A 71,773-nucleotide genomic window follows, 5' to 3' on the forward strand; every position below is an offset into this window, starting at 1 on the left:
CACAGAGAAACCCTGAATAAATAAATAAATAAATAAATAAATAAATAAATAAATAAATAAATAAATAAATAAAAATTTAAAAAAACTACCATAATTCCTGATACCAGGATGTTTGCAAGAACTAACAAGTTCAGGGGCTGGAGAAATGGCTTAGTGGATAAGTACTGTTCTTTCAGAGGACCTGGGACCTACATCATGTTGCACACAACAACCTGTAACTCCAGTTCAGGGTATCTGATTCCCCCTGACCTCTACCAGCAGTTAACACAAATAGTACACAAACCCCCACACAATCACACAGGCAAGCATGCACATACACAATTTTTGGTTTTGTTTTTTTGTTTGTTTTTGTTTTGCTTTTGACACAGAGTCTCACTATGTAACTCTGGCTATCTTGAAACTCACTGTGTAAATCTGCTCACTTCTGCCTCCAGAGAGCTGGGTTTATAATGCATACACCATCACACCCAGCTAAAAATAAACCTTTAAAAAAATTAATTTAAGTTGGGCAGTGATGGCGCACTCTGGGAGGCAGAGGCAGGCAGATTTCTGAGTTCAAAGCCAGCCTGGTCTACAGATTGAGTTCCAGGACAGCCAGGGCTATACAGAGAAACCCTGTCTCGAAAAAACTAAAATCCAAAAACACCAAAAAAAAAAAAAATTTAAATTTCTATCTCATAGAGAGATTTTAAAAATGAAGGATAGTAACAGAAAGTGAGCACATGGCTCATGCTGGTAATTCTAGCAGTTGTGGGTCCGTAGCAGGATTAGTGAGTTCTTGGAGCATATGCCTGTAATTGTAACACTCAAGAGATCAAGGCAGTAGAATCATGAGTTCCAGGCCACTAAGAACTGTGTAGCAAGCCCTTAAATAATAAAAACCAATGGACAGGCCTGGAGAGATAGCTCAGAGGGTAGGAGCACTGGTTGCAACTCTAGAGAATGCAGGTTCAATTGAGCACCACATGCTAACTGTCTGTGACTCCAGCTTCAGGGGATCTGTGGCACTAAGCATGTACATGGTGACATATATATGTATACTGGAAAAATACTCATATACAATAAAACAAAATAAATCTTTTTTTTTTTTTTTGGTTTTTTTTTTTTTTCCGAGACAGGGTTTCTCTGTGTAGCCCTGGCTGTCCTGGAACTCACTCTGTAGACCAGGCTGACCTCGAACTCAGAAATCCACCTGCCTCTGCCTCCCAGAGTGCTGGGATTACAGGTGTGTGCCACCACCACCTGGCAAAATAAATCTTTTTTTTTATATTCTTTGTTTACATTCTGAATGCTTTCCCCTTTCCCGGTTCCCCCCTCCCCATCGGTCTCATAAGCCCTTCTCCCTCCACAATGGAGTACTATTCAGCAATTAAAAACAATGAATTCATGAAATTCTTAGGCAAATGGTTGGAACTGGAAAATATCATCCTAAGTGAGGTAACCCAATCACAAAAGAATACACATGGAATGGAATCACTGATAAGTGGATATTAATTAGCCCAGAAAATAAATCTAAAAAAAAAAAAAAACAGTAAGCTGGGCGGTGGTGGCACACATATTTAATCCCAGCACTTGGGAGGGAGAGGCAGGTGCATATCTGTCTGTTCAAGGCGAGTCTGGTCTACAAATCAAGTTCCAGGACAGCCAGGGCTATGTGGAGAAACCTTGTCTCAATGCTGAAGTGGAAGTTTCTGGTTGTGTCATGTGATGCACATTCATGTGTTTGAGGCAAGACCCAAGGGAGGACACAATGAAGGGGGCGCTTCTTCAATGATCTTCACTTTGTTCAGAAACATGGCACAGAATTTCTCCAGACCTTGATCCTGCTGACTTGTGCTAGCAGAGGCCTGGCAATTTCTGCTAGTTTGTGCACTGCTGATGTTTTTTGTTTGGTATCCTGACAAATGGAGATCAGAATTGCCCTAAAGAACTACTTGCAAACAGGTCCATATCCCCTTGTCCTATTTACTATCTTTTCTCCCCTACCTTTGGATGGTGGACTAGAAGGGGGTTGAACCATTTGAGAATCCTTATTAAAAGTAGGTTTTCGCCGGGCTGTGGTGGCGCACACCTGTAATCCCAGCACTCTGGGAGGCAGAGGCAGGCGGATTTCTGAGTTCAAGGCCAGCCTGGTCTACAGAGTGAGTTCCAGGACAGCCAGGGCTACACAGAGAAACCCTGTCTCAAAAACAAACAAACAAACAAACAAAGTAGGTTTTCATAGAGGCAGGGGGAGCGGTTTTCATAAAAGATAGGATAGGGGTTTTCTGGGAGGGGGAAACTGGGGTAAGGGGATAACACTTGAAATGTAAATAAATTAAAAAATAAATTTAAAAAAAAAGTAGGTTTTGAAAAATGTAAGCCTATACATACCCCTCCTCAAAGAAACCAAGTGTGAGTCACTATGGCGTCTTTGAATCTTGACTGGCTGCTATCAACCTTTACTTGAAATAGATTCTACCCTATCACAACAATGTCCCTGCTGCAAAATACTGTCCCTATCCCTGAGAGGACTGTGTGTACATGTCACATATGTTTTGTCTTCTTCTTCTTCTTTTTTTTTTTTTTTTTGTTTTTTGGATTTGTTTTTTTTTTTTGAGACAGGGTTTCTCTGCGTAGCCCTGGCTGTCCTGGAACTCACTCTGTAGATAGACCAGGCTGGCCTCAAACTCAGAAATTCTCCTGCCTCTGCCTCCCAAGTACTGCGATTAAAGGTGTGTACCACCACTGCCCTGGCGTTTTTGGTTCTTTATGCACTAGTTTTTAACGTAAAGATATTTAGGGAGAAAGATCTATGCCTTTGTATATCTCCTCAGGAATTTCAAGGATATGCCAGGGGAACGTGGCCAAGATGTGCAGGTGTTTATTTTTCCATGCACCAAGAAATGTAGGGGGAAAATAGCTCAGTTGGGCACTAACACACTCTGCTCTCCATTTCTTCCATCTGCGCATGTTCTTGTGCTCACGGACAGGTTCCCTCACTCTCCGGCATTGCACTTGATAATCTAAGCTCTCCTTGAGAAAGCACAGCCCTCTTAGGGGATCCCAGCTGCTTCTCATTTACTTCATCTTGGAAACAAGGGTACCAACTAAGGAGCAGAGTACTGTCCAGGCAGCATGATACCAGCCAGAACTAAATCAGGGTTCTTCTGGGAAGGCAGAGGCAGAAACGGAGGCAGAGATGCAGCAGCTGCTCCCGTGGTCCACACTGAGACTGCAGGGGGGAGAAGAAACTGTAGATGAGAGCAACATCCAGAAAAATCAGGAGAGCAGCTAGAGGACAGAGTGAGGTAATGAATGGGGAATTGTCAGAGGGGCTGTCTGCTCACACCCTGGTAGGATGGAACTAGTGAGGGAAGGGGAGGGTTAGTTTTTGTGACAAGCTATTATATATCCTTAGAAACCATAGAATCACCAAATGGCACTAAATAGATTATTTAGTTATAACTCCCTAACTCTTTTTTTTTTAAGGAGTTTATTTAGTTTATGTATGTGAGTACACCGTAGCTGTGTTCAGACACCCCAGAAGAGGGCATCAGATGCCATTACCAATGGTTGTGAGCCACTATGTGGTTGGTGGGAATTGAACTCAGGACCTCTGGAAGAGCAGTCAGTTCTCCTAACTGATGGGCCATCTCTCCAGCCCCAGCTTCTTAACTCTCAACTGGTTAAGTTAGTATTTACTTTCTTTCTTCTTCATTTTTTTAGACAGGGTCTCATTGTAGGCCAGGCTAGCATCTAGTTCATGACAATCCTCCTGCCTCAACTTACCATACTACTCCCCCCTACCCAGCAAATGTCTTTTCTTTAGCACTTCCTAGGTCCTTTATGATTAGGATAGCCAGCTTGAAAAGTCAAGGAGGCCTCTGTGGTAAGGTGTGTACTAGAACTGAGTTCTGAGTGAGGCAATAGTTAAGTGAAGAAAGACTCGAGCAGGAAGCTTTAGTGCAACAGGCACACACAGAGGATGTGGGAGGGTCTTCAAGCCATGGTGGAAACAAGGCCAAGCTAATGAGGCTGTTACAGTAGTTCACATGAAAGAGGAAGTAAATTCTGTCCACTAACTTTTAAACCTCACCAGAGTAACTAGGAAACTGGTGGCGCCATTAACCAAGGAGCCTGGTAAGGGCCGAGAAGGGCGGTGTCAAGGAGTATCACGGCTCTTGAATATCATAAACTAGTAAGATGCTTAAACATAATAAGTTTTGCGACAGCCAGGTATTGTGGAATACTCCTTTAGTCCCAGCATTTGGGAGGCAGGGGCAGGCATATCTCTGTGAGTTCAAGAACAGTCTGGTCTACACAGTGAGAGTTCCAGGAGAGCCAGAGCTATGTAGAACCACCCTGCCTCAAAAGTAAATAAATACATTTTGGGACAAAAACCATATAGTCATCTCCATAGAGACAGGTAAGTCAAAGTCAGCCTTGACTCAATAATAAAAAATGAAGCAGAGGGGGCTGGAGAGGTGGCTCAGTGGTTAGGAATGTGGACTGCTCAAACCGTGGAACTGAGTTCAGCTTCCAGCACCTATTAGTGGGCTGGCCCACAACAGCCTGTAATAGTCCAGCTTCAGGGGATCTGACACCCTCTCTTCTGGATATCTTAGGTACACATACCCACGCATACATTTTTAACTAAGTCTCTTTTTAAAATTCAAAATATCAACACACTAATAACCTTAACACATTTGACATTAATTATTCTGGCATCATGTCTGTTGGAGAAATACTGGAAGAATTCACTATTATTTAACATTGTACTGGTTATAGTAATAAAAATGGAAAATAGAGAAAATAAATTAGATATACTAATAAATATAATTAGATGCCGGGCAGTGGTGGCTCATGCCTTTAATCCTAGCACTTGGGAGGCAGAGGCAGGCAGATTTCTGAGTTCGAGGCCAGCCTGGTCTACAGAAACCCTGTCTTGAAAAACTAAAAAAAAAAAAAAAGTAACTGAGAAACTAGTACAAAGTCATAATTCAGTAGCTAAAAATAAAGTTATAGACATCTATAGCTTTCATATATATAGTTGTGTGATGGTAAAATCATGCCAGAAAGCTTGGTGAGGTACAGCAGGTTGAGACCCAGAGACTCAGTGGGTACACACCTGAGTGTGTGACTCCCTGCTCCCTGCCAGAGTCCCGACTGGAGCACAGGCCACAGTCCCCGCATAAGGAAAAGGGGCCTGTGGCCACATAGGCCCAGAACAGTTCTCCATGCTAATGAGGCACCTAGAGGTCCAGAGGACTTAGCCAATAAGCTTCCCTTCCCAGACATTGCTCCCTGCAAAAGGTATTAAATCTACAAAAGGTATTTAATCTTGGGTCCACCCTGACAAGTGGGTACTATACAATATGCATCCATTTTCCACAATGAACAGTCAATAAACAACATGGGTAGACATGGACTGTCTCTTTCATCTGCCACCGCCATGAGGAACGTGCAGAAGGTCTTGTCTACAGAGCCGCATCGAAATCTCCCGCAGAAGGCCTCTCTGAGCTTCCAGCTGCTTCCGCCCAGCTAAGGACAGTCACTGATGAGACAAGGCAGAGGTCCCCTTCTCCCAGCAAGAGTCAGAGAACCCCACAGACCCAGCTTTGTCGAAGGCCCAGGGAAACCCCCCCCCAAACCAGCCCCAGGTTTCCAACATTTCAGATTGTTCTTTCCCACCCCCAGATCACTGTCTTGGCACTTCCCTGAAGCCCAGAACCAGCCGGTAGCTGCGTGGGATACGCAGAGTCAAATTCCCCTCATTCACCTCCCCGAATGGCCGTGCCCTGAGGCAGGAGGAACACAGACCCTCATAGAGTCACCCATTAAAGCCATGATGGCTCCGTGGGTAGAGTGCTTGACCTGAGTGTAATTCTCAGAATCCACTCACATCAGGGTGACAGAAAACCATCCACAGAACCATCCAGAAGTTCTCTGATCTTCTATGCTATGGTGTGTGCGCGTGTGCGTGCGTGTGTGTGCGCGCGCGCGTGTGTGTGTGTGTGTTTGTGTGTGTGCGTGCGCTCGCGTGTGTGTTTGTGTGTGTGCGTGTGCGCGCGTGTGTGCGCGTATGTGTACGCGTGCATTGTATGTATGTGCGTGTGCACGCGCGTGTATGTGTGTGTTTGTGTGTGTGCGTGTGTGCGCGCGTGTGTGTTTGTGTGTGTGCGTGTGCGCGCGTGTGTGCGCGTATGTGTACGCGTGCGTGTGTATGTGTGTGTGTGTGTGTGTGTGTGTGTGTGTGTGTGTGTAGAACACAGACAAGTAATGGAAGCAAGATGACCATAAGTTGGTCGGAAAGACAGAAATAGATTTGTCCATACTTGGGAACACTCCGTACCGTCTCCATCTGAGAGCATGAAATGCGAAAACTGGGGGAAAGCATAAGAAGGCCGAGTTCTTTGCTCACTTAGGGTCTTGTGTTTTCAAACAGAGACTCATATATCCCAGGTTAGTCTCAGACTTAGAGCATCTATGAAGCCATGAATGAACTTTAACGCCTGGTCATCCTGCCTCCATTCCACAAGATCCTGGGATTCCAGGCCACTCTGCCCTGCCAAGACTATAACTGGGGGTAGGGGTGGGGTTGCATTAATAAGCACAGTAAAGAGGAACCGGGGAGGAAGGTAATTCTTATCTAAACTTGGACAGCGCATCAGACACAGAAATTCCTATTCATCTCCTGCTTCAGAACTGATGTGCGGCTTCTAGCTTTTATCTAGTTCTTTAGGGAAGTTGGGGCTATTTCCATAACAGCGCTATGTACGCGGGTTCTACAAAAGTAAAACATTAGGCAAGCAGAGTGAGCTACAACCCCAACAAGATCCTCTACAGGGAAAAGTCTATTCTAAAATTTGTAAGGAAAGGCAAAGGAATTAGAAGCGTGTAAAGAACAATTCAAGCCGGGCGGTGGTGGCACACGCCTTAATCCCAGCACTCTGGGAGGCAGAGGCAGGCAGATTTCTGAGTTTGAAGCCAGCCTGGTCTACAGGGTGAGTTCCAGGACAGCCAGGGCTACACAGAGAAAAAAAAACCAACCAAACAAACAAAGCAAAACAAAACAAAAACCAAAAAGAACAATTCAGAAAAACTAATAAAGAGGCAGAGAGGACCTCATCAGCTTTAAACCCACATAGCTAAAGACAGTCGGAGGAAGGATAAACCCATAGATACACGAAAAGATACAGATGAGCAGGGCCAACAGTTGGCAAAAGCTCTCCAGTGGAGGAAGTGCAGTTTTTGCAAATGCTAGCTAGAGCAATTGGGTATCTATGGGCTAGAAGCAAACCTTAAAGCTGGACCTTAATCCCAGTACTTGGGAGGGAGAAGCAGGCAGAATTCTGAGAGATGGAAGCCAGCCTGGTTTACATAATGAATTCCAGGCCAGCCAGGACTACATAATAAAACCCTCTCAAGAAAAACAAACAACAACAAAATCCCCCAATTTAAAAAAAAAAAAAAAAAAACCTCAATCTAAGTCTTCTATCATTGTAACAGATTTCAAAGTAAACTGGGTGTTGTGACAAACACGGTTGATGCCGGGACTCAAGAGGCTGGGACAGGAAGAAGGAGCAACATAATGAGATCTGTCTTAAATACACAGGGCTGGGGAGATGATTAGTCAAGTGCGTGCTGTGCAATCATGAGGGCCTGACTTTGGTACCCCAGAGCCCATGTAAAAAATCCCAGTGTGGCAGGGCATGTGCTGTGGGGTTGTGGGGACAGAGACAGGAGGATGTTGCCGTTTGTTAGCCAGCCAGTCTAGATAAAATTGGCAAGCTCCAGGTTCACTGAGACCCTGTCCCAAACACGGCTCAGGGATAAAGGCGCTTGCCCCCATTGCAGACAACCTGACTTTGATTCCTGGGACACCATATGGTGGAAAGAGAAACATAGACACCAAGTAACAAGTTTTATTTTTTGGGTTTTGTTGTTATTGTTCTTGTCTTGAGACAGGGTTTCTCGATGTAGCCCTGGCTGTTCTAGAACTTGCTGTGTAAACTAAGTTGTCCTCAAACTTGAGAGCCACCAGCCTCTGCCATTAATCCCAAATGCATGGCATTAAAGGCGTGTGCACCACTATACCTAGCTTACACATTTTTTTTTTTTTTTTTTTTTTAGAGACAGGGTTTCTCTGTATAGCCCTGGTTGTCCTGGAAATCCGCCTGCCCCTGCCTCGATAGTGCTGGGGTTAAAGGCATGCACCACTACTGCCAGGCTTTTTTTTTTAAAACAACTTTTTTAATATTCATATTTTTAAAGGTGGACAACAATTGAAAAAGACACCCAATGGCAATCTCTGGTCTCCAGATGCCAGCGTACACATGTGTACACACACTCATACACACACATATACAAAGCACACAGATTGTATTAGTCAGGGCTCTCTAGAGTCACAGAATGTATGGGGAGTCGCTATGTAGTTAGGGAATTTGTTGATTTACAGTCTGTAGTCCAACTCCCCAACAATGGTCATCAGCAGCTGTGGATGGAAGTCCAAGGATCTAGCAGTTGCTCAGTCCCACGAGGCAAGCAGGCAAGGAAGAGTCTTCCTTCTTCCAATGTCCTTATATAGATCTCCAGCAGAGGGTGTGGCCCACTCCTTTAATCCCAGGTGACCTTAAACTCAGAAATCTCCTTGTCTTAATCTTCTGGGATTCATAGCCACTATGATTCAAGATCTCCATGCCAAGATCCAGGTCAGAAACTTGTATCTCTGAGCCTCCAGATTAGGATTACAGGTGAGCGTTCCAATTCTTGATTGTAGTTCATTCCAGATATAGTCAAGTTGACAACCAGGAATAGCCACTACACATATACAGGGTAAATGGAGCAGGGGTGGGGGGAAGGACCCGGGAGCATTGCATCATAGATTTCAATGCAAAACTACAAAATTAGACACAAAATAGACAATCTTTATGACTTAGAGTTCTTGGATATAACACTGATGAAATGTTGACAAATTATAGAGTGCAGAAAAGACTGGACTTCCTCCCACATACATGCTGAGAGAAAGCTGATGTCCAATCTAGGAAATAGCTCTGCTATTTCTCACTCTTTAAGGCACCATGCATACTCCTGGACCCACACAAAAACTGTTTATAAAGTCATGTGCAGCTCAATGAAGAGAGTTTTTATTTGCCAGTTAAAAATTGGAAAGAAGCCGTGCAGTGGTGGCGCACGCCTGTAATCCCAGCATTCTGGGAGGCAGAAGCAGGCGGATTTCTGAGTTCGAGGCCAGCCTGGTCTACAGAGTGAGTTCCAGGACAGCTAGAGCTACACAGAGAAACCCTGTCTGGAAAGAAACAAATCCAAAAAAACAAAACAAAACAAAACAACAACAACAACAAAAAAGCAAAGAAGCCAGTGTCTCTCTGTCACAGGCTAGATTAAAGACCTGAAACTTTAAAGAGAGCATTACTCAGTAATGAGAGTAAAGAAGGAACAATTTGTAACAATCTGATCAAGGATATTATGCTGAGTGAAAATCAGCCAAGCTCAAAAGGCCACATACTTCATTATGTAACAATTGTGAAATGACATTTTTTAAGATGTTTAAACAAGCAAATGAGAGAATGTCAGAGGTTAGGGACAAGGAAGGCAAGCACGGGGAAGAGGGCGGTTGTGGCTATAAATACAAGAGATATAGCACAAAACACAATCGGAAGACTCTGCCGTTTAGCCATTCTGTGGGTCACCGCAGAGTTCCACACAAGTACAGGTAACAGTCACAAAAATGAAGCCAAGCGGTTGTTAGGACAGGCTGCCCTGGAATCTGTCCCCGGTCCTTCTCATACACCGTGAAGTTGATAACCAAAAAAGGAAAATTAAGCTCTTGGAACTGATGGACTAATCTGAATTCACACTTTCTCCAACAGGCCAGAAAAGAAGTCAGATGAAATCAATAGACTGGATCCCTTAAACTGGAGGGTCTCAAACTATGGGTCTTGGCTACTTTGAAGGTTGAATGAGCCTATCGCGGTGTCTTATGTCAACTATGCTGCACATATTTACAATTCCTAACAGTAGCAAAATTAGTTATGAAGTAGCAACAAAAGTAATCTAAGGCTGGGGGTCACCTCAGCATGAGGAACCGTATTTAAAGGGTGGAAACATTCGGTAGGTTGAGAAGCACTGCCCAAAATGACCCTTAGGTACTTGGGATGAGTGGAAGTTTATCCAAAGAACACTAGGCAGGATAGGTGTCACAGTAGTCATGTCACATGCCCACATAAGATCCTTTACAGCGAAGGGATTGGGGACATGGCTTGGTCCCTCAGGATAGTACCCATCTACTTGTTTCAGCTTTGGGACAATCAATGGTGCTGCTATCACACAAACTTTCTCTGCATTTTCCTCACCTGGGGAAGTCTCAGAACTGGGAGTTAGTTACATGGCAGATAACTCTTCAAATTCTTGACATTTTAGGCTCACACATTTTGATTGTTTTCTTCTATAGTAAACATCGTTCCAGGTCACAAAATACCCATTTGCACAACATGCAATATACGAATCACAAACTGAAGTAAGGGCATGAAACAGAAATGTGCTTAACCATTAAGTGTTGTCAGAAATGGAACAAATCCAACCCATGTGGCCAGCACTTCGTAGGTGAGGTGGCCTGCAAGGTAATTTCAAGGCAAAAGGAAACACAAAATGTGTACTGTTTGTGCAGCTTTCAAATGCATAAGGACGCAGCTTTTACTACACAATTCGAGCCTCTCTGCCTGACAATCTTGGGAGCTACTCTTGGTTGGGAGCTAAGGCAGGAAGATGGTGGCTGAAAAGCTGGGTCTCTTGATTTGATTTGAGCAGTATACAAAAAAAAAAAAAAAAAACCAAAAACAAAAACCCACACCAGTCTGGCCATCCTTGACCCAGGTGATTCTGATAGAAGCACATCAGAATAGACTAGTAAAAAAAAAAGTAAACCAGGCAAGTTTTTAATAAAATTTGCTACAGCTTAAACAAGAACGTGATGCTGTATACTTACAACTCAAAAACCCTGAGGCTGAAATGCTCGGTGGTGGCTCCCAGATTTGGTCTAGAGTTCTAAGACCCTTACAAACCATAGATATATAACACATAAACTATTTCTCAAGAACCCTGCTATACCAAATTGCCTACTTTGTACCTAATTCTCAGGAGTCATATGAACAGCTTTTCAACTTTCCTCACCTTGTACAACATTTCAAACTAAAATTTCACATCTCCTTTGTGCACAAGTTTTAAAAAACTGGCTTTGAAGTCACTAAGTCTGTAATTAGGCTGTAATGGGAATACTCACCAAGTAATACCTAGCATCGCCTTTTCGATTACTAATACATCTTTTACCCAACTCTTCCTTGCACTGTTCAGCTTACCTTCCCTACCAAATATTCAAAGATTCATCTTACATTCCCCTTCACCCTTTCCCTTTGTCCCTCCTGCCCGCCCCGCCCCCAACTGGCTCTGGGTCCTTTATAGGCTGTTTCTCATTAAGGATGGTTGTGAGCTACCATGTGGTTGCTGGGATTTGAACTTATGAAGTGGTGGGGCCTCTTAACTGTTGTTGAGCCATCTCACCAGCCCCACATAAAGATTCTTTAACAACTCCAGGTGGTGCTGGGGCATGCCTTTAATCACAGCACTGAGGATGCAGAGGCAGATGTAGGGGGTTCTCTGCAAGTGAGGCTGGCCAGATCTACAGAGCAAATTCCAGAACTACAGAAACCCCTTTTCAAAAAAACTACAAATACACATTATATACTACTAATGTATATCTTTCAATATCCATTTAGCACAAAAATGCACAGTATCCTACTATTGTTTTACACATGGCACTCATTCTGCCTATAAGAAGCATTTAAAAAAAATGATCAAATGACACGTTGCAATTCAGGCAAGAGCACAACTTTATTTTCACCTCTAAAAGTAAACCACAATTGACAACAACAAAGGAGACTGTGCAGTTCAACTTTTTATTTTAATAAAACCAGAATATGCACAGCACATGCAGTGCTAGCATCTAAACTAATACAATAAGCAACTACTAAAGCTACAGTGACTTGAGGGTCAATCTTTACATTCAGCAAGTTTAAACCCATTCTTAATTTTGAAACGTAACTGAAAATATTGCTTGCTGATAAAACTTGCTCAAATACTATTGCTGAATGTACAAGTCACTGAATATGCCAATACAACAAAGATAACCACATGTTTGAGGATTGCAATGTGCCAGACATTCACTGAAAAAAAAAATACAACTAAACAAAACTCACACAACAAACATCTGAGAATCTGGACACTTTGTATCAGTGTTTTGAAGTGTTTCGTTAATATCTTAAGACAAGTGTATCAAAACCTTGGCATGATTTAGTTTCAAGTCGCCAATTTTGTTTTTACTAACATCAGAAAGTTATGGCTACACCGCCAATGCCGGGTCTGCTTAATTTGACTTAAGAGTTTATTATGACTTAACATTAAAAGCTCACACTACCCCGAAATATATAATTTCACGCATACGGTGACATTCAACATTCAAGTGCCAGTGTTTTTGTACTGTCTTTTGGTCAAGTTTCTTTAAACTTTCAAAGAATCACTTTTAGGCTTACAAAAATAAATATTTGTCAAAATGTTCAATAAATATTACATAAAACTAGCAGCAAAAAGTATCTAGAAATCTGTCGTGTGCAAAGTTTTCTTCCCAACTATCATTCCCATGGTCCCAAATAAATTTTAGAATCTAGTCCCATCCCTTTCCTAGACAAGCTGCGTTCAACAATCTCCAAGAGACAAAATAAGATTGGAAGTTTAAGGACACGCACACAAGACATATATATAAAATTCTCTGAATGTGCAATAAAAGAAGTACTTTGTAAAAAGTTATGGGCAAAATGTACAAGGGCCTAAACCTAGACTAATTGAAATAGCACCATAACAAATGACCTCAATACTGTCAAGTGCACCTACTTAATAAAAGTTTTAGAACAAGGCACAATACACTTGAAAATCTATTGCACTTTAGGAAATTTTTGCCGTCTTCCTATGCCACTGTAAAAGATTGAACATTTTGATCACTGCATTCTGGTCACAAAATTAGCCCAGAACTCCCAGTGGCACAGGCATTTTAGTGGTGGACAATGCTCATCTTTGGCCAGATTTAGCATAAACAGACTATAAATACAATGGAAACCTATGCAACTAAAACTGACTAAACTGCACTGTAGAGCAGAATTGACACCTTGTGCAGTTATGTACATATTTCCAACCTGTGTGATCTCATATTTCAGTTTGTTACTCTTCTGGAGCCATTTGTTTTTAGTTTTTAGTTTTGTTTTTTTTTTTTACAAAGTCTATAGTAAGCCAGTTTAACATCTCAACGCAGCTTGAACAGAGTAATGTGAATAGGCATTTAAAATAAAGCCTGCTGCATAATTCTTCCTGTTCATCCCCATCTTGACCAAAAAACATCAACACTAGCATGCGTTATTAGACCAAAAATCATCCAGAGCCCTAAGTGAGGGCTGGTCATTGCTATGGTCAGCCATTCTACCATTTCAATTTCTTTTATGGCAGGCATTTAAAAAGTCTAAGTAGATGAATTCTCCTAAACCTATTTCAAGTTATCAGACCTTTAAACTTTCCCTGTAATAACATGCCCACATTTGGCTAGCTCATAGTTAACGATCTGCCTAAACATTGAAAGAGGAATTGCTGTATTTACTTGCATTAACTTTGAGAACAGTGCTTTGAATGTATGCATGTATCCATACATCACCTCATCATGACTGGAATGGCTTGTTTAAAGACTATTATCAGGTTCTAAATACCTATCCAGGATAGAGTGAGCAAATCAGAACTTTAACATAATACAGTTTGCCACATTAGAAACTAATCCATTAATATGCTTCAAGACGTTTGTTGTTTTGTTTTCCCCCAATCTGCAAGTATCCAAAGCCTTAAGACAGGCTACCGCTTGAGTTTTTCCTTATATTATTTATGGATGAATCGATGATTCCTGTTAAGTTGTATCACACCTGTGTGCCAAGGTTTGATTTTAGCCCAAGTTCAGTAAATTTATTTTGTCAAAAACAATTGGAATCTTGAGCATTACTGAGCCAACAGGACATCAAAATAAAAAGTTGTCTAAAGTTAAAGGCACAGTACATTAACAAACAAATGATCCTCAGTCACAAAATTATAAATGCAGTTTGGGATAGGGGTAGGCGGGAGGGGAGTTAATCCAAACTACAGCAATGAAGTCTTCAAACCACCTTCAGAACAGGGCTGCTGATTATTCCTTTCATCTTTACTTGTGACCTTGAGCTCCCTTTAAAAAAAAAAAATTTCAGTGGAGAATCACAGCTGGTAATGTACTGCGAGTTCTTGAAGCTACACAAGGTATAGTCTGGCTAAGTTACATGTGGTTTCCATATTAGCTTGTTTGGCAGGGTGACCTACTACAAAGCAGGCTCAATTACCCCACCAGTCAACCCCCTGGGAGTTATAATTTCCTCCATATCCATCACTGTTGTAAAAGCCTCCGTAGCCACCTAGTGAGAGAGGAAAAAATAAAAGAAATTCAGTCATCCATTGTTAGCAACAATCTTTCCCTTTAAAAGTTATTGCAAGCTATAGTGTTGAAGTTCCCCAAATGGTCTTATGTTTGAGACAGTAAGGTTTAAAACAAAGGACTCCTACCTCCACCAAATCCTCTGCTGCCGCCATGGCCACCTCCGCCACTCCGACTGCTGCTTGCACGGCTGCTGCTGAAGCTGGAGCTGCTGGCACCACTGCTCTGTCGGTAGTCTCTGGCACCAAACCCTCCACTAAACCGACTGCTGCAAGGGGCGGGGACAGCCATGGTCATGTAAGCAGTGATGGTTATTATCTTAAGCAATACTGAGAAATAAGTTCTCATGCCCCCAACCTGTGCATCATGTGTATACCACCTTACCTCTTAGAACGCCCGCGACTGCTACCCTTGTAGTGGTGTTCGAAAGCCATGTTCTCTAACCAAGATGGCACTTCTTGTTTTGCTTCAACAAGAAGATCCAGTAAATCCTTAGTGATATTTACATTCCTTTCATTGAAGAATGAGGTGGCAAGACCTAAAACAGTTCACAAAAAAAGCCCACACATAAACAAAAAGTACTCCAGAAAAGGCTATCAGCTATTTAATAAATTCTGTGTATCAAAATAGGAACCATAATATTTAAGATACTATAAATTGTAGCCAGTGTGCATGGCTGTGAAAACAGCTTTAATCCCGTACTCTGGAGGCAGAGATAACCAGATTCTATTGAGGTCAAGGGCAACCTGGTCATAAGTAAAAAAGCTATAAAGTTCTTTCCTGTGCTATCACAGTAAAACAATCAGGATATCCGGTAACTAAACACTTACCAAGGTTTCCTACACGCCCCGTACGGCCTATGCGATGCACATACTCTTCAATATCACTAGGCAGGTCAAAATTAATAACATGCTTCACATTTGAAATATCCAGTCCTCTTGCTGCTACCTGAAATATAACTCTTGTTACATTTTGTTTTGGACAAAATCAACTTTGAGAGTAAAAAAATATACATAGTATTATACATACTGCCGTAGCCACTAGAATTGGGCTTTTTCCTGAGCGGAACTGGTGAAGGGCCTCTTCCCTATCTCTCTGAGAACGGTCTCCATGGATACTGGTACAAGCATATCCTTCATGGTATAAGAAATCCTCCAGAGAATCTGCCCCCTTTTTGGTCTCCACAAACACTAGAGTCAGGGAATCCTTGCCTGAATTTGAAAATAAGGTTTATCACTATTAGTAAACAGTACTTTGTAAGTATGTATATAGACAATTAAAATGGACATATGACAATGTTTTGAATAGGTGGTAAATGATGGTGATTCAAACAATTCTCATTACATAGTCATAGAGCTAATGACTATTCTCGTTACATAAATACTCATTATGTAGTCACACAGAGCTAGTTTTACCTGTTGCATTTAGGAGGTCAAGCAGAAACGACCTTTTGTCTATCTCTTCCACCCAAACCACTTTTTGTGTGATGTTCTCTGAAGTAGACCCAACTCTTCCTACAGCCAGAAATATGTACTCATCTAAGAAATCACGGGCCAGCATCTGAAGAAGAAAGCCATTCTTTAATTTTGCAGTTTTATTACTTGTGTTAAGTGTAGATGTTAAAAGGAATACAACTTGAAGTTAGTTCTTTCTCATCACGTGGGTTCCAGGGACTAAATTCGGGTAGCAGGCAATTTTACTCACAGGAACATTTTGACAGTCCAACCCCTTCCCCACTTATTTCTGGTCAAGTGTGGTAGCACACACATTCCTTTAAGCCTAGTTGGAGGGTCAGAAAGCAGCCTGAACTGCATAACAAATCCCTGAAAATATCTACTGAAATAATCTTTAAGTAAGTGAAAATTACATAATAGTACCTGTATTTCCTTAGGAAAAGTAGCACTAAACATCATAGTGTGGCGGACACCTTTTGGAGGCATAGTGTCTTGTTCAACTATTCTACGTATCTGAGGTTCAAACCCCATATCTAACATCCGGTCAGCTTCATCTAACACCAGGTATCTGCAATGACAAAACATTTAAGATTTTGAGACGAAATGAAGGCAATTTATAGTTTTATCTGCTAATTAATTTAAATGATCTGACCAATGTAGTTAACACTGTTCAATAAAATTACATAGAAAAAACCAACAAAGGACTCTTGTCAAGATAAAATTATCAAGATCACATAGGCAACTAGCTCACTTGTTAAATTGTTTTCAAGTTTTGTGTGTATATGCAAAGGACAAGCTGCAGGAGTACCACCATTCTGATGGTGAGGGAATAAAATAGTCCTGCTGCCAGGTTCAGCAGCAAGCACCTTCCCACTAACTACCTGCTGACTTTCCCCCTCTGTCCTTGGATCTAGTTACTATCCTAAATTTTTGGTAACCCACTTGTCTCAGTATTTACATAATGAGAAGCTAACAAGCACGTACTTGCAGAAGTCTAAGCCAATCTTCCCTCTCTCCATCATGTCCACTAGACGTCCTGGAGTTGCTACCAACAAGTGGCATCCACGTTCTAAGTCTCGAATCTGCTGACCAATCTCAGCACCGCCATAAACCACGCACGGACGGACTCTCGATCGGTATGAGAATTTTCTGGCTTCCTCATAGATCTGCACTGCCAATTCTCTCGTTGGTGCCAGTACCAAGGAGATTGGATACTGTTTACGACGCCCATATCTTCCATTTTCCTAAGAAATAGAGATTTGTTAATCAATCTGCATGTTAAATTATCACTTACATTAATATAAAAATTCATTTCCCTTTGTAATTTATACACTATACCTAAAACTTCATTAGACTAATCTTAGCATCACTTGGAACTCTTTCAATAGCTTCCTAAAATCTTCACAATAACTCTTCTTTATAAAGAAACACAGCAATGGGCATACAGCTCAATGACAGAGCACTTGCTTAACATACAATGCGCCCCAGGCCTCATTTCCAACACCAAGAAAAATTACCTTCATGGCCCTCAGAGCCTCTCCTGGACCATCAGCATAAATCTGACTCAAGATGGGCAAGAGAAATGCTGCAGTTTTTCCAGAGCCTGGTAAGAGAAATATGTTCATCAGCAGACCACAAGAAAACCCTCCTTATTACTCCTGAGAATCAACACTAGTAGCCATTTAGTACTTTTACTTTATGCCCAAACTTCACAGAAATTCCATATAACCTCTTTAGCTGACTAAAACATAGTCAGCAAATTTAGGAACAAGCTAATATTTTTAAATATGGATTAATAATAGAATACAGCCATTGTTTATGTATCATATATGGATTCTACAAACAATAGAATTCAGTATTGCCAAATGTCCATTGTACACAAACCCATAAATATCTAGTATGTGGTTTTTTTACTAGAAAAAAAGCGACATTCAATGAGCTTACCTGTCTGAGCACAAGCCATCAAGTCTCTTTTCTCTTTGATAATAGGAATAGCATGCTTCTGCACTGGAGTTGGGCGAGTGTAACGAGTAAGCTCAATGTTTCCCATAATAATCTCTCCCATCTCAACATCACTGAACTGTCAAATTCAATGGCATGGAGAAAGTAGAAATGTTACCTGAAGCTGATTTATATTAATTTGTGAATAGCAAAAGCAAAATTTTAACATCTGATTACTAAGTTGGGCTTTTACATTGGACCTACTTCCTATTTCAAAAAGCAAATTACTTACACACACCAACATCTCCCTTTCCAAGCTCTAAATGTGTGGCTATATTTCTCTGTAATTCCATAAAGCAAGTACTTACACTCTCAATGTGTGGAGGACAGTTGTTGCCAGTTGCTTCAACTGGAATGTCATCATATTTCTCAAAATTAATCCCAGTATTGCCTCCAGAAAAGAGTTCCCTGAAATAAATAGTTTGGTAAATTCACATGCAATAACAACAAAAAAGATTTCATCACAAAATAGCATACTTCAAAAACTTACTGTTCCAAGCGTTCACTTGGTGGGAGTGGCTTTGACCAGTCATCTTCATCCGATTTGTCACACCAGCGACTATTTCCACCTCTTTCAAATTTGCCAAAGCCACTTCTATCTCCACGGCTGCCAATGCCATCATAGTCTCCCCGTCCACGATCATCAAACCTAAGCACCACATGGACTAAATCAGAACCTTAACCATATCAGATTACTCCAGAAAACCTCACAGAGGAATTGATCAACTACAAGATGTGAACAGTTCAAACTAGCATATTATATCATCTAAAAATCAATATCTAATCTAATCCCTAAAGTCATATAGCCCAGTCTTGTCACATTCTATCATTAAAAATTAAAGCTTAAAAAAATTTAAATGGGCATGTAGCCAAGGCCTTCAAAGTGTTTGTCAAAATGTATTTAGCAATAAAGAGTTTAAAAAAGCACCCCCAAACATCAATTGTTCAGATTACAGACATCTGAGGAAAAATTCATGTGACAGCTTTTTAAATAAGTTTAAAAAAAAAAATCCTTACCTGAATAAAGATGTTTATTTTAGGTCTGTTTGCCAAAAATCTGGAGACGGGAGACTAACCATAGCTATTAGGCACATGAGGTCAGTTTGTCACACTTATAAGTATTTTTCCATAAGAGTCTACAAAGAGCTCAAGCAAATCAGGCCATTTATTCACTGTATGAAATTACTTCTAAAACAGATAATGAAAAACTAGAGAAAGAAACTGACTTCATATTTGCACTTTTCCTTTTGTTTTTTTAAAGAGGTGTTGGCTGTCCTAGAACTCAGATCATCCGCCTCTGTCTCCAAGTGCTGGGATTAGAGTGTAGCAACACAGTACTTTCATCTGATTTCTATGTAATAGGTTCAAGCTAAGAAAATGTAGTGAGTTAGGTAGATACAATGCCTGACATCCACTTTATCCTGATAGGATAGAAATGTTTAAAGTACTATTGAGTATATGTAAAATGTTTTTTTTATTTACCTTCCCCTGGATCCACTTCCACGCTCACCAAAGAAGCTAGACTTCCCTCTTGAGTCACCCCTTGATCCAAAACTGCTGTAGGCATCCTTATCTTTACTAGAACTCCACCCTGAACTGTCTTTGTCATAGAATCCTACAAGTAAAAAAAACAAAATAAAATTCTATTAACACATGGTCTTAATATTTCTGAATTTTAAGCCTACTGGCTCTTTTATCCATCTGGTATCAAATGCCAATGTAAATATTGTAAAGGGGCCAGCAAAAGATAACTAAGACATACCTTAAGTCTCCAGTTCTCTCCACTAGAAAATACTGGAATAGCATATCATGAAATCTGACAGGCTATGAATATTCAGAATGAACATCTAAGGTCAACAACTTTGCCTTTAGCAAGAGGACTATGGGTACTGTCTTCTATCATAACTACTTTCTGCCATTCACTTTATAGATGTGAATGAATTTACAAGGAAACAGTCAATTAGCATCTCAGATTATTTGGTTTAGTGTTTTTTCAGTTCCGATAGCAAAACTAGAATGCTTTGTACACGTGAATCATAGTCCAAATGGTATCATTTTAGTGGTTTATTTACAAGCTTAACAATATCAAAAATATTCAAACTCTCTCCCCTATATGTTCTCAATACAAAGTCAAATATAAATATTTAAGTAGGGATCACCAATGACAGTTACATTTAAGACAATTAAGGTTGAAGTAGCTTCGAGGACATCTTATTAGTCAGACATTTATAAGCTACTTTCCTTTCTCCTTTGTGTCTACCATTACCCACCCAGCCATGTGTTTTCCCTAGCAATCAAGAACTTAATTGCGTCTCCAGATCTTTCTTCTAGTTGTAAAATTTAAGATCCTGCCTCTAATTTCTTTTGACAAAGAATTCTTGTGAATCACTACTGATTCACCAGAATGTGCCTGATAGTTTAACTTATCTTGTCCATCTTCTTGTCATATGTTAAGACAAAAAACAACTATTCTCATGTAGTTTGGACTATACACCATGGTACCCACCTATTTTCTCAAATTAAAAGCAAGATGTAATAAGAGACTAAATAATTCATACAAAAACCATGACACTGAAGGCAACTCTCAAACCTCCCATGGTGTGATGTGAGTTAAGGTTCTCAAAGTTCCTAGGAACCTACCAAGCTGGTATTAAGGACTCACCTTTAGTAGCTTCTCTGTTCCTTAAATGAGGAGGGATATAGCGCCCTTCTGAAAGAACACACAATTAATAAAAAATGCCAAATATCTTCACAGTAAAACTTCTCATCAAACTCCCTATTAAAAAAATCAAATACTCCTAACAACTTTAAAGGGTTGGTGAGCAAGGTATAACTTTAAGATAGGTATTATGCCTGTAATCATAGCTAATGCAGGGCAGGAAGATCACCTTAAGACCAGCCTATGCTACATTTAAAAGAAAAAGCCAACTTTAAGCCTAGTAGTTGGGTGAATGTGTGGTACTTGCCCTTAATCCCAGCAGAGGCAGGTGAGTCTGAGTGGGAAACGCTCTTTGTTAGCCAGTTAGTAAGTACCTGACAGCCAGCTAACTGGCTACGCTACTTAGTGCTTATTTATCCTAATTCATTCATTCTCATTCTCATTCATTCATTCATTCATTCTCTCTCTCTCTCTCTCTCTCTCTCTCTCTCTCTCTCTCTCTCTTGTTTTCCGACGACAGGGTTTCTCTGTGTAGCCCTGTCTGTTCTGGAACTCACTCTGTAGACTAGGTTGGCCTTGAACTCAGAAATCCGCCTGCCTCTGCCTCCCAAGTGCTGGGATTAAAGGCGTGTGCCACCACCGCCCGGCTAGCCTAATTCTCTTTGCACTTCTGAATTAAATATTTGAAAGATTTGTTAGGATGATGGAGTACTGTGTGTGTGTGTGTGTGTGTGTGTGTGTGTGTGTGCATATTTATATGTATCATCTCACAGGGTATACCTGTACACATACATACAAAGTCCTAAACCAACTAAAAATATCCTTTAGCAGTGATAGATGAACAATGGATGTGATTACGGACCTATATATATGCCCAGCACTTCTATCTTCTAGCCAGTGAAAGTGCATTCTAAAAGTGTTCATTAAATTCTTAACATACAAGGAAATATTAAGATATCTAGTTCTGATATTCAATATATCCATAAAATGTTTTACTTACTGCTTGCTGTACTTCCTCCAGTCTGATTATCTGAAGAGTTCAGGTCTAGGCCAGCAAACTAGAAGGAAATCAGATTTTTAGTTTCAATGTTGAATCAAATGAAAGAAAATACTCCTGTTTCCTGGTCCCACATTCAAATAGTTGCCTCTTGGAGCCCACACAGCTATTAATAAAGTTTAGAATGTGACCAAGAATGCACTAGAGTATAGAGTTCTAACACAAGGTCGTGCCACTATAAATACCACAAAAAGCAAGTTACAAAATCAGAAACTGGATCCAAATTCAATTCCATCTTTCAAAATATTTGTTCTGTAAACAAACACTTTCCATAGTAAAGCTCCTTATTTGAGAAACTAAAACTCAAATTATGTTGAATCTCAGAATTTTAGCCAGGCATGGTGGTAAGCAACTTAATTCTAGTATTCAAGTGCACCTAACTCAACAACTCCAGTTGCAGATTCACTGCTTTCTTCTTTCTGCCCTCCAAAGACATGATACACACATTGTAGAAAAACTTTTTTTTAAGCCTGAGGTCAGGGCAGCCAAATAAAATTGTTTTAAAATACTAACAAGGTGCTCAGAGCTTAGTTTAGTCGATAGAATGCTAGCCTCCACTGAAGGATGAAGCCCTGAGTTTTAATTCCTAGTACATCATAAAGTGTGATGATTTGTGGCTGTAGTCTCAGTAGTAGAGAAGTGGAGGTGGGTCAGGAGGTCAAAGCCATTCTCAGCAATATAGCTGGGCTAAATCAGACCCTGTCTAAAAACAAAAGCCACACGTTAAATGAGTGTAGGATTCATTTTTACCATTTGTTTTAAAAAATTTTCTAAACACTAACTTGATACTTGGTATTATTTTAAACGTAAAAGCATAAAGACAAACTTTGACTATTGTTTAGTTCCTTTATTCTCAAACACAGCGCAAATATATTAAATTGGGAGAATACTGCATAAGGCAATTTTATCAATATACTCACCACTTAGCACTACGAATAAAACTGAAATAATTTCTGTTCTCCCATTTAGCTGTACATTCACAGTACTAGTCATTAATATCCTTTGCTGTTCTTACTGAAGGACATTTTCCTGGCTTTAACCTCTCCCAAGTCTACCCATCTCCTTATACTATTAGCAAGATTCGACAAAAATGCTACAAGCTATCTTCATTCTTTTAAGCTCTTAAGATTTTATGTATGTGTATGCCTGCTACAGTGTGTGCCTGTGTGCGTGTGCGCATGTGCGTGGGGGGGGGGGTCTCACTATGAAGCCTTGACTAGCCTCAAACTCTACTAAAGACCAGGACTATCAAAGTCATGGCGCTTGGTGGCAGATGCCTTTACCCGCTGAGCACTATTATGGATACTATTGCATAAACCACAAATGAAAAGGAGGCCCCCTCTCAAAAAAAAAATGATGGAACTGTTACATTTTAAGGAAATGTTACTCTGTGCTTAAGTTCAATGATATTGGCAAGCTACAAGTATCGCTAGCCTGAAAACAGATGTAACCTCTTTGTCATTAGCAAAAATGTTGCCATGCTCTGATACAGTAGCTGCCATTTAAAGCCGTAGTTATTACAATCTGAGACTTTTTAAATGATTTGTTTAAATGTGTACTGGTGGTGGTTTGAGGGTGTCGGAAACCCTGGAACTGCAGTTACCTCTCCACTGAGCTGCCACGTGGGTGCTGGGAATTGAACCCAGTTTTCTTAATGGCTGAGCCATCATTCTAACCATCTCTCTTAAATTTTGTTTTTATTATTTGGCAACAATAATCTAAGAAGCAACAAAGTTGACAAATGCACTGTTGGTACTCGTTACAAAATAAGTGTATCATTTGGTATAAATATTTTGATGGAAAAGGAAACAGTATCCATTTTAAGTTACAATGTATCACAACACGGAAGTTTATTGTAGCGGGCCATTAACCCCGAGGCAAGGCAAGGCAAGGCAAGGCAAGAAGATCCTCAGCTCCCAGCCTCTAAACCTAGAAATGGGAGTCTCGATTAAGGAATCAGAAACCAGGTCTGACCAATCAATCTCCCAATTTGACTTCATCGGCTGCAACAAGTTATCTGTTGCCCTATTCCGGGCATTTTGCCTCTAGAGGATCCCAGAGTGGGCCGTCCCTTGCAAGGCGCGTGGTCGCCCCCTGCGCCCAGGTAAAGGGCAGGCGTGCGGGGCTCAGACCGCGCTCCAGTTTCCTGGAGCCTAAGGCTGAGCAAGGGCCGCGCTGGGTGGCTCGCGTCACCGCCAAGGCCGGCGCAAGTGCGCACGCAGCGGCCCCGTCCTCCCTCCCCCTCCTCCCCCCGCCCAATCCGCCCTGAAATTTCTGCGTCACAAAACTTTCCACTCGGGAACCGCGGCCTCCCCTGCCGCGACACACCGGGCCTACGGTGCGGGAGAAACCCGGGTGGCTTGCAGACCAGCCCGCCGGCGGGCAGGCCTGGGGGAGGGGTGGGGGTGGGGGTGGGGGCTGGGGTGGAGGGGCGACCGCGCGGCACAGGCAGCCAGAGCCACACAAAGGAGGCCGCCGCCATTAGCCCGCGCTGAGGCCAGCCCCCCTCCCGCGGCGCCCCTTCCCACATTCCAGCGCCGCGGGGACACTCGGCTAGCCCGCGCGCCGCTGTCGCCGCCTCCCGAATGGAGAGCCCTCAGCCACTGGAGCCATGGAGCCCCATGAATCCCGAAACCAAAACTATCCACCCCGGCCTGCGCGCCGCCACGCGCGCGGGGCGATCTACCCCCGCCACCCCGTCCCAAGTGCAGGTCACTAATCAACTAGGGTACGCGCGCGTGCGCCCGAATGCGCGCGCCCCCTCCCCCTCGGCTCGCCTGCGCACAGACACAAAAGCCGCCATTGTGCTGGGGCCAGGGACAATACCGCGAGCCGAGCCGTGCTGGAGGAACAACAGGCTCTAGCACTCCCCGCAAGCATCCAGTCCCTCCAGAGCCCCCTAGATACTGGCCCCCGGCAGCCAGAGCCATCCGGGGAGCCGGGGAAGGAGAAAGCAGAACTTAGGAGCTGCGCCACAAGGCAGGCTAGGGCAAGGGAGAAACTGATGCAGCGACCACTGCAGCTCACCTGCTGGTCCAGCCCGAGCGCATTTTCCACTGCCACATGACTCATCCCTGAAGAGTACCGAAAATTCGGAGTCTTCCGCTGCTGAGCAAATGCTGGCTTCCCCGCAAAAGCCCTCTCACGGGAGAACTGCGGCTTTGAAGCGCACCGCGCGGCCACCGATCTTATATACCGATTCGGAGGACTGCTACGTCAGCACGTAAGACGTGTGCCCTCCTCTCCCCGGCGGCAGGCCACTGCCGTTAGGATTGCTGCCTGCTTACGGTGCGTTGCTCGCCTTAGTCCCGTGAGATTTCCAAGGCAGTCTAGTTACCCGCGTCCTTGCCCGCCCATAAAGAACCCTGCGTTATATGTGCTTCTGGTTCTCTTGGGTTTGCTTTCCCCTGATCTCCGCCAGGGACCCTAATCTTAGTGTTTTCTCGAGATCTCGCGAGAAATTATTTCTGATCGTCCTCTAGCCATAAGGCCCTAAGATTTAAACTAGGCTTATTTGCTGCTGCTTCCCCCTGGGCACCCAGTTTCCATCTTTCTTTCTAGCACTCGGCCTTTCCTATGCGTCCCCGGCCATGGAGACGATGTAGTTGGCTTTGTCTGGCCTAGTGAGCCCTGGCTTTCCGTGGAAGGGCAGTGGGATCACGTGACCGTGGGTGTCCAGCAAGGTGGCCATTTTGTGAAGAAGGGAAACTCGTTTGACTAGTGCTGGGAAAGGGAGGGAGGGACGAGAAAATTGCGGGAGGGCGGGGAGGAGAAAGGGGGAAGGGAGCTACACAAGGGAAGGAGGAAGATGGAAGGCTGGATGGCGACCTTAGTCCACCTGAGCAGGGACTCTGTAGGGGATGTGCGGGTCGCTGGAAGCTTCTGATCGCCGTTGCCTAGGGAGCGGGCATGTCACCCCCCGCACCCCCACTCTGAAAGAACAATAAGATTATCTCACGCGAATCTAGAGCCGGCAATCTAGGACCCTCCCGGGACCCTGGGCCTCCGCTCATGTGTGAGTCATGCTAGGCCCCTGTGTCCTTCCGCGCAGCATTCTTGTCCACCAGGCCAGTGGCTGCTAGCACAGCAAGGGACCCCGAATTTTTCTAGCAATTCTCCTAGGACCCCGGGGAGGCGAGGATGTGTGCTGGACACAACCCGTGACTCCCAGACCGAGGTGACTTGCCTCTCAGGCCTCTCTCCACTAGACAAGAGAATTATGAAGGAAAAGGGGGGGGGGGTCTGTTATCAAAGGGGCAGATTCTGGTGGTCCCCGCTTCTAAGCGGACCACCCCCAAGTCCTTGGCTTCAAAAACACATACCCTTAAACAACAAAGACAAAAGAATACATTTGAGACCTCAGCTTTTAGCCAACACACAAGTCACCTAAAAGGTACTTTTTTCTGACCTTCAGTTTCACAAATAAAACACCAGACTTCCCACCCCCCACCCCCACCCCCTAGAGGCCTTCCGTTGCCAGAATTCAAACAATTAGCTCTCATCACTTAATTTACAATACAACTCTTCTGCTTTTCCAGTCTGTAAGATTGAAACCGAACTTTTAAAGAGATACGGAAACAATAAAAGGATCCCCAGGCAAGTTGCTTTTCCGCTTTTGTTCTCAATCTTTCTCATCTGTAAAAGAGACCACTAGACTACAAAACCCTGTTGTTTTTAATATTCATTTTGTGTAACAATGGGATGATGCTTTTCTTCTTGTTGAGGTCGCATTGGCAATGTTTTACTTAAAACATATAAATATGTTGTTTTGCTTCTTAGTAAACCAAAGAGTTTATTGGGTTTGCTTAGGGGAAATATAACTTTTTTAACAGCCTTTTAAAACACAATAGAGTAACAAGTCAGAGATAATGCAACTGTTTGTTACAGTTTTAAGAACCAGGAAGCTATAATAAGTATTTTTAACACTCCCTGTAACCATTCTAAAATAACAAATCATAGATAATACAACTACTTTTTTTTCAGTTTCAAAAAGCATAGCTAACTGTAATATCCAAACCAATGCATGTAATAAAACAGTATAATTACAGCTGGGTGTGGTGGTCCACCCCTTTAATTCCAGCACTGAGAGAGGGAAGCTTGAGGATCTCTGAGGCCAGAATAGTCTACAGTGGGAGTTCCAGGACAGCCAGGGCAGAGACAGAGACAGAGCGAGCTGAGCACCAGCGTTCAGAGAAACCCTGTGTCTTGGAGAAAACCAAACCAAATGAAAAAACAATGTAATTAAAAGTTACATACTAGCCGGGCGGTGGTAGCGCACGCCTGTAGTCCCAGCACTCTGGGAGGCAGAGGCAGGCGGATTTCTGAGTGAGAGGCCAGCCTGGTCTACAGAGTGAGTTCCAGGACAGCCAGGGCTAGACAGGGAAACCCTGTCTAGAATCCTTCCCCCAAAAAGTTACATACTAAGGGGCAGAGAGCTGGGTCAAGGGTTAAAGGCAGGTCTTCCTTCCATTCGTACCGCTTGGGTCAGGCGGGTCCCAACCCGTGCAGCCCCAGCTCCAATGTACCTGGTGCCTCCGCCCTCCTGGGCATCTTCATGCTCATACACCCCCAGGAACAGGCGTGCACAGAATTTGTTTAAGTTACATAGTAAAATATTTAAATTTCGGAGAGTGCTGGAGAGATGGCTCAGAGGCTAAGAGAACTCACTGGATGCTCTTGCAGAGAGCCTGGATTTGATTCCCAATACCCACGTGGTGTTTCACAAGTGTTCATAAGTCCAGTTCCACTGCCCATTTCTGACCTTGGACAGCAGGCATGCATATAGTAGACATACATACATACATTCAAAGAGAGCACTCCTACTTTTTTTTTTTTTAATAAAAGCAGGCTGTAGTGGCTTACACCTTTAATCCCAATTCTCTGCAGGCAAGGAGATCTCTGTTAGTTCAAGGCCAACCTAGTCTACATAGTAGACTCAAAAGCTAAAGTCAAATATAGAAATTTGGGACTGCAGCGATGACTCGGCAATTAAGACCACTTACTATTCTTACAGAGGACCCAGGGTGGGGGGTCCCAGAGCCTACACCCTGCTTTCTAGAACTTTATTTACAGGGGAGTCAGCCCTTTCTTCTGGCTTCCAAGGGCACTGTGTGCATGCAGTACATGTCCAGACAGGGAGACATACAGACATACATGAATTAAAATTGAATATGTAAATTCTCCCACTCAACTACTAGGCAGCTAGAAACCCAAACTAGAGAAGTGTGTTGCTTACACAACTGAAGTGCCATAACCAGCGGCCTCACTTTCCCATTTCCTCAAATAGTGAGCTCTTGGAAATACTTGAAACAGCACCATCTTCAATGAATGACAACAGCTACATTTGAAGCCAACCTAGTGTGTATGGGAATAGCACTTAGCTGATGATGTGGATTACATCTACATGGGGATCCAGTGGACCAATTCTCTCATATATAGAGCTGATTAACTTGCATCTAGCAATGCCTGGCTCTGTTGACCACATACCAGCAGTCCTCAGCAGTGGTGTTGGCACCCTCAGATACATACATTTCCATAGTAACCCTTTGAAAACTATTAGACTTAAGGTACTGTGGTGGTTTGAAGAATGAGCACCCCGGCTCCCCCATAAGCTCAGGTTTGAATACTTGATCCTGAGTTGCTAGAACTATCTGGGGAGGATTAGGAGATATGGCTTTGTTGGAGGAGGTGTGTCACTGGGGGTGGGGTGGGCTTAGAAGTCTCAAAAGACTCTCCCCATTCCCATTCCTCTGTGTGTGTGTGTGTATATGTGTGTGTGTGTGTGTATGTGTGTGTGTGTGTGTGTGTGTGTCCCACCTTCTGCTAGTGGTTCAAAATGTGAGCTCTCAGCTGTCCTGTCATCATGTATTTTAAGTCTCTGAAAGCATAAACTCAACTGAATAAGAGTTGGGTATATCCCATTCTGTCAAACCTTCCTCTGATTTGTCTCTTTGTCTGCCACTCAACTAGATATCACTTTTTTGAAAAAAAGATTTATTTATTTACTTCTTTATATAAGCACACTGGAGCTGTCTTCAGACACATCAGACCCCATTACTGCCGGTTGAGAGCTGCCATGTGCTTGCTGAGAATTGAACTCAAGACCTCTGGAAAAGCAGTTGGTGCTCTTAACCACCAAGCCATCTCTCCAGCCCCAAGATATCACTTTCAAAGGTGCTTCCTTCTACAAACTAACTTTACTTTTTTTTGAGACAACTAACCTTACTTTTGATGTTTGGGATTAAAGGTGTGTATTAAGGGTGTGTCTGTATTCTAGCCAGAGGAATTAAAGGTGTGTGCTAAGGATGTGCCACACCACATCTAGAAACAGTATTTTCCAGCAAGAGACACAATCTTGGGGTTCACAGTATGATCATATATCCTGTAACACACCTCAAGGAGTGGTTGAGTCTAACATGGGTCTCACATAACAAGGCCTCACATAGAAAAGGAATCAAATCTTGGTCCAGGGTTGCTCTCTGAAAACATCTCTGTGACCGACTTCCTCAGCTTCTGCAGTAGGATGGATTGATGTCAGCACACACAACCTCACAGCTAAAACCTCCACTGTAACAACACTGCATGGCATGGCCATTCTTGTGAATGGTCATCGTAGGTGGACTGTGTAAGTACCTGTCCTGGGCCAGTCATAATGCAGGGCATAGAGAGGGATATGTATCCATTGTTTTGCTTCCATAGGTGGCCTTAAACAAACTTTCTTGGCATCCTCTGAGGCCAAGAAACCTAAAACCAAGGGCAGAACTAACTGAACTTTGCACAGCTGGAAGTTAAGCAGTAATCAAGGGATTTCCAGAGCCGGATACCTCAGGGTCTTTCTGGAGTGGTCACACTGTGCTTTTTGTCTTGGATTGGGACAAAGTTCAAGGAGAACTCCCTATAATGGAGGGAGTGAGCCTGTGTGTCGCTGGGGATGGCACAACCCCAGAGCCTTGTACATGCTAGGCAAAGACCCTATCACTGCCTTCCTTCCCTAGCCTCCCCCCTTTTTGGGTTTGGTTTGGGTTTTTTGTTGTTGTTGTTGTTTTTTTTTTTTTTTTTTTTTTTGCTCGTTTGTTTGTTTGGAGACAGGCTCTCATTATGTAGCCTCAAAGTTGAGGCAGCTCTCAGTCTCTCAAGTGCAGATTATAGGCCTGAGCTAGCACTCCTGGCTCAGAAAGATAATTAGAAGTATGGAGGTAAAAGTAATTGCCTACGTCAGTATCCTTTTATGTAGTTTTGCAACAAGGTCTGTAGTCAAGGCTGGTCTTGAGTTCCTATGGACCTGCCTCTGCCTTCCAAGTGCTAGGACTCCAGTGTACACCACCATGCCAACCTGATTATTCTCTTCTTGGTTTTGGTATTGTTATTTGGGGATTTTATTTCATATTTGATTATGAGCCTAGCCTTCAATGGCTTAAGCCATTGCTCCAGCCCATAAACAAACAAAAACAACAAGAAAAAAAAAGACAGGATCTCATGTAGACCTTGCTGGCCCTTGAATTCAGAGATCTATTTACCTCTGCCTTTCAACTGCTGGGATTAAAGGTATGCACCAACATGCCCAACCCTTTTCTTGTATTTTAAAATGGTAATCATCTTTTGGGGTTTTGTTTGATTGGAGCTTCAAGAAAAACAGATTCATTTCCAATGCTGAGTTAGAATACTTAGGAGCATGAGGAAAGTAAATGTTAGGGCCAGCAATTATGGTACAGTCTTCTTTCTAATCCTGGTCCTTGGAAGGCTAAAGAAGAAAGATCTTGAGTTTGGGGACAGTCTAGCATACATAATGAAACTGATGTGGCTGTGGCGGGAAGGTCTCAACCAGTAACTCTTACTACTCTTGTTACTGAAACATGTTGTATTAGTCGGGTTCTCTAGCGTCACAACTTATGGGCAGTCTCTATATAGTTAGGGAATTTGTCGATGACGTACAGTCTGTAGTCCAACTCCCCAACAATGGTCAGCAGTAGCTGTGGATGGAAGTCCAAGGATCTAGCAGTTGCTCAGTCCCACAAGGCAAGCAGGCAAAAGAGAGAAAGTGAATCTTTCTTCTTGCAATGTTCTTATGTAGGTCTCCAGAAGAAGGTGTGAATCCACGCCTGGATCTGGGACTTGCTTCGTCCCAGATGACCTTGAACTCGGATCTCCCCATCTTAATCTGGGATTCATAGCCGCTATGCCTCAAGATCTCCATGCCAAGATCCAGGTCAGAAACTTGTACCTCTGAGTCTCCAGATTAGGATCACAGGTGAGCCCCACAATTCTGTATTGTAGTTCATTCCAGATAAAGTCAAGTCAACAACCAGGAATAGCCACTATGCCTGCCAACCTCAGTTTAATCCATGGAACCCAAGATAGAAGGAACAGGAGCAAACCACCTCCACAAAACTGCCCTCTGACCTCCATATGCAGTCCATGACATGTGTGCCTCTATCATACACAGACACAGTTAATAATAATAATAGTTAATATGTAAATATAACATAAATATGCTCTATATTATATTTACTATTACTTTTATTATTATTTAGGGGGAAGATGCTAAACTCTAGTATAGGCTAGCCCTTCTTCCTTCTTATTCAAAGGTAAGGGATGATAAATATAGAAGCAGAAATGTTGTAGGCAGTTCCTAAAATACTGACCTGAGAGCTGCCTTCCTTCTGCAAACTTGGCAAGGCCAAAGCAAAATTAGATTAAAGAGTATTTTCTCTGCCATTTAAACTGCTAAAAATATTTTCAGACAGACTAACCCAGTGACTTCTCCCTTCCTACATGCAAAATCTGAAGAGTGACAATAGAGAAGCCATGGGCAGCTGGCAGCTCTGAACTGGAAGCAAAGGGTAGTCTATGAGATTTGGAGGAATAGCCCAGGGACCCACCTGTCTGTAGGACTTCGCATTGCTTATTAACCCATGGGACCTTTTATAGCAAAACTTCATGGGTGTTGTAGAACTTGAAAACTGGCTGTGCCTAGACTGCCAATAGGGCTGGAATTACATAGTCTGCCCTCTAGTAAAAACTAATTCCCTTTCCCCCTTAGTGAAGATTGCTGACATTGGCCTACAAACCTTGATGGATAATGGGGTGTAATCACTTTTAAATTTTTAAGAATGTATTCAATGTTTTAACTTTCAGGTCTTCGACAGCTTCTCTAAATCGTTAGTCTCACTTAAGAAATAAATACAGGGAGCCGGGCGGTGGTGGTGCATGCCTTTAGTCCCAGCACTCTGGGAGGCAGAGGCAGGCGGATTTCTGAGTTCGAAGCCAGCCTGGTCTACAGAGTGAGTTCCAGGACAACCAGGGCTACGCAGAGAAACCCTGTCTGGGGGAGGGGGGGGGAATCCAAAAAAAAAAAAAAAAAAACCAAAGAAATAAATACAGGCCAAGTGGTGGTGGCACACATGCCTGTAACCCCAGCACTCTGGGAGGCAGAGGCAGGTGGATTTCTGAGTTCGAGGCCAGCCTGGTCTACAGAGTGAGTTCCAGGACAGCCAGGGCTATACAGACAAACCCTGTCTCGAAAAAACAAACAAACAAACTAACTAACTAACTAACTAACAAAACAAGCAGAAGAAATAAATACAGGAATTAGCTGGGCATCAGGTCATCAAGCTTAGGCAGTGAAGGAGTTGGAAAACAGAAAGCTGGTTTGGTAATGTAGTAGAACAAGGGGGCCATGTTGCACCTCCAGCAAGCAGCAGAACTCAGCAGCTTCAGCCATGTGGCCCTGGCTTTAGAGTGAGAACTAGAAGGGATTACTGGGACTATTGATGCTGGTTTGCTGGAGCTAAGAAATGAGTGGTGATTAAGAAGAGACCAGCATCACTGAGGTGAAATCTTCTGGAAGTGTTTTCTGAGAGCACAGAGGCTGTGTTCCAGAGATAGCCAAGGCTGTACCTCCTGCTGCAGCTGGACTTGGTAATGTGTACGAATCACCCAGGTGGTCCTGGTTTTGAAGGCATGAAGATGTCATGGAGAGCAGCTGAGACTCGGCACTGTGAGAAGCCATGGAAGGCATTGGTGAAGGAGCAGCCTCAGATGCAATTGATGGCTCAGTACTGAAGGGGTCTTGCAAAGGATTCAAGGCTTGGCACCATGAAGAGACCCTATGAAAGACTATTGGTGAAGCCTAGTTTCAGAGGAAGACCCCAGTGTATCAGAGATGCCAGTGCCATGACCACCAAGAACAACAGTGGCAGTGGAGTGGACCAACCTGAGCCTAGAGTGCTAAGGTTGAGCTGGAGAAATGATGCCAGCCCTTTAAAGGAGCCAAATCATGTGTGGATCCCAGACAGTAAAACAAGGAGCTGTAACATAGAAGTTGCCTTGAAGACCCCAAGATGTTCAAGATGCCAGAGCCGTGGGCTATCTGCTGAGGAAAGCTGCTGACAGGGAGTGGAACCAGCCCAGGAGAAAGAAGTTTGTGGCAGTCAACAAAGATGAAAAGGGAGTTGGAGATCTAAAAAGTATTTTGACATCAGATATGGAGATGCAGAGTTTGGAGTTTGCCCAGCTGGTTTCCTGTCTTGCTTTGGGGATTAGTTAAGTGATTTGATGAATCTCAGAAGAGACTTTGAACTTTGGACTTTTAACATTGGTGAGACTGCTATAGACTATGGGGACTTTGGAAGTTGGACTAAACATATTTTACTTTATTCTATGTTTAGGTATGGCCCCCATAGACTCATATGTTTGAACAAGCCTATGGGGGCCAGGGAGTGGAATGTGATGGTTTGTATATGCTCTGCCCAAGGAGTAGCATTATTAGGACATGTGGCCCTGTTGAAGTAGATGTGTCACTGTGGGTGTGAGCTTAAGACCCTCATCCTAGCTGCCTGGAAGCCAGTATTCTGCTAATGATCTTCAGATAAAGATCCACAGACATCAGGAAGAGAGAGACTTTGGGCTTGGAATGGGCTTTTTTGAAAAGCCCACCCCAGTGACATACTTCCTCCAACAAGGCCACACCTCCTAATCCTTTCAAATAGTGCCATTCCCTGGTGACCAGGCATTTAAATCTATGAGCCTACAGGGCCATTCCTATTCAAACTGCCACTATCTCCTTTCATATACATTCACCGTTAAGCTGGAAAATCTTTAAATCCCTTATGGGTCCAATTCTGCCTTATGGTTCTTACACAATAAATAAAAACTTATGGCTGTACACTTTACACTTTCACTTGGATAATTATTAGATAACTCAAGTGTTACTTTGTGCTAAAAGAAAAAATGTCTACATTGCTATTTTTTTTCACAAGAATTGTTTTATGAAAGGAAAACTGCTTCGGCTTACCAACTGCTGCCCACTCTGTCTTCCCTAGAAGGTTTTGGAGTCTATCTTAAGTTTCCTTTCATGCAGCTTGACTCTGAACATAATGAGAAATGTTACTTACTGTGTGAACCAAATTCATACTTTAAATGTCTTCCGCTTCAAAGATTTGATCACCCATATACAATAGCTTGTGTGTCAAAAGCTTAGCCTCTGCACTCATACTATTGATAATATTTGGAGGTGAGGCCCTTTGGAGGGAATTAGAATTAGGTGAGGTCACAAAGGTGGGCAGGCCCTCCATTGATGGCAGTGTGGCTTTCTTTTTTTTTTTTTTTTTTGTTTTTTGTTTTTTGTTTTTTTTTCCGAGACAGGGTTTCTCTGTATAGCCCTGGCTGTCCTGGAACTCACTCTGCAGACCAGGCTGGTCTCGAACTCAGAAATCTACCTGCCTCTGCCTCCCAGAGTGCTGGGATTACAGGCATGCGCCACCACCGCCCGGCTAGCAGTGTGGCTTTCTAAAAAGACAACTAACACATTTGTTCTGTTTCAGCATGTGATGCCTCCACCATGTTACCATGCAGCAGACAGCCCTTGCCAGAGGCCCACCAGATCTTGCCCTTGGATTTCCCAGACCCTACAACTGTGAGCCAACATATTTCTATTCTGTATGAATTACCCAATCTCTGGTATTTTGGTATAGCAACACCAAACAATTATACTAGGGCATGACTTAAGAAAGAGCTAGAAATGTTGACACCATGGACACAGTAGTCTTTGGTTCCAAAGTTTGTACTACACACACACACACACACATTTTGAAAATGGGATCTTGGGCTGGAGAGACGGCTCAGTGATTAAGAGCACTGACTGTTCTTCCAAAGGTCCTGAGTTCAAATCCCAGCAACCACATGGTGGCTCACAACCATCCATAATGAGATCTGACTCCCTCTTCTGGGGTGTCTGAAGACAGCTACAGTGTACTTACATATAATAACAAATAAATCAAGCCAGGCAGTGGTGGCGCACGCCTTTAATCCCAGCACTTGGGAGGCAGAGGCAGGTGGATTTCTGAGTTCGAGGCCAGCCTGGTCTACAAAGTGAGTTCCAGGACAGCCAGGGCTACACAGAGAAACCCTGTCTCGAAAAAACCAAATCCAAAAAACCAAAACAAATAAATCTTTAGGCCAGAGTGAGCAACCTTCATTCCCAGCAACCACATGATGGCTTACAACCATCAGTACAGCTACAGTGTACTCATATATACATAAAATAAATAAATAAATCTTAAAAAAAAAAGAAAAAAGAAAACGGGATCTCATGTAGCCAGGCTGGGCTTAAATCAGAATGAGTCTGATTGTCCCGCCTCCACGTCTCAAGTGCTGAGATTCCAGGCACACCACCACACCTGCCCTCTACTATGTCTGAGATGACTCCACCATGATTCACTTGCAGTCTAACCCAGGTGCCTGTTTTCTGTGCCTCCATTCTTAATTTATAAAGTAAAAGGCATACATGTTGGTACATGCCTGCAATCCCGGCTCTCAGGATGTGGAAATAGTAGTACTGGAAGTCCAAAGTTGGCCTGGAGTATATAGTAAGATTGTATCTTGGAAAAAATAAAAACAAAACAGATGTGTTAGCACTCAGATGACAGAGGCAAGAAGATCAGGAGCTCAAGATCAGCTTTGGTCTGGACTATAGGAGGCTGTGTCTTAAACAAAAAGAAAACATTAGCTGGGCAAAGTGGTACATGCCTTTAATCCCAGCACTCAGTAGGCAGAAGCAGGCAGAGTTCTATAACTTTGAGGCCAGCCTGAATTACAAAGTGAGTTTCAGGGCAGCCAGGACTACACAGGACTACCCTGTCTCAGAACAACAACAAAAAATAATTAATTAATTTAAAAATACAGTATAGCAACCAGATAGACTGACTAAATAAATAAATAAATAAAATGAGATTACCCCCTAAGTCAAGAGACTATTAGTTGAACAGCATACTAAGTCATGGCTAAAAGAAAGACAAATAAGCTTAAAAGATGATTTGTGCTATCACAGAAGTGGAAAGATAAGACATACAAATACACAGAGATTACAACTTAGCATGAGGCACTATGGGATATTTCCCACCTAGACCATGAGTTCCTCTAAAGCAGAGCCTGGGCCCTGTTTATGTCTTTAAATGTGGAGAGAATGAATGAATGCTAGCAATAATGCAATAGCTGTCCCAATGAAGAACACATATAGTGACCTTAGAAATTCAGAAAGCTAGGGCTGGAGCAATGGCTTAGCCTGTTAAAAGTGCTTGGTACTTTTGTAGATAATCTGAGTTTAGTTCACAACAGCATTTCCAATTACAAGGGATGTGCTTCTAACCTCTGTAGACTCCTGCATATATTTGGTACACACACATACACTCGAGCACACATACTTTAACACATAAAATAAACATGTCTTTTGAAAAAGCTCAGGAAGCTGTCAGACTTAGAGTTTGAGTTAAAGCTGGAGTTATGGACAGGGCTTAGGAAAGAAAAGGAGAGGTTATTTCTGGTAAACATAGCTGTGGAAGTGAGGAGGAAGATACCTCATGTGCAGAAACGTGATGGTCTGGAAGGTGGGAAAGGCTGTGGAGCTCGTGAAAGCAGTAATTTCAGGAGAAAGTGCTTGCAGGGAATGAATTGTTCACTCACTTACGGAAACACAAAATCCCACCCGAATAGTTGGGAACATGCTCCCGTGGTAGTGAGAACGAGCATACCCTCTATAGGCTCACGTGCTTGGTTCCCAGCTGATGGAACTGTTTGGAAAGGATTGGGAGCTGTGGCCTTGTTAGAGGAAATGTGTCACTGGAGGATTGGCTTGAAGGTTTGAAAAGTCCACACCATTCCTAGTTAGTGTGCTCGATCACTCTCTCCCCCTCCCCTCATCGTGACTGTGGATCAAAATGTAAGCTTTCAGCTATCTCTCCAGCATTATGCCTGCTGCCATGGAACCCTCTGGAACCATGATCCCAAATAAACATTTTATTTTTTAAGTTAAATTGGTCATAGTGTCTTATTATGGCGGTAGAAAAGTAACTGAGACAGTGACAAAGAAGAAGGAACATGCCTTTACCTCATAGGAATGACTGTCCATTGGCCATAGTGTTCATTTTATTGTATTTATTCAGTGGAATCTCAGTATGTTGCCTACATTGGCTTTGAACTCCTGAACACAAGAAATCTTGCTACCCCAGCTTCACTAGCAGCTAGGACTACAGTTAGCAGCTCTAGGCCTAGCTAGCTGGAGTATTTAGAAAAAGTGTGGCAGCTAAAAAGGGCAAAGGGAGGCTGACCTATGGAAATGAGGTATTTGGGCTTTCTTTTGGAATAGCAGCAAGCGAAGAGCAGGCAGGCAGGCACTCCCTAAAAGGGACAGTAGGAGGACAAACATTACCCAGGAAGTATCCCCCTTAGACACAGGAACAAAAAGCATTGCCATCTTGAGCCTGTGGTACGGGTCTGTAATCCTGTCTTTTCAGGAAAATGAACCAGGAGGATCACAATTTCAAGTCTCACTTTGGCCACAGAGCCAGGTCAAGGCCAGCCTAAGAAAGTTAGCCAGATCCTGTCTGAAAGTTAAAAGGGAACTTGGAACATAGCTTACCTACCATGTACAAGGCCCCAAGTTTCACTCTTAGCTTGGGTGGGAGGATTCTCACATGTTGAAGCTTAAATACTCGAGTTATTTTTTTTTTAAAGAGTGTTTTATCTTGTGCTAACCATGGAGTCTAGGGCTTCATACATGCTAGGCAAACACTCTACCACTGAACTACACCTCCAGCCTTTATGAAATATTTAGTACATGTGGAAGTTGGAGTTTGCAGAAGTCAGTTCTCTCCTTCCCCCTAAGAATGGAACTCAGGTCATGAAGCTAAACAGCAAGCACTTAACCCACTGAATCATATCATCAGCCCACCCCAAACCTTAAGCAGCCTCTGGATAAGCATGATCAGGTCTTACACTCTCACAAAGTTCAGGCCTACTTCTCAGTTACTAATCCATGGGCTCCTCCCATATGTGTCACTTGATAGACTTTTCTAGTTGCCTGGAGAAGGAGCAGTCTACTCTACTTGGAATATAGACCACTGCATAATAATCTCATCTTGAGGCAGCTTGTCATGTGAGGTGAGTCCTTCGGGCATCCCAGATGAACACTGCTATATGAGGAGCAAAAAATATCATGCAGTGAGACCTATCTATACCTTTCCTTCATGCCATCACTTAACAGCAAAGAGTACCTGGGAAACTAATAGGTTTCATTGTATATTTTAAAAGAATGATTATTTCTAGGGGTGAGTTTGGCTTTAGTTTCATAGGATCTTCATTTTGGTACTAGCTATTTGGAAATGTAAGAAAAGAGTATTATAATTAAGATGAAAAGACTAGATGGGATTTTTTTATAGAATGTACCACATGTGTTCTGCACAGGTATACACACACCCACACCCCACCACACCCACACATACACACACACACACACACACACTACATACACACCTATAACCATAGCATGGTCTAGGCAAAGGCAGAAAGATTGCTAGTTCCAAACCAACCTAGGCTACAGTAGTGAGATGTTTCAACAAACAGTGGACACATAGATAAACATATACACATGAAAATGACTCTGACCTATATCAAGCTAGAATAATACTAGGGTTTCAACTAGTGTATAACTGACAATAAACAACCTTCGGCAGTAATCCCAGCCATAGTAAGTGCTCTTTACCATATTCCAATGGGAGGCATATGCTTACACATCCTTGTCCCTACAAGATTCTGCATACTCGGAATGCAACTGAGTGAATGAATGGACAGAGACAGGGATAGACAGAATATTTACATGTCATAACAGTGGATTTTAGGACAAGCTAGGAGACTACTTTTTAAAAAACAATTTCAGCTTGAGCCATATTTTATTGGTCAGCTTTCCATCACTATGACAACGCCTGAGATAAACAAAGGAGAAACTATTTTATTTTGGCTCCATTGTCTCTGAGCCATGGCGAGGCAGAACATCATGGCAGGGGACCTGCAGTGGATCACAGTCACTTGCCCTCTGACAGCCAGGGGTAGAGAGAGCAAGGAGTAAGAGACAGAATAAAACATACCCTTCAAAAGCCAGCGACTAACTTCCTCGAACTAAGCCATACTTCCCAACAGTCCGTTCATCTGTAAACTCATCACTGAAAGAAGCATTGATCAACTAGGCACCCTTTGATCCAATCACATCCCCAAAGCTTTGCCTCTGAACATTGCTGCATGAAGACCAAACCTTCAACACATGAGTCTTTGGGGAATACTTTATATTGAAATCAAAAATTTGCTTTGTGATAGACCCTTTTAGAAGGGTGAAAAATAAAAACTGGAGAAAATATTTGCAAAGGAACTGATACCTAGAAAATAGAGTGGCACACACCTTTGATCCCAGCACTTGGGAGACAGAGGCAGGTGGATTTCTGAGTTTGAGGCCAGCCTGGTCTACAGAGTGAGTTCCAGGACAGCCAGGGCTACACAGAGAAACCCTGTCTTGAAATGAGTAGAGGTGTAGCTCTAGATAGCTCACCTGCCAAGCATGTACAAGGCCCAGGGCTCCACCCCCAGTACCATGGAAGAGAAGGAAGGTTCAAAACACAACTGTAAAAACTCACTAAGTGAAAATTGCCAGCTTGGTTTACAAAGTGAGTTCTAGGCTACACAGCCAAGGCTACACAAAGAAACCCTGTCAAGAACAAAACAAACAACAAACAAAAAGCTTAGTGGTCTATGCCTTTAATTCCAGCACTTGGAGGCTCAGCCAGGCAGATCTTGTGTGAGTTTGAGGCCAGCTTGGTCTACAGAGTAAAGAGTAAATTGTACAACAGCCAGGGCCATACAGAGAAACCCTATCTCAAAATTAAGAAAGAAAGAAAAGAAAGAAAGAGAGAGAGAGAGAGAGAGAGAGAGAGAGAGAGAGAGAGAGAGAGAGAGAGAGAGAGAGAAAGGAAGGAAGGAAGGAAGGAAGGAAGGAAGGAAGGAAGGAAGGAAGGAAGGAAGGAAGGAAGGAAGAAAGGAAGAAAGAAAGAAAGAAAGAAAGGAAGGAAGGAAGGGGCTGGAGAGATGGCTCAGCAGTTAAGAGTACTGACTGCTCCTCCAAAGGTCCTGAGTTCAAATCCCAGCAACCACATGGTGGCTCACAACCATCCATAAAGAGATCTGATGCCCTCTCTGGTACATCTGAAGACAGCCGCAGTGTACTTATATATACATTAAAGTGAATAAATAAATCTTCCCAGCACTCTGGGAGGCAGAGGCAGGCGGATTTCTGAGTTCGAGGCCAGCCTGGTCTACAGAGTGAGTTCCAGGACAGCCAGGGCTATACAGAGAAATCCTGTCTCGGAAAAAAAAAACAAATCCAAAAAAAAAAAAAAAAAAAAACCAAAAAAAGAAAGAAAGAAAGAAAGAAAGAAAAAGAAAGAAAGAAAGAAAGAAAATGGCCCAAAGTGATGAAATCAGTCTATGTGTGTTCATCAACAGATGACTGGATAATGAAAATCTGATCAATGGAATTTTACTTGGCTATCAAGAATGAAATTATGTTGCTTACAAGAAACTAGATGGAACGGGAGAGCACTGTGTTAGTGAAATAAATCCATCTCAGAAACAAGCATCCCATGTTTTCTGACATGCATGGAAACTGGGTGGAGGGCAAAACGGGGCTTGAAACTAGAAGGAATGGGAAAGTAAGGATGTGAAGTGAAGAGAGGAAGGATTGAGAAGGAAGAGAGTGCCAGGCGTGCTGGTATATTCCTGTAATCCTAGCACTCAGGAGGCACAGAAATGTAGGCAGATCTCTGAGGTGGAAACCTTTGCTTTGGAAAAATATAAGTGTGCAGATCTCTAAGAGTTCTAGACCAGCGCTCTGTACATTGGGAGTTCTAGGCCAGCCAGGGCTGCATAGTTTGACCTTGCTTAAAATTTTAAAAAGTAAAAAAGGTAAGGAGATTTGCAATCTAAGCACTTGGCAGATAGGCCCAGGAGCCAGCCTCAGCTGTGTGAGACCCTGTTTCAAAATCAAACCAAACAACTACAGTGCGACGTCACGATTGACCCATCAGACTGACAGAAATGAAGAATGCTGACACTACCAAACGCTAGAGAGACTATAGAGAAACTGGGTCACTTGCTGGAGGGAATGGAAACTGATACTGACACTCTGGAAAAAAGTTGGCAGTTCAGTTTAAGGCTGAAAATAGATTTATCCTATGACCCAGCATTTGTACTTTTTGTCACTTGTCCCAGAGAAATAAAAACTTATTTTCACACAAATCCTCTTACACAAATGTTTGTAACAGTGTTATCTGTAATAGCCTGAAACTACAAGTATCGTATAATGTCCTTCAGTGGACAAATGGTCACACCCCACCTACCTCTCACCCTCTGTCCCCACCTCTCACCCCTACCACCATGTACCTGGCATATTCATACCATAGGTGACACAGCAGTAAAAAGCAAAGAACTATGGAACTGAGAGTGGTGATTATGTCCTGTAATACCAGCACTTGGGAGGCTGAGGCAGGAGGATTGAGAGGTCAGTCTGGGATACAGAGTGAAAAGGAGACCCAGGCTTTAAAAGAAAAGCCAGTGAGATGGCTTACTAGGTAAAGACATTTGCCCACAATCCTGACAAGAGTCCCAGAACCCACATGGTAAGGGGAGAAAAGCAGTTCTCACAAGTTATCCCGTGCCTCCACACCCGTGCCTGTGGAGTGTACCACACGTAGACACTAAAGAAACAAAAACAGATAGATATATAAATCTAAAACTCTTTTTTGGTTTATTTTATTTCTTGAGCATGGTTACACAACACTATGAATGGACGGGCCTCCAAGGAGTCATGCAGGGTGGGGCAAAGCAGGCCCACCAGTCTCCCACAGCATCCCCCTTCTGGAAGGTTCATTGAACAGTGTAGCTCTTGAGATGGAGGCCAGCCTCGAAGGCCTGGTTTAGGAGTAGGGAACAGTCATAGGGAGGGCCTGAAGGAGCCTTGTGACACATTTCCAGCTGCTACAGGCTACCCTGGAGACAATCTTATCTCCCCACCCTCCCACAGAGCTGTGTAAGCCTTCCCTCCCCCAGTTTGAGGGACAGATCTGGAGATTCAGGAGATAAACTTTACTTTGTCTGGGAAAGCTGGAAGTTTAAAATTCTCAGAGGCCCCTACCAGCTTTCTAGAAGCAGCAAAGAGCTACTGGGGGAACTGTGACCAGGGGTGCTTCCAAGAAGAGATCTCTCAGACCTGTGGAGATAGATGTCTGCAAGTTGGATAGAGAGCCCTAGGGGCACAGCTTTCATGAGTCATAGCTGGTGGACTTTTCCTTGATGCAGGCGCCTGCTTCTTTGACCCCACCCATACTCCTGTTTGGAACTCTAGTGAAAACTTACTGGGTAGTCAAATTCTACAGTTATTACTTTAGTCTGTTCTGGGTTCTCTCTCTCTCTCTCTCTCTCTCTCTCTCTCTGTGTGTGTGTGTGTGTGTGTGTGTGTGTGTGTGTGAGAGAGAGAGAGAGAGAGAGAGAGAGAGAGAGAGAGAGAGAGATGGTGTTCCATCTTTCCAATCTTTCCAGGAAGTCTCTCACCACACATACACACACTAATTTTTTTTAATTATGTTTGAAAAAATAAAACCAGTTAACATTTCTGACTTGCAACTGTGTTTTATTTTTTTTAATGTTTATTCATTTACTAGGGAGGGACATGCTGAGGCCACCATGCCAGAGTGGACGTTAAAGGACAACTTTTGGGGGCCAGACCTCTCCTTCCAGTATTTGCATCCCTGTGACTGAACTCAGGTGGTCAGGCTTAACAGCAAGCACCTGTGCTCACTGCAGCCATATCTCTGGCCCCATATTTGTTTTCTTTCTTTCTTTCTTTCTTTCTTTCTTTCTTTCTTTCTTTCTTTCTTTCTTTCTTTCTTTTCTTTTCTTTTCTTTTCTTTTTTCTTTTTGGTTTTTTTGTTTTTTGTGAGGTTTTTTGGTTTTTTTTCAAGACACGGTTTCCCTGGCTGTCCTGGAACTCACTCTGTAGACCAGGCTGGCCTCAAACTCAGAAATCCGCCTGCCTCTGCCTCCCAAGCGCTGGGATTACAGGCGTGCACCACCACCACACAGCACCCGTATTTGTTTTCTGTAGACACTCTCCTTCAAAACATCTCACATTATGATTTGAGGAAACCTCAAGTGTCTTAGTGTTCTATTGCTATGTAGAGACACTATGACCACAACAACTCTTAGAAGAGAAAGCATTTATCTTATAAGAGAATGCATTTAATTGGGGGCTGCTCACAGTTTACAGTTTCAGGGGTAAGCCCATTACCATTATGGTGGAGGACACTGTAGAAGTCAAGCGTGGGGCCAGGGGTCTGTCTGACCTACCACCCCAGCCGTGGAGTTCCAAACTCATAGCACCAAACCCAGCTTTTTTACATGTGTGCCAGGGATTGAACTCAGGTCTTTATGCTTAGGCAGCAAGCAATTTACCAACTGAGCTATCTCCCTAGCCTTTAGATTACTTTTAAAGGCTCAGTACCAATTCATTCATTCATTCATTCATCCACTCCCTTCCTCCCGTCCTTCCTTCCTTTGCCATGGAAATCATCATCATTACCTTCTGACTTGAATCAGATTCTAGGTTCAATTCCCAGCACCGAACAGCAAAACCACTTGAGATGGCTTTTCTTGTTTGTCAACTTGACTACATCTGGAATTAATTAAAATCTGGGTGGCTGGGTACACCTATGAGGGTTTGTTTGCCTGTTTATTTTTCTTTGGTTTTTTTTTTTTTTTTTTTTTTTTTGGATTTGGTTTTTTTCGAGACAGGGTTTCTCTGTATAGCTCTGGCTGTCCTGGAACTCACTCTGTAGAACAGGCTGGCCTCGAACTCAGAGATCCGCCTGCCTCTGCCTCCCAGAGTGCTGGGATTACAGGCGTGTGCCACCACCGCCCGGCTCTGTTTATTTTTCTTAATTAAATCATTTGGAGTGAGAAGACACTTACAATTCGGATCTTTTGAGGTGGGAAACTCTGCCTTTAATCTGGCCCCACCTTCTGATGGCAGCCAATAGGAAGGGCATGAAGAAGGAGGGAGGCGTGCCCTCTCTGCCTGCTTGCCCTCACCTTGCTAGCAAGTCGACTCCTTCACTGGCATTACAGCCTACTTCTTCGGGATTCTGGAATATGACTAAGACCTGCTGAAACATCAGCCTCATAGACTAAATAACTGAATTCTTGGAGTTTCTGTTAGTAAACAGCCATTATTGGACTAGCTGGGCCACAGCCTGTGAGCTACTCTAATAAATCTAATAAATCTAATAAATCTAATAAATAGGCAGATGAGAGATAGATAGATAGATAGATAGATAGATAGATTTTCATTCTGTCAGTTCTATTCCTCTGACACATGATGGGGGTGATAAGTTCTCTGAGGATCCTGGAACATTAGTGTAAGTTCTTCAACACTGTAAGTAGCTTTCTTTTGTTGTGCCCCACAAAAGGCTCTACTTTTTGATAACCTACCTTTAGTTTTCTCATCCTCTCCCACTGAGGCCCAACCACGATGTCCAGGTAGAGGGAAGGGACCCAGTGGCAGGGAGTGCTCAGAGACAGCCCCCCGCTCCACTATTTAGGGGACCCACATGAAGACCAAACTGCACATTTGCTACAAATGTATATAGGTCCAGCCCCTGCATGCTCCCTGGATGGCCCAGGCTCTGTGAGCCCCCCTGGGCCCAGGTCAGTTGACTCTGTAGGTCTTCTTGTGGTGTCCTTCACCCTCTGGCTTGCTCAGTTCTATCCCCCATAAGACTCCCTGAGCTCCACTTGATACTTGGCTGTGGGTGTCTGCATCCGCCTCCATCCACTGCTGCATGAAGCCTCTCATGCAGACTTCTGTCTACAAGCAGAGTAAAAGATCATTAATAGTGTCAGGGCTTGGCTCTCTCCCATGGGATGGGTCTCAAGTTGGGGCAGTCATCAGTTGGCTGTTCCCTCAATCTCTGCTCCATCTTTATCCCTGCACATCTTGTAGGCAAGATAAATATTGGATTAAAGGTTTTGTGAGTGGTCTGATGCCCTGCCCAGTCCCTTCTCTGGAAGTCCTGCCTGGTTACAGAAGGTGGCCACTTCAGTCTCTATATCCCCCTCTGGTAGGAATCTCAGCTAGGGTCATAAACTCACAGTATTCTCTCCCAACCCAGGCCTCTAGCCAGTCACCAGACATTTCTCCTCTTGCCTGCTGATTTCCATTCTCACTCCCAGCCCTCTCCTGCCCCCTCCCCATACCTGATCACCTTCTTCCTTCTCCTTCTCATCCCGTCTCCCATCCCGTTCCCTCCATCTATCCACTGCTACCACTGCCGATAACAATTTACTTTCTCCTTCTAACTGAGACTCACACATCCTCCCTTGGGCCCTCCTTATTACCCAGTTTCTTTGACTCTGTGGGTTGTAGCATGGTTAACCTGTCTTTAATGGCAGGAAAAGCTCCTTGCTTGGCAGTTAATTGAGTATCACAACCTCCTTGTCTTACTTCTTGACCTCATCACAAGGACAAGTATACAATATTCCTCTAAGGGCCTTTGGTTCTCAGTTTGAGATGCTAGCACCAGGATAGCTGTAAGCACCTTTGTCCTCTCTTAAGTTCTTCCCATGTGGAGCCCCTTGGCAACATGGACAATAGAGTTGATATTATACGTGATATTACAGAAAGCCTTGAAAAAAAAAAAAGATTTTATTTTCGTTTTTGAAACAGGGTCTTCCTTAGCCCAGACTGGACCTGAACTCCTGATCTCCCTGATTCTATCTCCTGGGTGCTGAAGTAAGACATATGTGCCAAGATACTCAGCCAAAAAATATTTATTTCATTTGTTTGTTTTGGAAACGGGTCTCATAGTGTGGTCCTGCTGGCCTACAATTCCTGATCTTTTACCTCAGTCTCCAGAGTACTCCTGATGAACAAAAACAATTTGTTACATCCTCTGAGACCAACCGGAAACAGGTCAGGAGTACTTGATGTTAATGTCAAGGGTGTCAGCAAAGCCTGGAGGTGCATGTGTTGACAGGTCTGACACTGCTACCATGTCTGTAATTGATAAGCATGGGGTAAGAGAAGAAAATGTCTCCTGTATCAGTCTTTTAGGAAGTGTATTAGTTTGGGTTCTCTAGAGTCACAGAATGTATGGATAGTCTTTATATAGTTAGGGAATTTGTCGATGACTAATAGCCCAACTCCCCAACAATGGTCAGCAGCAGCTGTGGATGGAAGTCCAAGGATCTAGCAGTTTCTCAGTCCCGCGAGGCAAGCAGGCAAGGAAGAGTGAGTAAATCTTCCTTCTTCCAATGTCCTTAAATATCTCCTGCAGAGGGTGTGGCCCAGATTAAAGGCTGTAGGTCTCCAACAGAGGGTGTGGCCCAGATTAAAGATGTGTGCCTCCATGCCTTTAATCCCAGATGATCTTGAACTCGAAGATCTCCTTGTCTTAATCTTCTGGAATTCATAGCCACTATGCTTCAAGATCTCCATGCCAAGATCCAGGTCAAAAACTTATATCTCTGAGCCTCCAGATTAGGATCATAGGTGAGCCTTCCAATTCTAGACTGTAGTTCATTCCAGATATAGTCAAGTTGACAACCAGGAATAGCCACTACAGGAAGCCTTGACATCTAGACAGATTCTTTGTATCTTATCAACTCTTCTAAGAAATCACCTGGTCTTTTCTTCTGAGAATCAGGACTAAATGAAACTCTGGAATGTTGTGTGTATGTGTGAGTCTGTGACCCTGACTCATTTAACCTGTCTGATTGTTCAATCACGAGCCTGTTTCTTTCGTCATAAGAAACGACATCGGCCCACTGAAAACTCACCAAGAACATGATGGCTCTGTTCCAGTCACCTTTGTAGCTCAAGGAATCTTAGGCAACAAGCCCAGAAGGTCTCTGCACAATTCTATAAGTGAGTCTCTCAAAAAAACATGTGACTGTTCTAGGCTTCCAGAAGCAACTGATTCTTGGAAAGGGATTTTAACATATAGCACTTAAACTGTATAAAATATTGGAAAATGTAGCTGTGGAACACTCCCTAGCCAGGGGATACTTCTGAGGTTCCATCAGTGCTTGCCTTCTAGAATGCTCCAACTGCTCCGTCCCTTAGCTACCTTACAGAATGACTCTTTCTCAAGGGCCATGGTCCTTGTCACTTCTTTCAGTGTCACCTCTTTAATTGTGTTCTCTGGATTCATAACCAAAAACCTTGTGCTGCTTTGAGTGAAAATGGCTCCCACAGGCTCATATGTTTGCATGTTAAATGAGTCAGGGTCACAGAGTCACATATACATAGATAGAACTATTTGGGGAAGGACTGGAGGTGGGTGTCTTGGAGGAGATATGTCACTGTGAATGGGCTTTGAGGTCTCAAAAGACTAGCACCATTCCCAGAATAGCTCTCTGCCTCCTGCTTGCAGATCTAGATAAGAGCTCTCGGCTGCTCCTGCCACTGTGCCTTTGTTCTGCCATTACGGACATGGACTCTGACCCTCTGACTGTGCAAGCTCAGTTAAAAGCCCCACACTCACAAGCCCTTGTTTGTTTCTTTGTTTGGTTAGTTGGTTTGGTTTGGCTTTTAGGGTTTTGGGGGTTGGGGGTTTTCCAGGCAGTGTTTCTCTGTATAATAACCTGGCTGTCCTGGAACTCACTCTGTAGACCACACTGGCCTTGAACTCAAAGATCCACCTGTCTGCCTCCCAAATGCTGGGCCTTCACACTTGGCTAAACACTTTCATTTATAAGTTGCTTTGGTCATGGTGTTTTATCACAGCACTAGAAAAGTAACTAATACAGGCCTCAAGTTCTGAATGCCAAGCATGTTCAGAGTTTTGTGGGTTTTGTTGTTGTTGGTGGTGGTGGTGGTGGTGGTGGTTTGATTTGGTTTATTTTTGATTTTTGAGACAGGATCTTACAGCCCTGGCTGACCTCAGACTCAGAGACATGCCTGTCTCCACCTCCTGATGGCTGGAACTAGAAGCATGTCACTGAGCCTGTCTTGTGTCTAAGTCCAGATGATCCCTCGTACTAGGCATCTTGAGCTGGATCCTCATGGGAAATGTTCATTTGGAACTAAAGAGTTGGTATGTTTGTAAATAAGCACATCTGGGATTGTATTGGGCTCCAGGTATCTATTTCCAGGTGAAAATCCCTCTGTATTAATTCTGTTTGTATTGCTGTGAGAAAACATAATGACCCAGGCAATTTATAGGAGAAAGGATTTATTCAAGCTTGTGGTTCCAGAGGACTAGGAGTCCTTCGCCATCACCGTGGAAAAGTGTGGCAGAAAGCAGCCATGAGGGATTGAGTAGCATGCTGACAGCTCACATCTTAAATCACAAGCTCAAAACAGAAAGCTGACTAGGAATAAATGGCACATGGCTTTTAAAATCCCCAAACCTTGTCCCAGAGACACGTTTCCTCCAGCAAGGCCACACCTCTACCCCTCTCCACCAGCACCACCAGCTGAGAATAATGTCTTCAAATGCCCCAGACTATGGGGACATCTCATTTACACCACTGCGCCCTCCAAAATTTAGTAGCTTAAAACAATTCATTTACTACTCTCCACGACTTAGAGGATGATATCAGGCCCAGCTGAGCTCCTAAATTTGCCTGAGGTGAGGTGGTGGATGAGGCTGGTCTCCATGCAAACCTTTTGTTGTCTAAGCTGGCCTGGCTGGCACACACCTGTAGGATTCCTTGTGTACTAGAAGCATTAGGGCAGTCACGCATCTCCCCCACCCTACCCCACCCCGCCCACCTCCCCTTTTAGAATCCTTGTTTTTTATTTGTTTGTTTGTTTGTTTTGTTTTGTTTTTAAGGTAAGCTATCACTGGGCTGGTCCCACATTCATACCAATCCTCCTGCTTTAGTTCATAGTGATCACAGGTGTGAGCACCATGCCCAGCTTGAAGAATTCTTCCCAGCCTGCATGTTCTTCTTCGAAAAAAATGTACTCTTTTTTTAAATCCACGGATAAGCCCAATCCCAGTCTACCCTCAGTCACACCCTGTCTTAAACCGTAGCGACGTTAGAGCCGTTCTTATCTTTGAGAAGGCCACAGATCCTGAAGTCAACAAAACAAAAAGAGCTGCCTAGTACCAGCTCTGAGCCCCGGAGCGCTCTGAGTAACACCTATGACAATCTCCAAGCCAGCTATGTGGCAGCCGGGCCTGTAGCCATAGCACTTGGAAGGCTGAAGTGCAGCTGCAAATTCCAGGCCAGCCTGAGCCACGTAAGACTCTGTCCCCGTCCCCTAAGTGAGGGATCTTTGTTCTATTTTTGGTCCTAAAATTGTTCCATTTATTTATTTAGATTTAAATTACTCTATGTGTATGAGTATTTTGTCTGGATGTGTGTGCACATGTGTGCCTGGTGCCCTTAGGTTCAGGAGACGGCATTAGATCCCCTGAAACTGGAGTTATGGAAATGAATGAGTGTGAGCTACCATGTGGGTACTGGGAATTGAACCCAGGTCCTCTGCAAGAATGAGTGCTCTTAACTGCTGAGCTGCCTCGAGGGCGGGAGTCTGTTTATTTTTTAAAATTCTGATTACAAAATGACATCTTGTTCCTACTAACTTTTGTAATAAAAGAGAGCTATGACTGGGGTATAGCTCAGTTGGTAGAATGCTTACCTAGCTAGCATACAGAAAGCCCTGGGTTCCATCCCCAGCACCATCTAAACTAGATGCTGTGTGTGTGTGTGTGTGTGTGTGTGTGTGTGTGTGTGTGTGTCTGTGTGGTGCATGCATCAAAAGGTCAAGGTCATCCTTGATTACATAATTACATTGGAGACTAGTCTGGGCTACACAACAACCTGTATCAGAGAGGGGGGAAGGGAGAGGAGAAGGGGAGAAGGGGGAGGAGGAGAAGGAGAGAGGGGGAGAGGGGGAGGGGAGGGAGAGAGCAGCAAGATGGCTCAGCAGATACAAACACTGGATGCCTAAATCAATCCCTGGAACCCACAAGGAGGAAGGAAAGAACTGACTCCTAAAAGTTGTCCTCTGACTTCTACACACAAATTCATTACACACAAATAAACACATAGATGTACTTTAAAACGATTTAAAGATTTAAAGAGAAAGCTAGATATGCTGGTGGATGAGTATGTACAATCCCTGCTGTTGGAAAGGAGGATCACTGGGAGTTCAAGGCTAGTCAGAGCTATATGGTGAGACCCTGACTCAAAAAAAAATGGGGTTGGGGTAATTAAGCATGCTATGAATTATAAAAAATTTAAGATCTAGCTCACAAATAAAACACTGTTCTAGTTTTCTCCAAATTGGGGGCGGGGAACAGCAGCAGTGCAAGCTCCAAAGCACAGAATTCAAAGTAATATTTGCACATACACCCAGTATATATCTGACTCTTACCTGTTTGTTGACTTTTTTTTCTGTTTGTTTTTTATTTTATGTGTATGTGCATTTTGCCTGGATGTATATCTGTGCACCACACGTACATCTAGTGCCTGCAGAGGCCAGAAGATATGTTGGATCCTCTAGAACTGGAGTTAGAGATGGTTGTTACCTGCCATATGAGTCCTGAGACTCAAACCCCAGTCCTCTGGAAGAACAGCCACTGCTCTTAACCAGTGAGCCATCTCTTTAACCCTTCACTGGCATCTTTATATTGAATTATGTCAAACTTGAAATGTGGTTGGTGATATTGAAATATTGATGTTTATGTGAGGATTCCAGAGCATTCTGTGTGGGTTGAGGACTGTGTTGTCTACATCAGTAAGGGATTTCCCTGCAAGAAATTTTCTACTGAAAAACCAAAACCACTATCCCAACTGTTTATGGTGGGACATGTTTTTAATCTCAACAGGCAGAGAGACAGGCAGATCTCTGAGGCCAGAGTTCTGAGGCCAGCCCAATCAACAAAACAAGTTCTAGGATAGCCAGAGTTACACAGAGAAATCCTGCCTCAAAAATCCAAACGAAGCCAGGCAGTGGTGGCACACGCCTGTCATCCCAGCACTTGGGAAGCAGAGGCAGGCAGATTTCTGAGTTCAAGATCAGCCTGGTCTACAGAGTGAGTCCTAGGACAGCTGGGGCTACACAGAGAAACCCTGTCTCAAAAAAAAAACCCAAAAAACAAACAAACGAACAAACAAAAAAGGACAAAACAAAACAAATCACTGATCCACATCAATGGCCAGTTTATCAGCACTGCTGACTGAGTTGATAACTTCTGAGGTCATTGTCCACATATATCTGCTTTTATTCTGTGCTTTCCTTTCAGAAGGTAGTACCCAAAGGCAATAGTGATGGTAGCAGTGCTCCCGGGAGGAAGGGAGACAAATGGACCAGCTTGTGATGCCCATTGGTCCACAGCCCTAGCATCATAGCAGCATGACTGCCAGGGCCCCTGCCACACACCTCAGTAAACCCCAGAGGGACTGAGACGCTTCCCATGGCTCCTAGCCTAATGTTAGACACCCTTTCTGAGGTAACAATATCAGGGAAGCAAATTAACATTAGTGACTTCTAGCGTTCCAGCAGAGAAAATAGGGTCTAGCAACACAGGTTAGAACAACACAATTAGAACAATTCTAGTTGGCATCTTTCCTTCCTCTTCCTTCCTTTCTTCCTTCCTTCCTTCTTTTCCTCTTTCCTTCCTTCCTTCTTTCTGTCCTTCCTTATTTTTCCTGGTGCCTCACACATGGTAGGCAAGCACTGAACCAGCGGCCTCCTTTTCTTTTCTTTATTATCATTGGTGGTGTGTGTGTGTGTGTGTGTACACCACAGCACATGTGTTGAGGTAAGAGGACAACTTACAAAGTCAGTTCTCTTCTTCCAAGCTCACATTAATAAGCTTGCGGACCAAATGCCTTTACCTGCTAAAACATTTAACAGGCTCTCTTTCCTATCCCTTCCTCTCCTTTCCTTTTCCCTTCTTTTCTCTTCAAAACAGGGTTTCTCTGTGTAGCCCCAGCTATTCTGTAGACCAGGCTGGCCTTGAACTCAGAGATCCACCACCCTCTGTCTCCCAAGTGCTGGGATTAAAGGCCTGTGCCGCCACTACTGCTGCTTCTGCAGCTGCCGCCCCCCGCCGCTGCCACCACCACCACCACCACCACCACCTCCACCACCACCACTACTACTACTTAGTTCAGGCTCTCTCTTTTTTTTTTCCATTTCTTTTTATGACTAAAGTTGACCTGGGGTATGCCTTTAATCCCAGCACTCCTAGGCAGAGGCAGGAGGATCTCTGTGAGTACCACGCCAGTGTGGTCTACATGGCAAGTTCCAGGCCAGCCAGAGCTATGTAGAGAGATCCTGTTTAAAAATAAATGAAAGCCAGGCGGTAGTGGCTCATGCCTGTAATCCCAGCACTCTGGGAGGCAGAGGCAGAGGCAGAGGCAGAGGCAGAGGCAGAGGCAGGCGGATTTCTGAGTTCGAGGCCAGCCTGCCTGGTCTACAGAGTGAGTTCCAGACAGCCAGGGCTACACAGAGAAACCCTGTCTCAAAAAAAAAAAAAAAAAAGACCAAAACCAAAACAACAACAACAACAAAATGAATAAAAATATAATAGCAAAAACAAAAAAGGCAAATAAGCATTTAAATGTTTAAATACTATGAAGTCACTAAAATTGAAGAAGGCTGTTTAATGACTTGGGAAAATTCTTATGGTATCTTAAGTAAAAAAAAAAAACAGATCACAAGGGAACATTGCCTGCAGGTTTAGAGGGATCATGTGTGAATATTTGCACAGAAAATATCCTGGAGGGATCTTGTCAACATGTTGACATGTGACTCAGAACCCTTTTCCTGAGTTAAGGCCTCTCTCCTAGTCTGAGTGATTTCTACCATGTGGACCTTATACAGTTTCTTACATATGTTCTTGTGGCACTGAAGTCCCCCAACCTTCTTTTCTGGCCCTTGGACCACTCAGAACAAGCAAGGACTGTTCTCAGTAGACCGATGGACCCAAGTAGGTACTTTGAGCATGTTCCAGTTTAGTTTCTCAGAACATTACCAAGTAAAAGGTATGAGTGGAGGAAGATCCCAGTATTCTGGAATGCTATCTTCAAAGCCAGGGTATTAAAAGCTGAGCAGGCAAACTACTTCCATAACTTCCCAATAGTTCTGACTACTTGCTGCTCTATAGGGGATTGGACATATATGTTCAAATGGCTGCTATTTGAATGTAGTTATCATGACCCTTGAGACTTTGAAAATTAATAGTTATCACTGAGAACTTTGACTCACTATAGGGAGGAAGCAATGTGATAAGAGTAGAAAGTAATGCCACTGGGGGTGACAAAGACTCAGTCACCAGGTCAGTGTCAGAGACCAGAGTGCACAGTCTGGTAGTAGAAATGAAGGGTTTACAGCTTTAAACCACAATTCCACTGGACCCAAGAGGCCAGACTTCAGGGAAGGTCCTGAGTATCTTTCATGTGCAGAGACTAAGCCTGGGAAGAGGGACTTGGGGCCCATCTGTGAAGACTTGTGGCTCTTATGGTCATGCATCAAGAGCTACTGCATCATCTGATTGATGGAAGGACCACCAGCATTGCTAAAATGAAAGGTGGTAAGACCTGGGTTGGAAATGTGGCTCAGTGATAGAATGCTTGCCTGGCATACAGAAAACCCTGAGTTCTAGATCCAGCAACGGGGTGGTGATTAAGTGATGCTGTCTGAGTTGATGTGGAAGGCAGTGATTAGGGGCAGGAAGTCCTGGGAGTCCCAGGGCTTTTGGGGTGATGGGCCAAGAACAGAGGCCGCGGTTGAGTGGTAGGGAATGGTTGAGTGGTAGGTAGGACATGGAATCTGGGGGAAGAGAGGGGAGAGAAAGAAGAGTAGAGAAGTCTGCATCTTTCAGAAGATCTCTGAGGTGGCCAGCCTGAGAGACTGTTTGGATGACTCCATTCACCAAGACCACAAATACATGAAGAAGACCTCTGTGGGAGGACATAACAAACTATCATGGGCTGAGAAGCCTGAAGACGTGCCACTGGAAAAGTCCAGCAGGCTTTAGGAAGCGACTGAGAAGCAACTCACCAACCACTTAGTTGCCAGATGACATGGCTGCAGGAAGAAGCCCCAAATTCATTCATAGATGCATAACACTTCACCAGAGGCACTGATTTGTACCTCATATTTTGAGGCTGGCACTAAAAGCTAAGCTCAATGGGTCCAAACGGGTCAGCGAGGGTAGTAGGAGACCTGGAAATCATGGTAGAAATACTTCTCAAAATGAAACACTGGATAGTACCATTCCCCAGAAGAGGGTTTGAACTCAGGGCTCAAAATACAAAACGGGAATGCAGGAGGGTGGAGAGAGGGCTCAGGCAGTAAAGCCTTGGCTGTGCAAGCATGAGGACCTGGGTTCACATCCTCAGTACCCAAATAAAACCCGGGAGTGCTGCGGAAGGGGCGGTGGAGAAGCAGAGACAGGAAGAGCCCTCTAACTCATGTGCTATCCAGCCGAGCTGAACTGGTGATCTCCGGATTTAGTCACTGAAAGTAAAGTGGACAGTAAACGGGGAAATATGACACTAACATCTGGCCTCCACATGCACACACATGAACACACACATAACACGCAACAGTGTCTATGGAGACAGCAAGCCACAGGGAACGAGTGCCAAAGTGTCAAAGTGACATCATTTCAAAGTCAAGGGCCAAGTTGCTAGATACAGACTTGCAAAAGTGGTACGTGGGGACTCACCAAATGAAAGTCAGGAAGGAGCCAGAGCGTGAGAAGGGGAAGAGTAGTGAGGAGACTTGGGGTGAAGGGATTGCACCCCCATGTAGGAAGGTGTGACCTCTAATCCAACTTCTAATAAGGGATCTGGGGCCAAGGCCATCTCCTGACCCCATAGCCCCACCCAAGTCCTCAAAGCTGGACCTGGGAAAAGGACTTCCTGTAAGCTATCTTATTTTGTGGACAGGTCCCAAGGAATAGGAGTAAGGGACAAGAAAGAGTTTGACAGGGAAGGTGGGACAGCTGGCCTCAGTGCATCCTCACTGTAGGTGACTGGACATTCGGAGGCACCATATAAATGTGTCTCAGAGTTGCTGGCCTAGGTTAGGAGTAAAGTTGATAGGCCAAGCATGGTGGCGCACGCCTGTAATCCCAGCACTTGGGAGGCAGAGGCAGGCGGATTTCTGAGTTCCAGGCCAGTCTGGTCTTCAGAGTGAGTTCCAGGACAGCCAGGACCACACAGAGAAACCCTGTGTCCAACCCCCCCCCAAAAATCAACCCCCCCAAAAAAGAAAAAAAAGGAGAAAAGTTGATGGTAGAGCAACCGCTGAAGACGCAGGAGATCCAGCTCCATCTGCAGTAAAGAAAACATAATTACCCTCTGTAGGGAAAAGGACACTGTTTACCCAAGGCTCTGACAACAGACCCGGCAAAGGCTGCCCTCGGGGTGATTGCAGAAATGTCCAAAAGCTCCAGTGGGTGCCCACAGTCCTCCCACCCAGAGGTCCTGGGGCTAGGGAGATGTTCACTTGGGCGAGGGAAGTGCTGTAGTCCCCAGCTCGTCCACACCCACACTGGACAAAGTAAAACCCACTGTGCACGGAGGTCTGCTCCAGATGGAGCTTCTAAAGGGAAAAGACGCGTGGCTAATTGTCAGGATGGCCAAAAGACAGTGCTGCGATACTGGGATCAGCCCAACTTGCAACCCACAAGAGGAAAGATGCCGGAATGCTTCCTCAGCCCCCACAGGACCGACAGTCCGCCTAGGGCCTCTGTGGAGACTGTCCAAGAGGACTTGCCATGGCGGGGATGAGGAAGATACATAAAGAGGCGAGACGCTAAGAGCCATGTTCGTGCCTCTGTTGTGAAGATTTGGGGGAGAACCCTAGGGACGGGAAAGTTTGAAGAGTCCATGGAAACGTCCTGATTCACCTTCAGAGACCTGGCCCGACTCAGAGAGAAGCACTGTAAAAGAGGCCTGGCCAGCCCACCCTCCCCCACCCCTGCTCCCACCCCCGCCCCCGCCCCCGCCCCCGCCCCACCCCTGCCTCTCCCTCAAGAACTTGGGGAGCAGGAAGTACAAGGTGGAGAAATTGATAGGAAGCTAGCTGCACCCACTTCCTGCTAGATGATACCAAACCCACGTGGGCCTGAGCTAGGGAGGGGAAAAGATAGGAAGACTCTGTTGGACAAGCTGTTGTCATTATGGAAGAGGTGGTGTTTGTGACTTTCTGGGCCCTATTAGAGTGGTTCATGGGGTTAGGGATGTAGCATCTGCTTTTATCCCCAGAACCACAAAATACAGTACACCTTCCTGCTGACCAAACTGAAAAGGCACACTATCTGTTGGAATATTTGTTGAGGAATGGGGTTTACTTATCCAATGCAGAAGCCAAGATTCCTCAGAGAAACAGAGGCAGTAAAAGGTGAGCGGCCATGTGAGTGGGCTCATACACACAACTGTGCAGGCTGAGAAGTCCCTAGATTTGCAGTGTGCTTTGTGGGAGAGTCAATGACATAGTGCTAACCCAAGTCCAAAGGTTTGAGCTACAGGAGAGTTGGTGGCCTGCTTCCAGCCCCAGTCCAAAGGTCTGAGACCTATAAGAGCAAATAGTGTAATGCCAGTCCAAATGACAGCAAACTAGAGACCTAGGGAGAGCTGACGCTTCAGTGTGAGTCTGAAATCAGGAGAGACATAAGACAAATATACTCTTCCCAGATCAAAGACAGGGAGAAGGAATTGGTTTTAAGGTATGGGGCATGTCAGCTTTTTTGCTGTAATGAAGCTCTCAGCTGATTGGAAATTGCTTAATTTAACTTTGTCTTTTGTTTTTTTGCTTTTGTTTTTTTTTGGGGGGGGGTGGTTTTTTGGATTTTTTTTTTTTTTTTTGGTTTTTTGAGACAGGGTTTCTCTGTATAGCCCTGACTGTCCTGGAACTCACTCTGTAGACCAGGCTGGCCTCGAACTCAGAAATGCGCCTGCCTCTGCCTCCCAAGTGCTGGGATTACAGGCGTGCACCACCACTGCCCAGCTTTTGTTTTGTTTTTTCACAATAGGGTTTCTCTGTGTAGCCCTGGCTGTCCTGGAACTCACTCTGTAGACCAGGCCCAGGCTGACCTCGAACTCAGAGATCCACCTGCCTCTGCCTCCCAAGTGCTGGGATTAAAGGCGTGCGCCACCACTGCCCAGCAATTTGCTTAATTTAAATCTATTAATTTAAATGTTAATATTATCGAAAGATGCCTTCAGAGAAACATTTAGGATAATGTTTGGCCAAATATTTGGGTATTCTATGGCTCAGGCAAGTTTACACAAAATTATTACATCCAGTTTAAGGCCACTGAGTGGATTTTATTTTATTTTTTTATAACAGATTGTGTGTGTGTGTGTGTGTGAGAGAGAGAGAGAGGGGGGGGTAGGGAGGGAGACGGAGAGATGGAGAGAGAGAAAGAGAAAATGTGTGCAAATGAGACTGTATGTGTGAGAGAGAGACAGAAAGAGAAAATGTATCTGTATGAGTGTGTGTGTGTGTGTGTGTGTGTGTGTGTGTGTGTGTGTGAGAGAGAGAGGGGGGGGTAGGGAGGGAGACGGAGAGATGGAGAGAAAGAGAAAATGTGTGCAAATGAGACTGTATGTGTGAGAGAGAGACAGAAAGAGAAAATGTATCTGTATGAGTGTGTGTGTGTGTGTGTGTGTGTGTGTGTGTGTGTGTGTGTGTGTGTGTGTGTGATGGTGCAAGGTCAGCATCCAGGACAATTTAGAGAAGTTAATTGGTTCTCTGCTTCCACCATGTGAGTTCTGAGGATCAAAGTGAAGCAGTCATGCTGGCAGTAAGCGCCTTTACCTGCTGAGCCATCTCACCGGCCCGACTGAATGGACTTCATGGGAACAGTGTCTTCATTCTTTACAGGTCAGGCATAGACAGCATCTGGATCCAGTTACATCCTTAAGAACCGGCACTCTTACTCTTACCCTTACCCACCTGGCCCCTACCCTTCCCTCTGTGGGCAGCCTTCTGTCTTCCTCCTTTTTTAGAGGGGTGTTTTTATAAGCCAGGCTAGCCTAGAACTCACTGCTCTTCTTCCTCAGCCTGTTAGTGTTGGGATTACCAGTGCGTGCCCCCACACCCAGCTTCCGCCTTCTGTTTCGACACTTAGTCCCTTTCTGGCTCTCTGGCTGAGGCTCCGCCCTCTAATCTACAGGCAGTCCCAGAGCAAAGCCCGCACAGTCCTAACCTTAATGACTCCGGATGACTGTGGAGTCAGCTCCCGCAACAGGAACTCTCTCCCACTGGTGAGAGCGGCCATACCCTCTCCTAAAACAGCCCGGAGATTACTTTAACATTCAAGCAGCAAGCCATCAGAGAGATCCCAGTCTGCATTCTCGTGGCTTAGCTGGCATGTGACAACCCAAGGGAACTAACTAGGTCATGTTTTTCGTTCTCCTACACAGCTTAAACCAAGATTCCAAAAGGCTTTCTTTGTATTCAGTAGCTCCAGCAGTTGCAAATCCTCTCCAGGAGTTCCTTCAAGCCAGAATCTTTTTGGCTTCATCCGTTTCAGGCTGGAGAGAGGAAAGAAATATTTATGAGACTTGGTCTCCGCCTTGGGGAGAAATAAACCCATAATCACTACTCTGTGTTCTGAGACTTGATGATCGAGAGGAACAAAGGGCATGCGTGTGCGCATGTGCGCAGCTCCACCCCTGCCCCCAACATCCCGGACCCCAAGGGGGACACAAATCCCTCCCCCACTGCACAGCCCTGCATCTGAGTTCTGCCTGAGTGACTGAGGGAGGACTCTCAGCAGACTGTTGGAGGCGGGAAAAGCCAGGCAGGGACATGGTTTCTGCGTCTAGACTTAGCCTGATCTCACTAGGAGCTCAGGACTAGACCCTCCGTCCCAGCATCGCCTAGACTCCATCTTAAGAGTTTCTGCGTGTTGCCTGCTCCTGAACACAGCTTCCTGATGTACTTAGGATATTTGGCGTTGTGCTTGCAAGGGAGTTCAGCCACTTTCTTTCTGATCTTGTTACTGTGTCTCGTTTGCATATGTAGGTTCTAATAGCGCCATCAAACTGAATTGGGCAGGAGAGGCACTCTGGGATATTCTGCCACAGCGGCAGCGGCAGCGGCAGCTGCATAGGAAAAGTGGGTAGCAAAAGACCTTCGCTGGAGACAAAGCTGGTGGGAAGACTAAGACAAGATCTCACTCTATAGGCCAGGCTAGGCTCAAACTCGTGTTCCTCCTGCCTGCCTTTGCGTCCGAGTACTGGAATTACAGGCATGTACCACCATGCCTGGCTTGTTACTCCATTTCTTTCTTTTAATTAAAAAAAAAAAAAGTACGTGTGTCTCTTTTCCTGCGTGATGAGGGAGTGGGTGGGGGAGGGCATGTGGAGATCAAAGAACACAGCTTTGTGCAGCCGGCTTTCTCCTTTATGTCGGTTCCAGGAATGGGATTCAGGTCGTCGTTTGCACTGTGAGCGCTTTATCCACTGAGATATCTGGCTGGCCCTTGATATTCTCTTTCTTATTGCTGTTATTTTTACACCCAGAAGATTGTCCTTTTCATCTAATTTTCCAAAATCGCCTGCAGATTGCTCACAGCGATTGCATGTGTTTTTCCAATGTCTTATAAGTACCGCTTTCCTCCCCGCGTTGCTGACTCCCATCCATCTTGTGGGCTGAGGCTGCAGGGATGATTTCCTGGCCGTGCTTTGGAATGCTCGCCTAAATAAGCAGTGTCCGTTTACTGATAAGATGGGGAGGGCTTACCAGACACTGGGAGGAAGCCAGCTTTCTCACGACTTGTAAAGGACATTTAATTTCGTTCTTTCTCCAACAGGAAACGTAAGTCTGCAGAAAATAGAGCTTGGTTTTGCCATACCCTAGTTTAAAATGTCCCCATAGCACTGAATCCAAATTACTCGGCCAGACTCTCAGGATCCTAAGGAATCGGTCATCCATAAATCACCCACCGGTGTGGAACTTAGAGCTAGCAAGAATGCCAGAGGCAAGGGCACTCTTCAAGGGAAGGGTGCCTCCTCTGAGCTTAGAAGTGAGACTAAGTCGAGCGAGGTGAACTGCATGCTAATCTGTAAAGCACAGCTGCAGACACAGAAGCAGGAGGGCTTTGGAAGTCCGCAGCCCGTGGCTCAAGACTCCTTTGGAGACCCTTTCATTACAGGAGTCGTCTAAGAGCATCGGAAAAATACAGGTATTTACATTACAATTCACAACAAAATTGTACGTATGAAGTGGCAACAAAAATAATTTTATGCTTCTTGGTCACCACAACACATGAGGAATGTATTGAAGAGTGTCAGCATTAGGAAGGCTGGGAACCACTGCTAGAGAAAGGGCAGCTGGACCAATTCCGGGAGCCAGGAAACGTTGGCCAGTGGGGAGGGGAAGAGAAGATAGTGAGTTTTAGGCTAAGTGGTATGCAAACACGGTTGCACAAAGGCGGGCGGGGGCGGGGGCAGGGGGATGGCTAGAAGCACAACAGGATCCGAATAGGAGGGGCCGTCCTAGCGGCCATTTTCTTAGAGCTGAGACGTGGAAAAAAGAGGGAATATGCCTGCTTGTCCCTCCTGCCTAACAGGAGTTAAATTCATCAGGAGTAAACTGGAGATTAGAGAGATTTAACAAAATGGTCTCTCATAGAAGGATACAGTTTTGGGGGCTGAGGGGGTAGCAGGGGGTAGTGTTGAGGTTTGCTCTGTGGCTATGTGTTGTAATGCTAAATACTTCCCCTCCAGGCCCCGTAGCTCCAGGGATCAGAGAATCTGCACGTAGACCCAAGTGACACTATGGTGACCTTGCTCCCACCCCCAAGTTATCCCTGATTGGTGAATAAAGACGCTCACAGCCTATAGTAGGGCAGAATTGAGATAGGTGGGGCTTGGGGGTCCAAGGGGAACCACAAGGGGGGGGGGGGGGAGAAAGGTTAGGTGAGTCATAAAGAGTGGTCTAGACAGAACCTGGCAAATCATAATTTAGAGTTACAGAGTCTAGGGTAGATATCTATCTGCCCAGCTCTAGTGCTGGTTAAGGCTTACTATAAATATAAAAGGTGTGTGCTTTTTATCTGGGAATTGAATGATGAAAGGTGGGGTAGAAACCCCAATTGAGATTAAATATTTTCTACAACAGTATAGTTGTGCATATTTTCTTTTGCTTTGTGGTGCCACCGATTAGTGAATCAACCCCAGTGCCTCACTCACTAACCATACATTACCACTGAGCTACACCCCAGCTTCAAGAATACGTTCTTGTTTGTCATTGTTTTGGTTTGGGCTTCTTTTGGAGAGGTGCACTATGGCTTCCTATATTTCCCCCATGCCCCAAAACAGGGTTTCTTTGTGTAACCGCTCTGACTGTCCTGGAACTTGCTTTGTAGACCGGGCTGGCTTTGAACTCACAGAGATTCCCTCCTCTGCCTCCCAAGTGCTAGGCTTAAAGGTATGCACCACCACACGGGGCACATCCTCTTTCTTTATTGGATACTTGGTAGATGACACACAGAGCTACACTATTAAATAATTATTAAAATACTGACCTAAAATACAAACTAAGGCTCTGGCCCAGAGCTCTAAACCAGAAGCAAGAAGGAACAGGAGAGATGGGCTGGAGTATTCCTCCAATATCACCAAACTCATGAAATGAGGCTCTTGAATCCTTCCAGGGCCAGGCTATGGCTGGGGTCCTTTGGGCTAACCCTGGTCCCCCTGGCTGTATCTCTCAGAGCAAGGTAACCAGCAAGGGTCTGGAGGAAACAGCCAGCTGAGTTCAGACAGACAGGCCCAAATGGAAGGAGGGTGGGGCATGGACAGGTGCTGTCCAGCTGCAGATATGATGCAACGAAGGCAGGCTGAGGGGAGAGGCTGGGGGCAGTATTGCAGCAGTGTGGGAATGCAGCCCCAGGGTCCTGGGTGGCTGGTCAGGCGTCAGCTGGTGGTCTCCAGGTGGCACTCCTAACAAGCCTCCCTGAGGGCTCACCTGTTGTGGGTCCTTCCTAGTGAGCTGGGGCTTGGACTTGAGGTGCTCCTTGTAGGCCAGGATATCACCAGGCCACTTTGTCTGCTTCTCCCAGACCCAAATCTCCTGCATAACCTGCAGGATGAGTCTGAAGTCATGGCTGACAAGCATCATGCCAGTCTCAAAGTCATTGAAAGCATCTGCCAGCGCATCAATAGTTTCCATGCCCAGGTGATTGGTATGCTCATCCAGGAAAAGCATGTGGGGATTCTGCAAGGCCAGCCAGGCCAGGCCTACTCTGCCTGTCTCACAGGTTCCGGATTGGACTCACCTGCATTTCCCCATGCGGCTATATCTCTCAACGTTCTTCCTCATCTCCTCTGTCTCCTTCATCTCTGGGTAGCACTTCATCATGTATTCCCATGGTGAAAGGTTCAGGTCCAGCTGCTCCTGTAAGTGGTGATGGTAACTAATGCCCTATTGTGACATGAAAATACTTCCAGATCATTCCAAGTTTGGGCAGAAGCTCTCCAGTTGGCAGCTTCAGAACAGAGGAGTTCCCTGGACTGTTGGGTCCTTCCAGAGCCATTCGTATGTCAAGGTCAATGCCAAATTCTAGATTATTGAAGATGGAATTACATACTGATCACAATTACCCATATAATACTTCAGTTTCTTGTTGTATATGTGGATGATATTGGTACAGACCTCGTTCAGAAAGCCTGGGAATGGGACACAAGGACCAGGATGTGCTTGGAAGTTTCTCTTCCAGCTGCACACAAGCATCCAGATCCAGGTGGCTAGTAGGTTTATGCAGAAGCAGCATGAAGAGCCAAATAAAGAAGGCTCTGGCAAGAACAACTCTCATCTGCCAGCCACCACTGAAGTCTTTCGGCTTCTTTCACTGCAGGGCAGGTGTGAACCCCAATCTAAGACCCGTGGGGTCCTCATCTCAGCTTGGTCGACATCCAGCTCTTCCACTTGCTCATCCGGTTCCTTGGACATCTCACACTCCACATCCTCACGAGCTAACTAAGCACTGGGCCTCCCTCTCCAGGTTGGTAATGTGGACGTCAATACTGGGTTCCCTCTGCAGCGCCCCATCATTGGGTATAGTGGGCCACACCTATAAAGCTAACACTTGGGAGCTAGGGGCAGGATAATCAGCAGATTCAAGACTGGCCTCCAGCTACATAATGAGTTTGAGACTAGCATGAGTTACAAAAAGACTCTACTCAAAAAAGAAAAAAAGTTAGACAGACAGGTAATACCAACTACTCAGGACTCTGAGAATGGAACGTAAAGGAATGTCTGGATTATACAACAAGTTAAAAGCCAACCTATGCCATTTAGTAAGACAGACAAGAAGGGGGGCAGGGCATGCAGCTCAGTGGTCGAGCACTTGCCTAGCATGCAAAAGAAACTGGGTTTGATGCCCAGTACCACACACACAGAGACTAAAATGGAAAACTTCACATTTTAATAGTTTAAACATTTGATAAAAGTTAAAACACTATTATATGTATCTTACCACAATAAGAAACAACATTTCGGGCTGTGGCTAGAGTTGAGTGGCTGGTTGATTGCTTAGCATGTGTGAGGTCCCAAGTTCAATTCCAAGACACATGCATACACACAAAAAGTGAAATGGTAAACAGTAATTATTTTTACTGAGAATATATGTACATATCCTGACAAATATAGACGAGAGGGAGCTATGGTCATTTCCAGATGGTGGAAGTACAGAGAATGGTCTGTATTGTACATTTCCACATTCCTGGAATGTCTAATGATGAGCATGTAATCATGTAATCATAAAATGATTAGAGATGGAAAAAATCAGGCAGAAGGGGATACCAGGCAATGGATTAGGATGAGAAGCCCTTGGGCTCTCCATGTCCTGGAGGGTATTTCTTCCTTACCAGAGGGATTTGCTTTCCCATATGTCCCCCTGGGGAGAGCTAAGGGTGACTGGGGAGCAGAGGGAGAGGTAGGGTTCTGGGGATGCTGAGTCCCAGATGCTGATAGTAATTTTCCTTATGAGACCAAAGAGAAAGCCGGGCAGTGGTGGGGCACGCCTGTAATCCCAGCACTTGGGAGGCAGATTTCTGAGTTTGAGGCCAGCCTGGTCTACAGATTGAGTTCCAGGACAGCCAGGGCTACATAGAGAAACCCTGTCTCGGAAAAAAACAAATCCAAAACACGAGAGAGAGAGAGAAAGAGAGAGAGGAGAGAGAAAGAGAGAGAGAGAGAGAGAGAGAGAGAGAATAGAATAGAATTTGGGGTTAGCAGGTGTCCGAGCAGGAATAGCCAGTGTCCACTCTACCTACCACCCCCATCCCTACAGCCTGAAGGAGGCGGAAGTGGCTGAGGGCACCACAGCTAAGATTCACACAAGCAGGGACCCTGAGACACAGGCTCCTCTCTGGAGGGTGGCACGGTAGCTTCACCTCCCTATTATCAAGGATCCATCTAGACAGTCAGTGTGTCTGCTGGGAAAAGCCAACATGATGCGGGGCGCTGAGAGGGAACTGGCATCGGAAATGTTTGTTCCTCTGCTTTGCTCCCAGGTTGCTAGGGTAAGATCCATACACAATGCCTGCCTTCTGTACTTCATTACTGATTAATGAGAGGCAGCTTTCTGCTTGGCAATCATTGGACAGGACCCAGGCAGCTTCCCTGCTTCTCCTAACAGAGGCCCCAAAGCTCTGTGCTCTCTCCACCCTCCCTACACAGAGTGGTTAATTGGGGCCTTTTCCTCTCCTGTGGCCTGGTGAGCTGGCCTGGCCTTGTCACTCAACTATCTCGAGTCATAAGTGTCTCCACCCAAGTACAGGTCCTTCCTGAAGCCGACATCTAAGTGGCAGTGTGCTTGCTGAGATCGGACCTCAGGGTCTGTCTCACTCGTCTCCGTTTCCTAGGCCTTTCTGGTGTTTGGATTGGTTTGGCTTTTCTGGTTTGGTTGTTGTTGTTTATTCATGTTTTGTTTTGTCTTATTTGTTCTGTTTTGTTTTGTTTTGGTGGGTTGGTTGGTTTTGTTGTTGTTATTGTTGTTTGTTTATTGAGACAGGGTTTCTCTGTGTAATAGGCCTGGCTGTCTGTCCTGGACTTGCTTTGTAGATCCGCCTGCCTCTGCCCCTCCCCCTCCCAAGTCCTGGGACTAAAGGCGTGCCCCACCAAGCCTGGCCTTTGACATCTGTTTGTGGGCTTTTTGTTGTTTTGGTTTCTATATAGCCCAGGGCTGGCCCATAGCAGAACATCTTATGAACTTCTGATGGTCCTGCTTCCACTTCTTGAGTTCTACGATTAATTGTGCACTATTACACCCAGTTTTTAAAGTACTAGGGACCAAACCCAGGGTCTCTGCAACCTACTCACCTCTACTAACCCTGAGCACTCTGAGCCCCCTTAGGCCTTTCTAGATTTCCCTGATCTCACAGGCTTCCTCTTTCTCCCACAGATGACTCATCCTCAAAGACTGCGGTCCATACAGGTTGTTCCCAAACACTCTTTGGCTGAATGCTCACCACATAGCTGAGGTTGATCTCAAAATCATAGCTATCCTCCTGCCTCAGATCCTATAATCCAGGCACTGGAGGATCTGAGGCAGGAGGATAGCTATGATTTTCTTTTTTTATGGATATGTGTAGATACCTGTGTAAGTATGTGTGTGCAGGAGCAGGTAGAGGTCAGAAGAGAGCACCGGATCCCCTGGAACTGGAGTTACAGGCAGCGGCTGCAAGCTGCCATTTTGATGCTGGGAATAGAATCTGGAACTTCTGCAGGAGCAGTGCATACTCTTAATGGCTGATCTCTCTTTAGTTCCCTGCTTGGATTTTAAAAAAAAAAAAAAAAAAAAAAAAAAACTAATTTTATTAGAGAGTACATTACTTCCTTTCAAACCCATGAGGATATGCCTTTTGCAAAGTATTTCCTTTATCCCTCTCCAGAAGAGAAAAGGAAACAGAAGTGGGGCCTGATACAGAACTCCAGCTCCTATTAATGGATGTGAAGTGCCCAGGATGTCATAAAATCAGCCCAGTCTTCAGCTGTAAACAAAGGGCAGCCTCGTGTGTTAGCTGCTGCACTGCCCTGTCAGCCTACAGAAGGCAAAGCAGGGCTGAAGGCTCCTGCAGGACCCAGGACCCAGGACTCAAAACACCTTGGTTCAAGATGAGTGGGAAATTATCCCAATAAATACATCATGAATTAAAAAAAAAACAGCATTGCTTCAAATGAGATAAGTTTTAAATATATATTTTGAGGAATTTGAAGTTTTTTGGGGGTTGGTTTTAATTTTGATATCAAGCCTGAGTACCTAAAAACAAGGGTAAGTTCCTTTCTATAGGCCACAATGCTCACCTTTTCCCTTTAAAAGCCCTCACACTCCAAGTGAAGGATCATGGAAGACCAAATGACTTCTCTCTCTCTCTCTCTCTCTCTCTCTCTCTCTGTGTGTGTGTGTGTGTGTGTGTGTGTGTGTGTGTGTGTGTGTGTGTTGCTAGGAACAGAAGGATGGATGCAAGCATGTTAGGCAAGTGCTCTACCTCTGAGGCAGCAGTAGACACCCGTCATCCCCGCCCTCCTCACCACCAGCCCTGCAGCTCTGTTTCCCTGCCTCCTAGCAGCTGCGGATGAGCGCTGGCATGTCAGTAAAGGCTGCTGGATGGGCCTTCCTGGACGGGTCTTTGGCTGTGTGTTATGTACATTAATTTGGTGAGTTGATGTCGTGATGGGAATGAGAATGCCCTCCATAGGTTCCTTGGTCCCCCATTTGCCATCCAGAAGTCTCGAGTGGTCCCTAGTGTGGTTTCTGCCTCATGCTTATGTGTAAAGACGTGACTCTTGCCTGGTGTTCCTACTCTGCCATCATGAACTCCTGAATCCTGAATCCTCTGAAATCAGAGATCCCAAATTATTTCTTTCTTCTTTTCGTCCTTCTCTTCCCCCTTCTCCTTCCATCCTTTCTTCCTTCTTCTTCCTTGTGTGTGTGTTGAGGCGGGGAGGGGAGGTTGGGTTGTGGCTGTCCTAAAACCTCATAGACCTTGAATTCCCAGAGATTAGCCTGTCAATGCCTCCCATATGCTAGATTAAAGTCATGTGCTACAATACCTCCCTGAACTCATTCCTGATTATGGTATCTTATCACAGAAATAGAAGTCATGTACTGTTTGAGCTCACTGAGAAGCTGGCTCTGGAAGTGGAATTGAACCCTCCGTTTCAGACCCAAGCAGATCCATTTCAGACCCACATTTACCTTAGCTCCCTAAATCTGTGATAGGGAGGAAAAAGGACAGAAAAATAGACCAAGGGTAAAACCAGCATGTCCTTGAAGACAGAAGGCAAGCCATTTCCTTCCAAGGTTTGCCCCATGGGGCGCTCACCCACATGAGAAAGCACAGTCCAGAACTCCAGCTGGCTGCCTCCCCTCCCAAGGTGGATTTCTGATGGTGTTTGTTTTCCTGCCTGATTATAGGGAGGGTTGTCACTGTATAGCTCTGACTGGCTTGGAAGTCTCTATGTAGACCAGGCTGGCATAGAACTCACAGAGTGCCACCCCCTGCCTCTGTCTTCTGAGTGCAAGAATTAATAGCAAACTACTACCACACTGGTTTGCTGGAATTTTTGATTACCCAGTTTAACGATGTTTTGCTCTCTGTCAATCAATCACCTATCGATCAGTATTTATTATTTTACTTTGGTTTGCTATGTATGTCATAGACTCATTCAAAACCAAAAGTATTAGCCTGGTGGTGGTGGCACCCACTGTTAATCCCAGGACTCTGGAGGTAGGCAGATCGCTTGAATTCAAAACCAGATCGCTTGAGTTCAAAACCAGCCTAGTCTACAGAGTGAGTTTTAGGACAGCCAGGGCTACACAGAGAAATCTTGTCTTGGAAAGCCAAAAAGGGGATGGGGGGTAAGAATAGTATGTTATTTTAGACATTAGTTTATTAAAGACGTTGGTTGTAACCCTCTCTATTTTGTTCCCTCTCAGAGCACTTAGTCTAAGGAGATATATCTATGTGTCATGAGACACCAAGGGCTCAATCCACAGCCACTCCCATGAGATGACCATCGTTGAAGTGGCTCCTCCAGCTTCTGTGCAGTTATAAAGAGTATATGTGTGTGTGTGTGTGTGTGTGTGTGTGTGTGTGTGTGTACATATACACACAATCAATCAAACTTTAAAAGAAAAGGCAAAAATGGTTCAGGAGCTAGTGGGATAGCTCAGTTTGTAAGCTGAGGGATGGGGGTCCTCATGCAATCTGTTAAAAAGTCAGGCGTAGTGGAATATGTTTGTAGGATAGTACATGTAGATGAATCCATCCCTGCGACCTGGCAACCGTAAGAAACCCTAGCTCAAAAACTAAGGGGCATGGTACTCCTGAGGAATGGCTCAATAGCTGATGTCTGGCCTACACATAGACACACACACACACACACACACACACACACACACACGTGCACCCATGCACATGACACACACACTTCAAATGAAAATGAAAACGAGTGCCAGTTCTACCTGGGGGATAGGTTCAGAGCGGGAGTGCCTGCCTAGAAACTTGGAAACTGGAGCAATAGACAACAGAAAGAAACCATCAGGACTGCAGTGGGCCCTTCTGAATGGCGGGATCACAAGTAGAACTGGTTTTGCTTGGGTCCAGGGGTGAGTTCAAGTTAACAATATTCCTGTGCTTATGTGACATAATAACGGCAATAGTCTGCTTAAAAGCCTGGTCTTTATTTTGAGACAGTCTCAAAGAGTCCTGGCTGATCTTGAACTCACTACTTTGAAAACAACATTGAATTCTAATTCTCCTGCCTGCACCCTCCACCTCCCCAGGGCTGAGATTACAGGTGTGCCCCACCATTCCCCACTGGGTCTTTTATTCACCGGAATCCCTCTCCACTGAGATCCTTTCTCTGTACAGGCATTTGTCGGAGAGCTGAGGATCAGCGTGGTGGCAAGCACTTTAGGCATTGAGCTACACCTCCAACCCAATTTGGTGGCGATTGTTCTGAGGCACTGGGATTAATCTCAAGGCCTCCCCATGATAGGTGAATGGTTAGATGTCACAGGCAATCCATATGACCTACAGTGGTCCCTGTGTCCCAGGCAGGGGATTCAGTTTCAGAAGCTCCTGGTCCACGTAGATCAAAGTCTCACAGTGCTGAAGCCTTTCCTAGGAGATGGTATGAGAACCTGAGTATGATTATGCATCCCTGTAACTGCCACACCCAAGAACTGGACATGTGGGAACTGGAGAGACGGCTCAGCGGTTAGGAGCACTGACTGCTCTTCCAGAGGTTCTGAGTTCAAATCCCAGCAACCACATGGTGGCTCATAACCATCCATAGTGAGATTTGATCTCTTCTGGTGTGTCTGAGGACAGCGACAGTGTACTTACATATAATAAATCAATCTTTTTGTGTGTGTGTGTGTTTTTCGAGATAGGGTTTCTCTGTGTAGCCCTGGCTGTCCTGGAATTTACTCTGTAGACTCAGTAATCCGCCTGTCTCTGCTTCCCAAGTGCTGGGATTAAAGGCGTGTGCCACCACCGCCCGGCAATAAATAAATCTTAAAAAAAAAAAAAAAAAAAAGAACTGGACCCAGGAGACTCCGGTGTACAAGGCCAGCCAGGGACACATGAAGCCCTGTCTTTTAATAAATAGGCAAACAATGAAATAAAGGAAAATAGCATGATATTTGCTAATAACCTGTGACTATCCTCCCCTATACTTTGCTTTATTTCTAGAAACGTGAAAAGAAGGCATGGTGAGTGCAGATGTAGACAGCTGTCGTACTATACTGTTCAGGGAACAATAAAAGACGTCTCTACATGCTCAGCAGAGATGAAATCTTTTGTTTCCCCAAATTATTTTCAATCTTCAACGGGTTGAACCTGTAACCAGAGGCCATGGACTCACATCACATCGTGGTAAGAACAAAGCCCAAACAAGCTCAGCCTGAAAGACGGGAGAAAGATTTATTACTCACTGCAGGCAAGGAGGGGAGGGGAGTTACAGAAAAGCACCGTCCTCACGAACAAAGGAAGCGTGAGGACCACATTCAGGGAGTCTATACATATTCATATAGGGGTTGTCCTATAATGAATATGCAAGAGCAAGGAGCACAATTCTGAGCATGCCCAGTTGGGGAGTACACCCCTGAGCATGCTCAATGACGGAGGCCACTTCTGAGCATGCTCAGTTAAGAAATACACGCTTAGGCATGCTCAGTGTAAGGTTGTGGACCGCATGTTTGAGAAAATTTAAAGAGGTAGACCGGAAAGCCTCTGAGCATGCGCACTTAACATCATGACAGTTTAGCTGAAAAGAAAGGAAGGACACATTAGAAGGACAAAAAATACCGAGGTTGCCATTGGAAGTGCCTGCTAACAAATCTGGATGTAGCGCTCAGGGCTATGGAGGGTGGATTTTATATCTGGCTCTAAGTATGTGTACCTGAAAATGGATATCGTCACTTTGCATGAATTTTGCTCTACTTTGTTTTGTTGCGGTGGCCTTGAAGGGGGAGGCTTTTTTGTGCTTCTGAGAATGGAACTTAGGACCCTCCCTGTACGTGCTAGCTGTTCCACCACTGAGCTACAGCTCTGTGTTGTTGTTGTTGTTTAACTTTAATGTAAATGTGAGAGCCATGGCTGAATTATCACAAAGTGAAGTCTGTCTATGAAGCAAAGGCCTCGCTCCAGAAATAGACCATAACCTGAGCACACCTGGAATCCCAACCCTGGGGAGGCTGAGGCTGGAGGATTACTGTGAGCTTGAGCTAGCTTACATAGTAAGCTGCAGACCAGCCTGGGCTACAAAGTGAGATCCTGTCTCAAACAAACAAACAAACAAACAAACAAACACAAAACAGGATAGGCAAAGAGCATCCATTAAGACCTGTACCTATAATCCAGTCTTTCGCCTAGTTGCGTGGCATTCCAAGATCTGCACTCACTTTACTAACCTTCCCCACCCCAGGACTGAAACTTACAGGGTCCACAAGGCCCCCGCAGGTTATACAGGTAGTAATAACTTCTGAGGGAGCACACTGTCTAGCCAGCTAAGCTGCTTGCCAGTCCCCAAGGAAGCTTCAGGATGCAATTTGCTTGACTTATCATGTTTTTAGTGATGCAGCTGCCTTGGAGTCACCCCTGCTCCCGAAAATAACCCCTGCCCCATATGTCTCTAAGTAACCCAGATCAAGGCACTGGTCCACTAAGCTAGACTTGGGTGGGGTTTTCTTGTTTTCAGTCTTGTGAAAACAGCTGTCTTGTCTCTCTCTCTCTCTCTCTCTGTGTGTGTGTGTGTGTGTGTGTGTGTGTGTGTGTGTGTGTGTGTGTGTGTGAACTAGACACAAGCTGGAGTCATCAAACAGGAAGGAGTCTCTGTTGAGGAAATGCCTCCATGAGATCCAGCTGTAAAGCATTTTCTCAATGAGTGATAATGGGGGACGGCTCAGCCAATGGTGGGTGGGGCCATCCCTGGGCTGGTGGTCCTGGGTGCTGTAAGAAAGCAGGCTGAAGAAGGCATGGGAAGCAAGCTAGTGAGCTGTATCTCTCCATGACCTCTGCATCAGCTCCTGTCTCCAGGCTCCTGCCCTGTGTGAGATCCTGTCCTGACTTCTTTCATGATGTACTGTGATCTGGAAGTGTAAGCCAAATGAACCCTTTCTTCTCAAACTTGTTTTTTGGTCATAGTGTTTTCATCACAGCAATAGAAACCCTAAGTCAACAGC

The 71,773-nt window shown here is 44.5% G+C and overlaps 1 protein-coding gene, 1 long non-coding RNA gene and 1 pseudogene across 3 annotated transcripts; 1 reads left to right on the plus strand and 2 right to left on the minus strand.

Annotated features, from left to right (window-relative positions):
• Positions 1–11,870: 11,870 nt before the first annotated feature.
• Positions 11,871–24,893, minus strand: Ddx3x (DEAD-box helicase 3 X-linked). Of its 2 annotated transcripts, none has more exons than XM_052170558.1 (16): positions 24,747–24,893; positions 21,663–21,720; positions 20,666–20,713; positions 19,486–19,618; positions 18,494–18,652; positions 18,312–18,411; positions 17,947–18,082; positions 17,520–17,605; positions 16,987–17,246; positions 16,426–16,570; positions 15,964–16,108; positions 15,578–15,759; positions 15,379–15,496; positions 14,933–15,086; positions 14,677–14,813; positions 11,871–14,528 (listed from the first exon to the last, which is right to left on the minus strand). In XM_052170558.1, exons 1-16 carry the CDS (start codon positions 24,789–24,791, stop codon positions 14,449–14,451), a joined length of 1,986 nt encoding a protein of 661 aa, XP_052026518.1. In that variant the 5' UTR covers positions 24,792–24,893; the 3' UTR covers positions 11,871–14,448. The 2 variants fall into 2 exon arrangements, with proteins under 2 accessions (XP_052026518.1, XP_052026519.1); XM_052170559.1 differs by having other exon boundaries at positions 14,677–14,816.
• Positions 24,894–28,741: 3,848 nt separating this feature from the next.
• Positions 28,742–34,797, plus strand: LOC127675029 (uncharacterized). Its single transcript, XR_007975429.1, has 3 exons — positions 28,742–28,892; positions 30,790–30,966; positions 34,541–34,797. It is a non-coding gene; the product is annotated as an uncharacterized LOC127675029 (long non-coding RNA).
• Positions 34,798–55,565: 20,768 nt separating this feature from the next.
• LOC127675484 (ATP-binding cassette sub-family F member 2-like) lies at positions 55,566–66,597 on the minus strand (annotated as a pseudogene).
• Positions 66,598–71,773: the final 5,176 nt, after the last annotated feature.

This window comes from Apodemus sylvaticus, chromosome X, assembly GCF_947179515.1.
Source record: "Apodemus sylvaticus chromosome X, mApoSyl1.1, whole genome shotgun sequence".
Lineage (NCBI taxonomy): Eukaryota > Metazoa > Chordata > Mammalia > Rodentia > Muridae > Apodemus > Apodemus sylvaticus.

Bases quoted from the DNA above. Each gene is read 5' to 3' on its own strand.
- Ddx3x (XM_052170559.1), bottom strand. From the start codon at position 24,791: ATGAGTCATGTGGCAGTGGAAAATGCGCTCGGGCTGGACCAGCAG. The intron at 16,109-16,425 runs GTACTATTATGT...TTTCTTCTTCAG, and splicing joins CTTTTCCTAAGGAAATACAG to ATGCTGGCCCGTGATTTCTT. The intron at 14,817-14,932 runs GTAAGGTGGTAT...CGCCCCTTGCAG, and splicing joins AGTCGCGGGCGTTCTAAGAG to CAGTCGGTTTAGTGGAGGGT.